Genomic DNA, 54457 nt, shown 5'->3' with positions numbered 1-54457 from the left:
AGACGAGTCAATTCATCTGAATTTATTTTAAAATAAATTAATAAAATTTTAATTTAATTTAATTTATTTAAATTATTTGGTGGGATACTAATTAAATCTAAATTAACGGGGCTTTATTAAGATTCCTATGTTTTCAAAGCAAACTTTTGTGGTAAGTTGGCAGGCACAAACACCAAAGTTGTTAACTTGCTCAATTCTCTGAACTCGACTTGTTCAATGCATCTGTCGTCGACATGACACGTGCAGATTCATAAAATTACAGATTTACTTTTATATTTTATTGAATTTACATTTATATCTTGGTACACGTGGATGTTGGCAATATTTATATACTTAAGTTTAAATTTATATTTTAAGCTCTTTGGATAATTAACTATGTAAAATTATAAGTTACCACAAGATATTTTTGATTCAGAGTATCTTTAATTTTCACTTAAACTCTTACAAAATTACAAGTATGCATGTCAATTGTTTTTCATTTTTATTCGATAGAAAATTACATATATCTAACCTTAAAATTTATTAAAATTACATTGTTACCCTCTTTCAGCCAAATTATATAAAAGTATAGGTTGCCCCTCAATATTATCTAATTTAGATTTTTTAAAATTTTTTTTTTCATATTTTTACTCTCTTTGTAGAATAATCACTATAAGAAAATAGGATTTTAAAGACTAAAATTTTTTATCTCCATAGTAAATTCATCTCTAATTTATATAAATCTAAAATATATTTTATTTTTTCTTAAAATTCATCTATGAAGTTCTTTTTTCTTGTAGTGAATTTGTATGAGGATTAATTAATAATTTTTTGTTCTAACACTTATGTGCATAACTTAATGTTTGTTCTTAGCCTGCAATTAGAATAATTTAAGAGGAAGACTAAGGCTTTAGAACGCGAACTTAGAAAAATTAAGACTGAGTTTAACTCATATCACATGTTAAGGTAAATCTACAAACACTAGGGTTAAAAATGTTAAGTTAGAAAATCAAGTTTTGAGTTTAATTTAAAGTTTGACAACATGAAGAACAACCTTAGAAAAGTTCATAATTAGCTCCAAAAATCTAGACATGAGATGTTAGGGAGCTAAAAGCTTAATATTATGATAATTGGCTCTTAAGTTTAACGAATAAAATATTTTTGTTCAAGCAATAGTTGGTTGAAAGTTGAGGAGTCAACGAAAGAGAACATCTAGTTGTCTTGCTATATAGTTGTTCACTTGTGCTTGAGTAGTCAACAATAGCATATTTCCAATCGATTGGAGGAGGAAAAATAGGTCTATTAGAGACCTTTCTATTTAGGCCTTTGGGGAGCTTTAAACTTGTAAGGCTCTACAAACATATTCTTGAAGCTCCTTTGAACAAGTTCCTACATTGTTGAAAGGTCTCTAAGGGCTTAGATAAGGTTGAAAACTTAACTCAAAATTTTAGTAATTTTCTCATTCTTTGTTTTATATTTGATTGTATTGAAGAGAAGAGATTTTATTGTAAGCATCTAAAGATTGGGATTATGGGTCTTGTGAAGGAGGGATTCTAGTGGAATATTTGTCGGGTGATTCTTCAAAAGCATTATAGGTATAGGTCATGGATTAAGATAAGAGTGTGGTCCATGAACCACATTAAAGATCTTGTTAGCTTGTTTTCTTTTATTTGTTTGTATGAGTGCGCGCGTGCGTGTGTGTTAACACTCTTGACATGAATAGACACCCCCCTCCTTAGTAACTAATTATTTGATTATACCCTCCACCTTTAACTAGAAGTCTTAGTGAACCCCATCAATCCTAAAGTCTAAAAGTTTATCACTATCTATCAACACCTCGTCTAGGTGAGCCTTCACAATCCAACAATATCATCCTTAATAAGTGCTTCAAATTCTCCCATGAATGCAACATGACATGTGTTTGTTCCATGGTCACTCTCCATTCTAAGGCAACTTGATTAATTATGAAAATTATTTAAAACACCCTTTTAAACTTTATATCCACATCTTACCCTTCAATAACTTCAATTGGAATGTATTCTAGCAATTTTATAATTTCATCCCTTAAAGTGTATAATTTAAATTGATTGGATTGTAAAATTCGTGGAAGGTATTTGGGTTATATGAATACTACATAAGTGATGATTTATTCACATTGGTACATTATATTGTTATATGTTAAAATTTTAAAATAATATGAAAAAAATTTAGATATTTTTGATAATTTTTAAAAAATTTATTATTTTGAAAGATTTTGAAGATAAAAATTTATATATAATTATTGATGCAATCATTCCTATAAATATGTGGCTTTAATATATGAGGAATATTTCAGTTAGGGAGATATTGTAATGTCATATGTATTGAAAGGTGTAATAATGAAAGTCTAAATAGGTCCATGAGGATAGGATAGTTGGCAACTGAAAGTCCAAGTAACTCAATGAACACTGAATATTTAACATGAGGAAGTTTAAGCAGGTTGAGGATTGGATACTTGATGGATTAAATTCCTATTAGGTCAAAGAGGACTACTTGTTAGACAAGACAATAAAGTCCTAGAGGTGAAGAGTCTCTAAGTAGGGATGGAGTCAGGAATTTTATATTGAGGGGATGTGTGTTTATGTTGAGGAGAGGTGGTTGTGTCGTTTCTCTTCAATCACCCCCCCCCCCCCCCCCCCCCCCCCCCCCTCCCCCATTTCTATACCTTTTCTTCTCTTACATTAAAAAATTGAGAAGGAGGCCACCACCATCACGGCTACTTAGGCACCATCCTTGTCTCTAGGCATAGAAGACCCAGAAGCGAAGCTTCTTAGCCTAATGAAGTCTAGGAGATGTGGAGTCTCTTGGTACATTGATAAACTCTTGTGAGGATGAATTGAATGCACTTGTACATTAGAGTACATGTGAGATTGCACTTAGGAAGGGATTCAACTTTAGAAGTAGTTCGAGTCAATTATACCTATCAATCAAATGCACCATGAGTCAACTAAATAGTTGACTCAAAGTCGAATTGAAATAATCTTTCTATTTGAGGAACAATCGATTGGATATCTAAGTCAATCAAGTGATCAACAAAGGAAAATCTAAAAGAGAGCCACAGATTTTAGGTTAATAAACTATAACAGCTAAATACCCACAAGTTATTGTTTAGTTAGTCAATTGATGGCCCAACTAATTGAATTGACTGAAGTAGCCATTGAGACATAACAAACTAACAAGATCAAGTAAGCATTTGTCAACTGATTATAAGATGAAAAATCTATTTGAAAGCCGAAAAGTAATTAAAGGTTGTTGCTATATATGGGCTTGTGGAGGCACATGAAGACAATTAAAAGTGCTCATTCTTGTAATATTAAACTCAATATTTTTGTTTTCTTGTGCTCCTATTCTCATTAAGCTTTTCATGCACTTATTTTCTTATCCTTGTAATAAGAGTAGAAAATGTTTCTTCCCATCTAGTAACTTATCAAAATGGAGAAAAAAATAATGGCTTTGTATGGAGTGATCCACTAAAAATTCATATGGAGCCGTCGAGTTGAAATCAAAGTTTTGAACTATGTTAAATCGCTCGTTTCATTCTTAATTGTATTATTTGTATTTTCCTTTGCACCAATGTGTTTTGTAAAATTGAATATGAAAGTGAACAATAGGTTGTTCACTCTCCCCTTAGTCTTTCTCCGATCCAACAATTTCATCCATGGGAGAACCGTGTAAAATTATAATCACATAAGATTTTTTCGATTCTCCCATTAGTACTAGATAAAATTATTTTTTTCCTAAATTATATATATATTTAAAATACTGTATTTTAGAGTAAAACTGAAATTGGTGCTCATAATTTTTAGAACCATCAACGAGTAGGCTTTTTAATTTGTTTTTTTTTATCAAAATAATAGCAAATCGGGTTTTCTCTAAATTACTCATAAGTTTAATAAACTTTTTTTATTATTATTATTTTTAAATGCTTCATTGAAGTTATAAAATTATTTTTTACAAGTTGTATTTTTTTGGACATAAATTTAAAATTCAAACTCGACTCAAATTTAATAAAAATTGTAATAAATAAATTTAAACATAATCAAATTCAAGCAAGTTGGACTAGTGCACACCCTAAGTAAAAAGTAAAAACAAAGTTGTTTTTTGTTTCAAATGTAGAAAATCTACTTGCCACAAGTGCTGATAACCATTCCTTTTATCCAGTACCAGACAACTACAACAGAGGCTGAAATAAGTCAGAAAAGAAGAACAAACTGACTTGTTATTTTCATTAGTTGCAAAGTTCTTATCTTCATCTTGCTTTAGTTAAAATTGTCTTTGCATGCTTTTGTTTTGGGTGGAACGTTTGGCCATGGCGTGGGTCCTACTTAGTAGAATCAGAGTAGTTGAAACATTCATTTATTCATTCATTCCATGGTCTTTTTTTGTAGTAGAAAGGTTTAACATGATCTTTCATTCCATGCTTTTAAAATTCAGCACATTTGAAATTAAATCTGCTTGTAAGCACTCTCTTTGATTGATTGATTTATTTATTTTAATGATTATCATTGTTCTTATTAAATGATAAGAATGGCAGTGATGGCTGGGTGATGCAGAACGAAATGGTGAATGCAAGCATGATAGATGAGGGTTGTACTAATGGCTCCTTTGATGTGTGTGTGTGTGAATGGGAGGAAAAGAGATGGAATTCGAAAGGAGTGATGAGAGGATCGAGTCGAGTGCGAGAAGGAATGTGACTAGATGATTCATGCCTGCCTCAGAGATGCAAGTTGATTCAACAATGGAGATTAAAGCCTTTTGTGTGGACCAAGCTGAGGGGGAATGGCCTGTTGAGATCTAAATGCTTGCAGACAATCAACCGCAATCCGACAATTTCAGTCCATAGCTTGAAAGCAGTTATAGATAAGGAACAAAAGGTTAAGATTTCAGAGATGAAGGCATGTGGAGGAGTCAAAAGATCCTTCTTGTTTTGTTATTAAAGTTTGAAGACACTTGAACAAGAATTTTTAGAGCTAAGGCCTATGATTTGTTTGGATGGGTGTCATCTGAAAGTTTCAATTCAACTTTGGTGGAGGCAAAAGGGCAACATATTATTAATCTCTTGAAGACAAATCCTCAAACCTTTTTTTCTCTCAAATTGAGCCAAGTTTTATCGAATGGCAAGTACCCAAAATGGGTACTTTTTGCTCAATTTGGGAGATCAGTGCGAAATGACTATCTAAATTTTTGAAATGAGATTTAGTACTTACCCATTGGAAAATATCTCTCATGATTTGTGCAAAAGCATGACTAGCACTTTGTTTGTATGCCCTAAGAGATGGTTTTCTCTTTTTCTTCGAGCTTGCCACGCGCGCAATCGGTTTGTTGGCGCACTTTACATTCGCACGTACACGAAGGAGCTGACTAGGAGAACAGATGACAACCATTTCTTTTGTGATTGTGAAGAGTCACAATCTGATCGTTGGTGATGAAACTTGATTTGAAGCGTCAGATCGAATGGATTATTAGATTCAAATCTAACGGCTGATAACAAAAGGGGATCTTTCTTCTTATAAATAGATTACTTTAAATGTTGGAAAATTCATTGATTCATCGAATCATACTCATCTTCCTTGCCCTTGATTCATCTTTCTTTTGTGATTCTTCTCATCCACTTTCCCTTGAGTGATCCCACTAAAGATATATTTTTCTCCATTATTTATTGTTGCAAGCTTTTTGTTTACTTCTTCTTTGATGTCTTTGTCGACCTATAAGTACCGGAGATATCCTTGAGTAGATTCATCAATTACTATGTCGATTAACTCTTCATCATATGAAATTTTAACACAATTGAATGTGAATGAATCCTATTTTGCATATATTAAGTTCCAACCCAAAAGTAGTTAGGTAATGGATGTCAACTTTTTACTCTTCTACTTTTGTAAACTTCTTTGGTTATGATTTTAGATTTGAAGGGAACATGTCTATTAACTAATGAAACATAAGAAGCCTCCTTTTTATTTGATATCCTCGCACGAAGAATTGTCATATAACTTTTAAGGGGCACTTGATTGAGGTTCTCATTGATAATTTTGATTATCTATCCAATAATAATCTTTTTTGGGTCCACGAGAGTCCCCATTGATTTTAAATTTGATTTGATTTTAATTAAATTTAAAAATTTTAAATTAAGCTAGTAAATATATTTTGATATAAAAATACAATATTTTTGTGGAATTGAATTGAAAAAAATATTTTCTATGGGCTACTGCTCCTTATTAGTTTATATTTCGTAAGCCCTAGTGCACCACCGTCTTCAGTCCTGCCATCGCCCGCCTCCACGTCGCTGTCGATTCCCTCACCTTTCGAAGATCAGTCGGGCACGCTTCGATCCTCTGCCGCCATCTTCCCTTACTCTCCTTCCATTGATCCCTCACCAACGCAATTCGTCTCTCCCTCACTCGTACATACCTGCCTCTCGCCGTTCCTTCGCCCACAGGTTTCTGATGGATATCGGGAGTTGCTATTTAGATGGAAATGCAGATGTCGTAGAGTTCTGCCCTCATGATTCCTTCTACCATATATTGGCTGCCGGCACGTACACGCTACAAGAAGGAGCTCAGCCTCACCGTGCGGGAAGCATTTCGCTGTTTTCGACGCACGACGGTCTCGACTTGCTCTGTCGCGTACCAACAATTGGCGTCTTCGATTTAAAATGGAGTCCGAGCGGACAGAATGCGCCTCCTTTGCTTGCTCAAGCCGGTGCTGATGGCGGCGTTGTTCTAAACTGATAGTGATCAGGTTAGAGTTCTTCAACTGAAAGTAGAAGATCAAGGTCCTTTTTTTCTCTCTTCTAGAAACCAAAAAACAAAAAAAAAAAACCTAATTTTGCTTAACATTCTACTCTTATTATAAAAAAACATTTTGCTAATTTTGATCAGGTGTTCATCTGTTCTCTTGTTACATTCTACTCTTATTATAGCATACTGTGAATATGTGAAGATCAAGGTCCTTTTTTTCTCTCTTCTAGAAACCAAAAAAACAACCTAATTTTGCTTAACATTCTACTCTTATTATAGGCATATGCATATAACATTTTGCTCGTCAACAAGTAAACTGATAGTGATCAGGTGTTCATCATAACTGTGAATTATTAAGTCATAACTGTGAACTGTGAACGTTAGATCTATCCATTGCATACATATTGTCTTTTGATTCATTTAAATTTTAGGCAATATGTTGAGAGAAGCTTGCTCAGAAAACGTAAGTTCTTCCATGTGCTTGTGCATGGACTGGCATCCATCAGCTTCATCAATTTCATTAGGCCATTCGGATGGCTCGTTATCCTTTGTTGCTGTTAAGGATGACAAAGTCCAGGTATCACAATCATGGCTAGGCCATGATTATGAAGTTTGGGCGACTTCTTTTGATGCCCACCGGCCAAGCTTGTTATACAGTGGATCAGATGATTGTTGTTTTAGCTGCTGGGATTTGAGGGCTCCTACAAATGATGTAGTGTTTCGGAACGCCAAGGCACATAGGATGGGTGTATGTTGCATCAGTCAGGACCCAGCAAATACCAACATTCTGCTGACGGGAAGCTATGATGAATTTCTCAGAGTTTGGGATGTTAGATCAACATCCAGACCTGTTTGTGAGAAGTCCCTTTGCTTGGGAGGGGGTGTTTGGAGAATCAAGCACCATCCGTGCAAGTCGAACCTTGTATTGACAGCTTGTATGCACAATGGTTTTGCGATTGTTAAGATAGGAGATGGTGACATTCAAGTTGTTGAAACTTATCGCAAGCATGAATCTTTAGCGTATGGAGCAGATTGGCAGAGGGGAGAAGTGAGTGCCCAAGGCATGCAGAGGCAAGGTTTGTTGGTTTCGACTTGCTCATTTTATGATCGACTTCTTCGTATCTGGCAACCAGAAGTTCTACAAGAAGGTGCTTTCTGATGCTGATATAGCTTGGTATTCAAGCTTTAGCTTATGATTCCAATTGTATATGTTCACTGAACTTTTGTCGGCTTGTATCATAAGGCTTAAGTGTCAGTTTTTTTTTTCTTTCCGAAGTTCTACAAGAAGGATTTGATGCTGATAGCCAACACTTGGTTTCCATTGTTTCCGTTAGTTTTGTGTTATTTTTGAAGCTAAATACAGCAATGTGAGTGTACTAGACGTCTAATTTTCGCCCGATCAATCCTAGAGGTATATGGCTTTCTTCCTGATTTAGGTAAACCCTGAGCACAACTTATGTACACTCAGAAGAAGCCGACCTTTGGGATATCCGTTCCATTTGAGGTTTCAAATCTTAGTTCTCTTATTATTCCTTTGTTTTTTACTCCAAGAGCGAGGAGAGGATAGATAATTCGGTTGAAGTTGGTAAAGTTGGATTGAATTAAGGTTCATGGAATGAGTTTCAAGTTTAATAGGAAAATGAAGTGGAGATGATTAGAAAGAAAATAATTGGAGACTGAAGTGGAAATGACAATAAGTTGTTGCCTGAAATTCACCTAGAGACCCTTGAATCTCTAGTAGGTCTCTAAAGTCTGTTGACATGGTATATTTACTCTCCTTTGATAAGTCTCAAGTGACTATGCATCTCCATATGTCAAGATGTTTGAACCGATAAGATGGACATGAAATTGGCTTGGCTTAGCTAAACTATATGAACTTTGAACAAATAATGGTTTGAGTCAAATACGATGTAAAGAGTTGATAAACTTAAATAAAAGTGATGCATATTGACGACTTAATTGCACATTCATGACTAATACTTTAAACAAGAAAATTCATGGAAAGAAAGAAAAACATTATAGTCTGAGCCTGAAGCTTCACATAAAACTGATCAACCTAATCTTATACTCACTAATTCACGCTGGTAAGGTTTGCAAGGCTTTGAGAGGATTCGTTATAACACCATCGATCATCCCATACTCCTTTGCCTCTTCTGCACTCATGAAGAAGTCACGATCAGTATCTTGGTTGATCTTGTCCAAGCTTTGACCAGTATGATATGCCAGGTAGCTGGCTAAGTTAGCCTTGTGGTGAAATATTTCATTTGCCTGCAAGAGAAACACGACCAAATAAAATTTGATCAGTACATAGTGATTAATAATTACTATACTGTGTGGTTGTGAGTTGTGACACTTGCAGTGTTATCTAGCAATTTCACCATCTACATCTAGTAAAAACTAGAAACAAACCTTCTTTTTTCAATTCCATCTAGCTAACACCATTAGCGAACATTGATTAACAAACCTTTCACCATGTAAGAATTTATAATTTTTACACAAATTTATCAACCTTTATGTAAGGAAAATTATAACCGAGTAATATCATTCATTTCTATAACATTATAAACTTATAAATTCATAAGATGTCACAAAATTTTAACTGTACTACCTATTATGTTTCTTTTCCTGAATCCAAAACCTACATTCAACTTAATGCCCTCCATATCGTCTCCCTACATCCATTTTATCCTCCAAGTATAAATTCATTTACAATGGTCAATCTAGATTTTTCCAAAAACTCTCTTAATTTATTTGTTTAATCTTATTTGAGGAGCATGTGGAACATATAAGCAATAAATTCTTTTCCCGAGTCCTAATATCAATATAGTTTTGTCTTCATTTTTCCACATATCTGCAATATTATGTTTATAGTTTATACTGTATCTATCATGTACGTACTGCATTACTCTCTAATTTTTTCATTCACCTTTGACATTTAGCAATTCATGAGCTCACTTAGCCAACAAAACTAGAATAAGATAACTTAGTTTCATCTACTTTAAGGAAAGCCTACTTTAGAGCCATAAACATTGAATACAATTTTAAGCATAAGAAAACTACCTTGAGCAAAAACAAATCAAATTACAAAGTGATAGGGAATTGTGAATACTACCCTACACAAATATTGCAGACTAAAGACGCATGTACTCAAATTGAAAAAAAAAAAGAGAGTAAAATATCTAAAAATTGCTAGAGACTTTAGAGACAACACTCAAAGTTGTTAGTTCACTTAAATTCGGAGAACCTTTGCCTAGTTCATATAACTTAACGCCTAAACATATCTCGTGGTAATTTAGCTCCAAAAAAAATTGCCCCCAATCCATGGCACAAATAATGTTGCCATTTAACTAAACAAATATTAAAACTTTTTTATGACTTAACCTTATAGAGGATTCACCTGACCTTAGAAGATCTCCCTAATGACTCGACTTTTGAAGAGTTCCCTAATCGCATACCCGATAAGAACCCCTTTATAACTTCACCCTTCTAAAGAACATTCGGCAAGCTACTAATCATGATGACACATTATAGCTCTTATGTACTATTCTGAGATGTCAAAAGAGAGAATAAACAAAATAACTATCGTAAAGTAAAATCTAAGACGATAAGTTGATTAGAGTTTTGTTGGTATGTGGGATTTTGGAGTTAGTTATGACTTTAAAGCTCTACATAGAGAGTTAGCTTTCTTATATAATGCTTGTCGTCACACTGTGACTTTTGTTGAGTTGCAAAAGATATATCCATGCAAGGAAAAAAATTATATTACACATTGATTATTATAAAAAATTGCCGTAAACTATTCTCTTGCACATATAAATACAATTAAATCATGAAATCTACTTTAGTAGCCTTCTTGTCCAATTTACTTAACCATATTAAAAGAAGGATTGATTCTAATACATATTTATTTAATTTGTCAACTTATTTAAATATTAATTCAAATTTTTAATCAGAGGATATGCTAACTCACATATTTTAAGCCTTCCACCTTGCATGTTGATTTTATCAAAGGAACACTTCTTCAAGCCACAATCGGGTCCCACATCAAGGCTGTGAGCGCAACTCACAGTTAGTCCATGGTTGCAAGCTCATTGCCCATATGTGGTCTCGCCACAAGCTCACTGGGAGCTAGCCGGAGAATTTCCCTATTGTCATGTTGTTGTTGGCTTGCCAAAGAATTTTGCTAAAGAGAAGAAAACTCATTCCGTCTGATTTCAGATGAATGAAAAAATGGACCAAAATTGATCTGCAAGCATTTCAAATCTATCCTTTCCCTATTTTTGGATAAGCACACAGAGGAACGTGTCTCTATCTCGACTCTTGTCCAATTCATCTTTTTCCCAATCCATCCTTCAGTATAAAGTATATGTCGTTCTCACTTTGTGATTGGTCATGTCTCGTCCTCAGAATTATCAATTTGAAAAAACAAAGTCAAATGGCATAACATTTGCTTGGAGTCAAGTTATATCCTTGGACAAAAAAAAAGGATGTGGTATAAAATTAGAATGCTTAAATTAAAAGTTTTAAATTGTTATATATATTTTTAAAAATAGTTATATGTTGTTATTGAGGTAGTCAAATCATATAAGGAAATTTAAATTTTATTTAGTAGGTTAGGAATTGGTTATTTGTTTGTCAAGTTTGTAGGGTTCGGAGATTGAACCATACGCCTTTAAAAAGAACCCCAACCCCTTCAAGTTGAATAATATTCCATTAATGAAATTTGAGTTTTAAGTCCTAAGACTCCTGTGAAATTATTAGATTCACTGTTGTATCACAAGGGCATCTCTTAGGAGTCAAGAAGAAACACGTAAAAAAATTCCTCTAAGTTTGAGATCCAGAATCACTATTGTCAATCAAATTCTCAGAAAATTTCTTTACCTGAATTTCTATTTCAGTTTGCACACCTTGAGCACCTCCAATAGGTTGATGAATCATAATTCTGGAGTTTGGTAAGCTGTATCTTTTCCCTGGATCAGGTTGATTTGAATAAACATAAAATAGGAAGATTTATTACCAAGCTTGTGAAGCAACATAGACTAGGAGTTACCCTTTGTTCCAGAGCTCAGGAGGAAAGCACCCATGCTGTCGTTGAAAATGCAGATAATAACAAGTTAGTTTAGTGGCCATCAAAGTGACTATATCTAAGAATGGATCATGTTAATAAGCAAAGAAATAATAATAGGTACAATAAGAGTAATTTATGCATAAAATTATCAAAATGAAATAACTTCCACCATGGTTCCACTTGGTCACCACCATGATCTAAGGCACACGGACACATTGGTAAATCAGAGTTGCTACAGTTTACCATCCAAAAGTAAATCAAAATTGATGATAATTTGATGAGAGTAGTGTGATAAAGAGGGATTGCAATAAAACATTTTATACAGAATAATATTAGTCCTACATAATACGGAAACCAACCTAACCTAAGATGGTGTGCTGGTAATTAAATAAAAAGAGAGCCAGAAGCTATAAAAAATTCCACTAAGTTAATGAACAGCCAAATGCAGAGAGTAAATACAAGTCAAAAAGTTAAAACCATACTCAAATAAGAGGAGCTTCTAGAGTAAAACAATTTACCTGGCTGCTAGACCAACACAAACAGTAGAAACATCTGGTCTTATGTGTTTCATTGTATCAAAAATGGCCATGCCTGGAAGAGTGGCATGAGAAAATATCTTTAGAATAAAATTTCTGACAAAATGTATTAGAGGATAAGAATGGAAGGTACAAAGAGGAGGGGAAATTACCAGCTGTAACTGATCCTCCTGGAGAGTTCACATACATGACAATATCCTATGATCCACATCAAATACTAATTTCAGAACCCTTTCAATGTTTAATATGCTTTAGATCAACTTCATCAATCATAATATAATAGAAAAATGTTGTTGTAAAATACACATTATATTGTAACATCAAGAAGCCATACAGCTCCCAATGGACATTCCTCTCTACAACAAAGAAGATATATGATTTATAAATACATAATACCAATAGTTAAGATTTTCCCAGGATGGAAACCAGTTCTATGGGTGAATGGAATTAATTAGAGAATAAATGTATGTTTTCCGTGCTCCAAATCCACTGGTGGAGGCATCAAATACAGCAACGTCCATTTAGTGAAAACAGAAGATTATACCTTGGTAGGATCAACTGCATCCAAGTATAGAAGTTGTGAGACGATTATATTTGCCATGTCATCATCCACAGGTCCACCACACCTAATAATTCTCTACAAACAGGAATTTTGCATCGTTGAGTCGTTACCACAGAAACCCAAAGGATAGGTCAAATTAAAAACGGGAGAGAATTAGTAAATTCGACCAACATCAGGTACCCTAGTTTCATACATGCTGAAAGAGTTGGCTGATGACACTCTGGAAGCGCTCCATCATCATGGGCGGCGGACCCTGCTCCCCCCGAGCCATTACCGGGAAATAAGGCGACGATGGAACCGCCAAATCATCCCTACATCGCAACCAAATAGAGGTCAGGCACCAAAAGACACCATTTTGCTCACATCTATTCAACTCTTAGTAAGTAAATAAGAAGGAGAGGGGCAAGGTAGGCACCTAATAGACCAAATTCCTCTTCTCTCAGCTCGATCTGTATCCCAAGACCCATTCCAATAGACAGCCTTGGGCGTTGTACATCTGCCCGTGATCCTTGTGCTGTTCCTGGCGGAGAACAAAGAAATTAAAGAAACATATGAGGAAGTTAACAAATGTTCGAGAAGAAATAAAAAGGGAAAATGGACCGAGGAACTACTTGGGAGAAGCGGAGAAGGAGAAGCGAAGGTTACTGGGAGGGCTTCTCCGGCGGAGGGATTGGAGAGGGGATGCGGCAGGGGAAGTTACGGTGGTCATCGTGGTCGCCGTCGTGATGGCCATGGAGCGAGCTGCGCCTAGGTTGCGGGAGACGAAGCTGATCTGAACGCGACCGAAGCGGCGACGATGCGTCTGGACTGGACGGTTTTACTGAACCGGTATCAAATTTATTAAATTTTAAAAATATATATATTAAATTTATCATTAACATTTTTTTAAAATAATAAATTTATCATTTTATTTTAATTCAGCTCATTGAGGATGAGAATAGAGGGTATTACAATGATGGGGAAAAAAAAATCTTTGCCCCCTTCTTATAGGACGGTTTTATTGAACCGGTATTAAATTTATTAAATTTTAAAATATATATATATATTAAATTTATCATAAACATTTCTCAATTATGTTTCAAGAGCACCCTTCATTGATATCCATATCTATGTTAGAGTGATCAGTGTGTCAACTAATCAACACCTCATGCATCGATCTAGCAGCCATGACCTCGCAAGCAAGGGGCAATATCATTTGTGGTGTCAACAAAAATAAAAGCAGACATCAACAATATAACTAACCATGATGAAGGTGATGCCGGAGCAAACAACAGTGAAAGAGAGAAGGGTAGTCACTCCCGGGACATAGCTGAGTTGGTTACGATAGAGCAGACTTGCAAAGAGGACAAGAGTTCGAATCTTGACGAAGCTGAGCAATATCCTCCTCTGTCGTAATCAACTGTAGTTTCTCGATTTACCTCCTCATAGATGGTCATGGGGTCGACCGTGTGGGGTTGACCGTGTGGGGCCACTGAGGTGGCGGATTCCACATTTTTGCAGAAGAAGAAAAAGGGTAGTTAATTGCTTTACCCTTGAGGGGTCTGTTGACTGAGGTGTTGTCTCAATAGTACTTTATCCCAAGTAGTAAGTATTGAGACATGTATTATCTGAGATTTTAGGTTCTAGGGTTTAGGATTTGTTGACTAAGGTATTGTCTCGACAGTGAGATCTCTTATCAACACAGTTTTGGCGATGGTGCCGGTCACTATAAAAGATTTACCCAGCCGGACAGTTTTTGAAACTTGTCTTGAGGATTGCCCCAAGGGCATAACTGAATTAATTACGACGGAGCAAAATTGTAGAAATGGACAAGGGTTCGAATCTCGACGAAGCCGAGATAATGCCATCCTCCATCGTGGCCAACTGCAGTTTCTTGATTTACGATGGTTGTTGGGATGACAAATTCTACCTTTTTGTTAAAAAAAAAAAGAAGGGCGGGCAATGCAAGGTGATTTTTATAAAATATAATGAGACATTTCTTTAACGATGAATGGCGTAACAAGGATTTCTAATAAGGCTGAATTCAAATGAAATTTTTTTAAAATTTTATATTTTATATTTTATTTCATAATTATACATAATAATTTTTAAAATTTATATTTCATAATTATAATAGATCTAATATTTTTAAAATTAAATTATCCAACTCTAAAAACTCAAAATACTTTTAAAAATATAAATTATAATTTTTAAAAATTACAAACATTAGTATAGATGGATGTTTATAATTCAAAAACCTAAATTTTAAATTTAGAGAGCTAAAAATGAATTTAAATTCATAAAATTTGACCTGTCTTTGGTTCTAGTTAAACAACTAGTATTTATCTATCTTTAGAGTTATTTTTCTTCAACACCTATTCAACAATACAACACAACTTAATTAATCACTCAAAATTTAAAATTTTCGATTTTAAATGTCAAAAAATGGAACCAACAATCAAAAAGTAAATTGAGGTTCTACTTTTGCTCACTACATCATAGCCTCCGAAATCACACTTTAGGTAATGAAATTGAAGCTTAAATTTCTTTAAATCATAATTTGGGATGACATGAACCAACGACAATGGCAAAAAATGAGTTGCGCAGCTCTGGTGAAAGAAGAGGGCCGACATACTTGTTCTAAATCTTGATATTTCCTTACAAAAGTGGTATCAATAGATAACTTAGGTTGAGAATTTTTCAAATATATGGTCAATTTTAATTTTTTGACAACTAACGATGATGAATCGATCGGTCAAAATAATGGTAAGGGATTGAGACTATTTTAGAGAAGAAATTGGGAGAGGAATGAATATAAATTAGACATATTTTGATTTTAAAGAATTCATATAGAACTATACTCTAGAAGAATTCTTATTTAATCTAATGAAAATTAATAGTGACAACTATGTATTGTGAAATAGATATAGTGTAGATCTTGATTTATGATATGATAATAATTTTTATATTTATGTATTTGTATATTTATGTATTTATGAAACTCCTTTTATATTATATTTGATGTAATTTATATGAAAATTTCTTTTTTATGCATGAGTCATTCACATTAATTCTCCATATGAGTATATAGGTGCGGAGATAAAAATTTTATTAGTTTAAATTGAAATTGATTAGATCAGCTGAATTAAATTTAATTTATTGACTTAAATAAATTCGATCAATTTAAAATGAATTATGAGAATTTTTATAATAATAATAATAATAATAAATAAAGAAATTGAATGAACAAATGTTGAATTAAAATTAGATAAGATTCAAATTAAATTTCACGGCCGCAGCTGCCTAGCGACCTGCCGCTTGGCTGCGACTCTGGCCGGCGGCTCACAACGATTGTTTTTTTTTTATTATTTTTTTTTAATAAACAAGGCATTTTTGGAAAATAACTGTGTTATTTGGGAAGTGTGAAAATAATGCAGTGCGCCTTTGCGAAATTCGAAAACTCAAATACACCTTTCGGAAATGCCTTTTAATTTTTGCTCTATAAAACAAAACTTATCAAAGAGAAGAAATCATATGCATGTACATGGATTAAGAAAGAAGAAAACAATTGCATATATGATATAATACGATCATATCGCAACGAATGCCTTCTACGACTGCTTGCATGTCACGATCGACGATTCAGGAAAGCGCGACGGGGACGACCGCGAGCGCATTGCTGACGAATGACGATCACGGTGAGGAAACGGTCCTCCTTCGCCAATGGATTGGCAAAGGGGATCTCCGAGAAGGCGTCGTCGCAGGTGCTGTAGTACGTGATCACGCCGCTGAGGTAGCTGTTGGCCTTACGTGCCGGCGTCGAGAGACCTGACGGCGTCGCGCGCGCACCGTCCCCATGTCGCCGACGGCGTCCCCGAATTGCGACTTGCACACCCGGAGCGCCCCTTCCTCGCGGGCGCACTTCTTCGCCTTGGGCAGCATGCATCTGCTCCGCCGCCTCCTTCGCTGCCAGGGTGTGCTCGGCGGCCGTGTCGAGGTGCATCAACAGCAGCGCCCCGGCGTCGGGCGGCGAGGGGTAGGCGTGGCCGTAAGTGCCGACGGCTTGGAGATCGGCAGAGTGCCGGGTAGTCGGTGAACGCGCACAGCGAGGCGTGGCTGAGTAGGCTTGAGCCAGGGAGGAGGTCGGAGGAAAGGAGGGGGAGTTGGTTAGGTCTCATTGTGGCTGTGATGGTAGTGGATGAGGCGAGAGACAAGGAGTGGACGCGATTTAAATTTTTCTTTTTATAGAAACCCCCACCAATTTCATAAATTTCTCAAAAAAAGTACTGGAAACCATTTAATAAAATCTCTTTTTGAATTTTATATTTCTTTAAAACTGCTACAGATTCTATTTCTCCAATAGTTAACAATTTTGATCCTCCTAAATCCTATTTATTATTATAAATCAAAGATAAGATTAATTTTGGTCCTCGATCTGTATCCTATATAAAATTGATCCACATAAAAAATTTAAATTATCTTTTAAACAAAATCATAGTTACCCATTTAGGGTTTAAGGTATAGAGATTAAGTCAGTGCAAAATACTATACTTACTCCCCTTGTTGCTTACAATTGGAAATTTCCGACCCACATACTCCAGTTGATATATAGTCAAGGTAAGGCAAGGGAGGAGAAAGAACACTTAAGTGATACTTATCGTTTCTTAGCGACTAAGTTCCCCAAAGAGTCTAACTTGAGCATGGTGGGATCTTGCCAAGATCCACCTTGGCACCCTCTAACCCATTTTTCTAGTGTTGTGCAAGTAGTCGAAGTTCTATAGAAGGTGTTAAGCAAGATCTGGCTTCCCTCTGTTGATGCAATTGATTTCTGATCAAGGTTGATCAAACTTGATATGTCTCGAGTTTGAGTTTCGATATTTGATCAATATATTAAGTGATTGAGTGAGATATCAAGTGGATCAAGGATGATCGAAGATTTGATAGTGGAAAGTTCAAATGGATCACGACGGACCAAACATTTGAGAGTCAGAAGTCTAACAGAGAATTGATGTAAAATGAGAAGTCCAAGTGAATCACAATTGGCTAAACCTTTAGTGTTTGAAAGTACAACAGGGAGTTGGCAAGAACGAAGTCCAAGTGAGTCATTGAGGAACGAACACTTAATAACGTGGGAAATCCTAACAGGCAATAGTTTACTGGATGTTAAATATGAGATAAGAAGTCCAAACAGATTAAGGAAGATCGAATGTTTGACAATGATGAAGTCTCAATAGGTCAAGGTTGACTAGATGTTGAGCAACAGAAAGTCTCGTTAGGTCAAAATTGACCAAATGTTAGGCAAAGAAAATCCTGATAGGTTGAGGTCAATCAAATACTAGGTAAGACGAGAATTCAATTTTTGACAAGGTTGAAATAGGAGTATCAGTCGATTGATAGAGTGTATCAATCGACTAATGGATGTAACTCCTAAAATAGGGTTTGTTATATTAGGGTTTGCTACAGTAACCCATGAACAACAATCTGCTATAATAACGTAACCTATGAACAATAATCTACTACGATACCTGTGAAACAGTATTAGTCAATTGATGAATTTGATCAATTGAATGTTACTATAACAAACAGAGAGTTAAAAAATTGATTGTTCAACTTGACTGATCGTAATCAATCGACTGATGAAGTGTAGCAGTAGACATGATGTCACTGTTTAAGCGGACAAAATGTACAGAACTTGACTACAGGATTCAACTGACTAGGTTACAATCGACTAATGATGAGGTAGATGGTGTCGTTGAGTTGATAGGTCAGAGCAATGCTTGAATTTATAGTGAAGCAATCAACTAATGAGTAAGATTAGTTGACTGATCAATAAATGAAAACCAATCCGACAATGACCCTATAAAAATAAATACATTGGTTTCAAACATTACGAAGAGAAAAAAAATAAATAGATAATACACAATAAAAATAAATAGATAAAAGAAATGTGCGCTGATAATTAAGTTTATTTAATTGAGTGTGGTTTGAAGCCCACTAAATTGTTCCACTAAAGTCATTAATAACAGACATTTTTACCTGTTTAATTAGAATTATTTTGGACCGATTTAATCGCATTTCACATAATAAATAGAGTTTTTGGGTTGATTCTTTACCTGGATGAGGTTTAGGTGTTATTCTATTTTTTTCATTAATTGATGGCATTTATGGAGATTAATTGATTGTATTTTATTTTACAGGAAATTCAATTGCAAGAAAAATTAATTTGGTTCGAGTTCGAGTTCAATCTGAGTTCAACCTGGTCCAGCTTAATTCAATTAAACCCGATCCATTCAAATAAAAGTTGGTTCAATTGCAAACTCAAGTCAAGCCTAGGCTTAACCCCATTCAATTAAACTCGATCCATATTAATGGCAGCAGCCCAATTCAGCCGGCCCAATCTAAACACATTGCAAGACGAAGCCAAGCCCAATTTCAAGGGGTTCAATTGCAAAATCAGGTTTGGTCCGGTTTAATCAAGCGGCCGGTTCAAATTCAATTCAAGCGGTCCGGTTCACGCGCGTGATTAAAAGGTTTCAGCTGATTCACGCATTCGGGGAGGCTCAGAAGCTAGGGCTACTGTAGATTCATCATTAGCAATTTTTTCCCATGTTCGTCTTCGTCCCCTATTCTTCATCGCCGAGCCTCCGCCCGCCTCTTCTTCTTCCCCGATTTCCTGATCAGAGCTAAACGGCGTCGACATCCCGAAGGGTTCTTCGTCGCTGACCCTCCGCCCTTCACTGTCATTCGTTCTCCGTGGTTGTGAGTGATTTCTCCAACTACGGACGACCGACGACAACCCTCTCCTCCGCGTTCCCAGAAGCTCCGATGGTAGCCGAACCTGGTCTGTGATTTCAGTTGGGATTCCACATCGGTATCTGTCTGTGATTTCAGCAGAGCACCGTCGATCGACCGCTTCGATTCTCCGCCGTCACCGGAAGAGATAGCTAGGTAAGGTTTCTTTTATTCGGTTTCTTCTGAGCCTTGTTTGTGATTTCAGCAGGGATCAGAGATACAGTTGAATGATCCTGAGCTCATCTTCTCCGACCGCCTCTCCCGATAACCACCCCGGCGAGTTCCATCTCCATAGGCGCAAGGTTACCTCCGACTGTTGTCTCCATTCTGTGATGAGTCAGGGAATCTCCACTTCTAAACCCTAGCTTGATGTTTAATCCATTACTCATCGGTTTTTAGATGTTTGTTTTTGTTTTGTTCCTGTTTAACTTGAATCGAAACCCCCATGTGATACATGATGAGCTAGGGTTTCTTGCATTTTAATTGATTCATTTTTTGGGTTTTTACATGAAAATAAATTATGAAATGAATCGATTTGATCTTAATTGTCCTATATTGCATAATCTGAAGCTTGAATTTAATTTTCATGATTTAATGGTAATTTTTGCATTAATTTGTTTTTAATTGATTTTAGGGCTCAAATCGGATCAAACTCGAGCTAAATCGCGATCAAATCAAGTCAAATCGAGCCAATTTGTCCAAATTGATCAAGCCAACATGGAGGACATGACCTAGATCAAGCCCGATCAAGATCCCATAAATTTTTGGAAGCCCTAAGCTTCCCTAAAGCCCTAGATCAGTCCTGACCATCAGATCAAGATCGGACGGCTGAGATTAATCAATTAATCAGTCGTATAAAACCCAAACCTTTAATCGATGAACAGTGTCTCGCCGACACTGTTCATCGTCCCGAACGACCTCCTCTGCTCGGTGACGTATCAAACGGCGGGTCCCCTTCTTCCCAAATCTCCTCCATTGCAATCCTTGATCCACGAGGAGCACGAAGCCGATGGATTGGGTATAATCCGGCGACCGGACGGCGTGCGACAGCGGGGGTTCTTCCGGCGGCGTCGAGCTCTATTTCCGTTTGTTCCGACGAGGTGCTGAGAAATTCGAAGCCGCAAGCTGAAGAGGGGTTCTCTGAAGGTTACGGAACACATCCAAGGGGTCAGCAACTTCATCGGCGCAAGGAGGAAGAGCGATTTTCGGTTTTGCCAGCTGGAAACAAGGTTTTGCACGAGCTGTTCTTACCAGAGAGGGTTTCTTCGGCTGTTCGTGGCTCGGGCAGCTAGCAAACCACAAAAATGACCGATTTCAAGCTCCAATTGGATTCAAAAGCTGATTGACAACCAGCTGAAGGGGATTTGAAGGAAGATAAGGGAGAAGGATGAGTTTACTGCTTTTGCATTTCTGATTGCTGTTTCTGAAATTTGATTCTGAATGTTTCTGATAATCTCCATTCGTAGAAATTTTGAGAATTCGATTACTAGGTTAATGTTTAGTTTTTGTTTGAAATTTAGATTTGCCTTAGAATTTTTCTAGCTTAGCTTAAACCCCTCTTCCAATCCAAAATCTGAAATCTGAGATTCTGAGTTTTGCTTGTTACTGTTCCGTGCCATTTACTATTCCGTGCCATTTGAAAACCCAATTTGATACCTAGCATAGTTTTTGTTTTTCTTAATTTCTCTAATTGCATTACACGTTTCAGTTTTTCACTCCATTGCTTTGATGATTTTTAGAGCTTTGCATTAGGGTTTCATAATCATTGGTTTTGAGTTTTAAATTCCGTTTTACTCCTTGAAATTGCATCGAATTGCATTTTAGATTTGCCTTGATACCTTGGTTTCATAGTTTCATCTTTAGGTTAGGGAATTGCATTTTTCATTCACTTGCTAATTTGAATTACATTTCGTTCAAAAACATCAAAACCCCCATTTTTATTAGAAACCCCAAAAAGAATGACTCGAAAGATCAATTTAAGCGATTTTCTTCTAACCTTGGAAAAATACGACTCGAGGCCCCTATGTTGGGTCCAAAAGGATATTCGTATCTCCACAATGGCATGATATTGTCCACTTTGGGCCTAAGCCCTCATGGCTTTGTTCTTGGCTCTCCCCAAAAGGCCTCATTCCAATGGAGATATCTTCCATCCTTTTAAACTCATGATCTTTTCCATGTGCTTTAGATGTGGGACTATGTTTGCACCCTTGCAACCCAACAATCCCCCCTCAAACAAAGGACCACAGTCCCTCCGATCTGAATCCTTGACCCACCAGGACTTTTTGCCCCTCGGTCAACCAGACCTACTAGGACTTCCACCTAGCCGCAACTAGGACTTTTTGCCCCTCGCTCCACCTGACCTACTAGGACTTCCACCTAGCTGCAACTAGGACTTTTTGCCCCTCGGTCCACCCGACCTACTAGGACTTCTCACCTGGTGTCTGGTCCTCTTGATTCAGACACTGGAGCACCCACTTCTTTTATTTAAGGTTCAAACCACATGGTTAGATCTGGATTATGGCTCATCCGGCGGTTAGTCCGGTGAAGAGAGGTCTCGCTCTGATATCACTTGTTGGGTCCAAAAGGATGTTCGTATCTCCACAATGGCATGATATTGTCCACTTTGGACCGAAGCCCTCATGGCTTTGTTCTTGGGTTCTCCCAAAAGGCCTCATTCCAATGGAGATATCTTTCATCCTTTTAAACTCATGATCTTTTCCATGTGCTTTAGATGTGAGACTATGTTTGCACCCTTGCAACCCAACACCCTATACTTGATTTATTCGGATTAATTGTGGGTTCGGAGACTTGCTGAAAAATCCCCAAAGCAAAACTGAGCTTTGTGTTCAGTCCCCAGGTAAGAATTTCTTTGCATGCACTCCCTAAGTCTCCCTAAGTTTTAGTTTCAACTCCCCAATACATCAATTTACCTATTTGCCCTTATTAATTAACTTTCCTTTCTCTCATTTCCTTCTCCTCTATTTCTTTCACGACACAACCACTCTACTTCGAGATTTTCTCGACGACATCAGAAGAGTAGACGGCCGCATCAGCGATGGTGTAGAAGAGGCCCTTCACTCGACGAAACAGTTCACGGGAGAGCTCCTCGGTGACCTCGAAGTCAAGAAGATGCGGCGAGGGTTCAGCTCTGACATAAAAGGATCCATGGAGATCATCCAAAGAGGTGTGACCGTTGTCCAACCCAAAGAGGTATCGACGATGGCGGAGAGGGAGGAGGGACAGCGACGGAGGGTTGGAGAGAAAGGTGAAGTGCGGTCGATTAACGAACTGTAGGTCTAAGGAGAAGGCGAAAGTCATAGATGATGGGGCTCTACGAAATCCTCGTCGACGGTGGAGGATGCGAGATTGGGATGGAAGGCGTTGATGGGAAAAACTCCCAGCTTATTGATCTTGCAGATCTGAAACTCTTGATGGGATAAAGCTCCCATGGCTTCGCTCGATGACATCCTCGTTTACTTTTCTTCTTATTCTTTGCCTTCCACTCTTCTCCCTCAAACCAAGGCCTACACCTCACTCGGTACCTCTTGGAACAAAGTTTACATGACCCTCACTCATGAGCTCTCCGACGCAATAACAGCATGCGTCACCTCCAGCTCCATATCTCATGGTCGACTGCTCAACGCTCGTCAACTGCTCAACGCTCGCCTCATCTCTGCAGTCCTCGAGACCTCTTTCTCCTCCAGAATCATCTTCTCAACATCTACATTTACTGCATCTCCATTGATGACACGCTCTGAGTGTACAACGATATTTCCTCTCCTAATGTATTTTCTAGCAACATCATGATCAATAGTTTTACAAAATTTGAGTATTTGCGTGAAGCAGTGGAGTTGTTTGATAAAATGTCGATCAGGGACTCTACTTCCTAGAATACACTCATCGTGGATTACTTCCGTGATGTTCAGCCCTCAGAGGGGTTGAGGATCAATACACAACTTGTGAAGATGGGCACTCCTCGGCCGGTACCTCTTGGAACAAAGCTTGCATGACTCTCACTCAGGAGCTCTCCGACACAATGACAGCATGCGTTGACTTCGGCTCCATCTCTCATGGCCGGATGCTCCACGCCCGCCTCATCTCTGCGGGCCTCGAGGCCTCTCTTTTCCTCTCAACACCTACATTCATTGCGGCTCCATCGACGATGCACTCCGAGTGTATAAAGGCATTTCCTCTCCAAATGTCTTTTAGGCAACATTATGATTAATGGTTTTATGAAATTTGGACTTTTGCGTGAAGCAGTGGAGCTATTCGATAAAATGCCTGTAAGGGACTCTACACTCATGGTGGGTTACTTTCATGATGTTTAGCCCTCAGAGGCGTTGAGAAGTTATGCACGATATGTGAAGATGGACACTTCTCAATCGATGCCTCCTGGAACAAAGCTTACATAGCCCTCACTCAAGAGCCACCAGAACTTTATACTCAAAATTTTAAAATTAGTACTCAATTTCAAATAATTTATACTTAAATTTTTACATAAAATAAAAATGGTAGCAAGTTAGCTTGTTTTTTGCTATTTAATTACTAATTACATGTGAGGTTGCATCAAGTTTTTGATGGGGGATCACCGAAAATTTATACTCAAATTTCTTAAATTAGTACTCAATCTAAAAATAATTTATACTTAAATCTTTACAATGTATACTGTAATAGTCCGCTTATACTTAAATCTTTGAGTACAATTTTAGAAAAATTGAGTATAGAGTTCAGATGACACCTCCACCATGATTTTGATGTAATCTCACACATATATATGGCTTAGTAACCAAGTAGGAAAACAAGTCACGATTGAGAGTATCATTATTATTTTACTACGTTGCAGCAAATTTACTCTTAATGCAACCTTATATATATATATATATATATATGATTTAGTAACTAAGTAGGAAAATAAAGCAAGAGTGAGAGTGCCATTATTATTTCACCACCAAGGAAATGCCAAGTGCAAATGTATTGTTAGTACAAAATAGTAAAATTTCAGTACACATTTTAGAAATTTCAGTACAAATTTATTGAAATCGAGTACAATTTTAGAAAATTTGAGTATAGAGTTTAGATGACACATACACCATGATCTTGATGCAACCTCACATATATATATAGTTTAGTTACCAAGTAGGAAAATATGTCAAGAGTGAGTTTACAATTATTATTTCACCACAAAGTGAATACCAAGAGCATGTGTACTCTTAGTATAAAATAGTAAAATTTCGGTACACATTGTGGAAATTTTAGTATAAATTGATTAATATTGAATACAATTTTAAGAAATTTAAGTAAAGAGTTCAGATGACACCTCCATCATGATCTTGATGCAACCTCACATATATGTATGGTTTAGTAACCAAGTAGGAAAACAAGTAAAGAGTGAGAGTGTCATTATTATTTCACTATTTTGTAGCAAATTTACTATTAATACGACCTCACATATATATGATTTAGTAACCAAGTAGGAAAATAAAGCAATAGTGAGAGTGCCATTATTAATTCACCACCAAGGGAATGCCAAGAGCAAGTGAAATTTTAGTATAAAATAAGAAAAATTCAGTACTCATTGTGTAAATTACAGTATAAATCGAGTGAGATCCAGTACGATTTTAATAAATTTGAGTATTGTTGAGATGACACCCCCTCCATGATGACCATGAGGCAACTTCACATGTACATGGTTTAGTAACCATGTAGAAAAATATGTCAAGAGTGAGCTTACTATTATTATTTCACCACGAAGGGATTACCTAAAGCAAGTGAAATTTTAGTACAAAATAAAGAAATTTCAGTACTCATTGTGGAAATTACAGTATAATTCGAGTGAGATCCAGTATGATTTTAATAAATTTGAGTATAGTTCAGATGACACCTCCACCATGATGACCATGAGGCAACCTCACATGTACATGGTTTAGTAACCATGTAGAAAAATATGTCAAGAGTGAGCTCACTATTACTTTTACACTACTTTGAAATATTTTACTCTTGATGCGACCTCACATATGTATGGTCTAGTAACCATGGTGGAAACCATGTCAAGAGTTTACTAACCATTTTTATTTCACTAGTTTGGGTTATGCCAAGAGCAAGTGAAATTTTAGTACAAAATAAGAAAAATTCAGTACTCATTGTGTAAATTACAGTATAAATCGAGTGAGATCCAGTACGATTTTAATAAATTTGAGTATTGTTGAGATGACACCCCCACCATGATGACCATGAGGCAACCTCACATGTACATGGTTTGGTAACCATGTAGAAAAATATGTCAAGAGTGAGCTTACTATTATTATTTCACCACGAAGGGATTGCCTAGAGCAAGTGAAATTTTAGTACAAAATAAGGAAATTTCAGTACTCATTGTGGAAATTACAGTATAATTCGAGTGAGATCCAGTATGATTTTAATAAATTTGAGTATAGTTCAGATGATACCCCCACCATGATGATCATGAGGCAACCTCACATGTACATGGTTTAGTAACCATGTAAAAAAACATGTCAAGAGTGAGCTCACCATTACTTTTACACTACTTTGAATAATTTTACTCTTGATGCGACCTCACATATGTATGGTCTAGTAACCATGGTGGAAACCATGTCAAGAGTTTACTAACCATTTTTATTTCACTAGTTTGAGTTATGCCATGAAATTTTAGTATAAAATAAGAAAAATTCAGTACTCATTGTGTAAATTACAGTATAAATCGAGTGAGATCCAGTACGATTTTAATAAATTTGGTTTGGTATATGTTATGTCAAGTGAACTTACTATTATTATTTCACCACGCTCACCATGTACATGATGACCATGTTTCCACAAGAGTGTACTATGGTTTAGTATGGTGGAAACAAAATGTACCATACTCGAGAGTTTTGCTTTTGTTATGACCGAGAGTTCACTTGCTCTTAGCATGATCCCTTTGTGGTGGAATGATAATGGCAAGCTCACCCTTGGCATGCTCTCCAACTTGATTACTAAACCATATGTATGTGAGGTTGGCTCAACATCATGGTGGAACTATATACTCAAATTTCCTAAATCAAAATGCTCTCCAACTTGATTACTAAACCATATGTACTCTCAAATTTCTTAAATTTGTACTCCATCTCCGTCGAATTGTACTGGATTTCTCAAAATGATCTCCGTCCCTTTGAATTGTACTGGATTTCTCAACAAATGTATACTGAAATTTCTCTCAAAATTTTGTACCGAGAGTTCACTTGCTCTTGGCATGATCCCTTTGTGGTGGAATGATAATGGCAAGCTCACCCTTGGCATGCTCTCCAACTTGATTACTAAACCATATGTATGTGAGGTTGGCTCAACATCATGGTGGAACTATATACTCAAATTTCCTAAATTTGTACTCGATCTCAGTCGAATTGTACTGGATTTCTCAAAATTTATACTGAAATTTCTCAGTTTTGTACCGAGAGTTCATTTGCTCTTGGCATGATCCCTTTGTGGTGAAATGATAATGGCAAGCTCACCCTTGGCATGCTCTCCAACTTGATTACTAAACCATATGTATGTGAGGTTGGCTCAACATCATGGTGGAACTATATACTCAAATTTCTTAAATTTGTACTCGATCTCAGTCGAATTGTACTGGATTTCTCAAAATGTGTACTGATATTTCTCAGTTTTGTACCAAGAGTTCACTTGCTCTTGGTATGATTCCCTTTGTGGTGGACTAATAATGGCAAGCTCACCCTTGACATGCTCTCCTACTTGGTTACTAAGTTATATGTATGTGAGGTTGGCTCAACATCATGGTGGAACTCTATACTCAAATTTTCTAAATTTGTACTCGATCTCAGTCGAATTGTACTGGATTTCTCAAAATGTGTACTGAAATTTTTCAGTTTTGTACCGAGAGTACACTTGCTCTTGGCATAATTCTCTTTGTGGTGGACTAATAATGACAAGCTCACCTTTGACATGCTCTCCTACTTTGTTACTATACTCAAATTTTCTAAATTTATACTCGATCTTAGTCGAATTGTATTGAATTTTTCAAAATGTGTACTGAAAATTTACTATTTACTAAGAGTACTCTTGCTCTTGGTATGAAATTTGTACACTTGCTTTTGTAATATACTCAAATTTCCTAAATTTATACTCGATCTCAGTCGATTTGTACTGGATTTCTCAAAATGTGTATTGAAATTTCTCTGTTTTGTACCGAGAAAGCATTACAATGTTTTCAGCAAGTATATTTACATATGTTTTCAGCAGGTATACATCCAATTTCCAGATTTTGAACTACATATCATTACCATGCACTACATTAACAACAAAACAATTCCAACATATGTTTTCAGCAGGTATACATCCAATTTCCAGATAGTGGAACTACATATCACTATCTTTTGTGTAATTCAGAAAATAATATCTCCAGGCGAGATCGTTCCAGAATCATACTGTTGCAAGTTGGAATGTCCGTCGGCTTGGTGTAGCAGAGACGGCGAGGCCATCGATCGTATCAAGCACGGGCAGATACGTCAAACTCCAATTCTGCCCTCCTATGCGCTATTATATAACTCCAATCCTTCCCCTCTCATTCCTCAGCATTCAACAAACAGATCGAGAGAGCTAACGCATTAGTAGGGATCAAATCAATCAATGGCGTCGCAGAGCATCGAGAGCCACCGGGAGGGCGCCGAGGTGTACCACGGCGACGCCCTCTGCAAAAAGAAGTCCGTCCAGCTGCTGCAGCAGCTCGGCCTCCCCGACGGCCTGTTCCCGCTGGAAGACATCCAGGAGTTCGGCCACAACAAGGCCACCGGCTTCATATGGCTGGTCCAGAAGAAGAAGAAGGACCACACCTTCAAGCAGATCAAGCGGCAGGTGTCGTACGCCGCCGAGGTGACGGCCATCGTGGAGGACCGCAAGATGAAGAAGATGACCGGGGTGAAGACCAAGGAGCTCCTGCTCTGGCTCTCCGTCGTCGAGATGTACATCGACGATCCTTCCTCCGGGAAAATCACCTTCAAGACCGGCACCGGCCTCTCCGACAGCTTCCCGGCGACGGCCTTCGAGCTCCACGAGTGAGCTATACATAGGCAGCTCTGACGCCGCGCCGTCGCCTTCAAGTTTCATACATACAAATAAATTAGATGAATAATATGGTCCAAATTCAGTATCAACTGTGTGTTAATGTTTGTTAATGATCTGAGTATTCGACGAAAAACCAGAGCACAAGTCTGCTAGCAGATGAATCAAACATGGAGGCTTTGGACTTTTCTGACTGAATTCGGTCAAAAACGTCGGGCTTAAAACTGTTGGGATTTCTTTTCTAAGCGATAGATAACGAAGAATCTTGTATCCAATTCCACGATATACAGCCCACGGATTACCAGTCTTTTTCCACGCCCACGCCTCCCTATAAATTCCCAGTTGTTCTTCAGCGATTCCTACGCATCGATTGGTACAGCAGAAAATCAGACGAGGTCTTGTTACTTTTGATGGAGGGTTTGATACCGATGTTGATCCATGCCGTAAGGAAGAACATGGAAAGGAAGGCGTACCAATGCTTGGCCGAAGGGGGAGCCGCGCCGGCGGCCCTCGCCGTCGAATACTGCTGGCCGAAGGAACAGCGAGAGGAGTACTTCCCGCCGCCTTCGACGCCTTCGCCGTCCGCCGTCCGCCGCCGCAGCACCGCCCGCTCCGGTTACGCCGCCGACTGCCCCTTCTCTTCCGAACCACTGATCGCTGCCCCACGCCAACTTTGAAGGTTGAAAGTGGGTCCCACACCATCGCCGAGACAGGAGACAGGAGACAGGAGACAGGCAGGACAAGTGTGCGCGCCACGTCAGCCGGCACAGTGTGCAGGAAGAGTTGAAAGGGTAACTTGGTAATTTTGTGGTATTGGGGAGTTGAAACAAACTTTTGGGTACTGCATGTAAATAAAATCATGGATGGGGACTGAGCGCAAAGGTATGTTTCGGTTTGGGGAGTTTTCTCCAATTTACCGTAATCCTAACCCTAACTTTGATTTTAACACTGATCCTAACTATTAATCCTAATTTTCTAACTCTGATATTAATCTCTAACAGTGATTCTAACTTGGTTCTTTGGTGTAGTGTTGTTTGGTTCTGATAGCATGTAGTATTTGGGTGCCGGTTTGAATTGAATGAGAATCTGTAAACACTTGAGTTATGGAAATGATTTAATGGTTGTTATGAGGAATGTGCACATGAACTAAGTGTTGTATAATGAATGAAATTCATGTTGAAATGTTGAGTTGGTGTTGTTAATGATAATTGTATTGAATTGAGTTGATGTTGTAGTGAATGTTGTTGAACATGTTCAAGTTGTTTTGAATGAACCGGTTGTTGTATAATATGATGTGTGTTGTGTTGTATATTTGATTAATGCTTGTAAATAAAAGATATTGGATTGAATGTTGTATGGTATTGCTATGGTTGTTGTATAATGCATGAATGGAATTAAAGTTGTAGATTTGTACATGTTGTTGGAATGACCCTTATATATATGTTGTGTGTTGAAAGGTAGGTTGTATGCTCGTTGTACGTATGTTGTTGTATGATACATGCTTAATGTAGAATTTATCATGTATGTTTGTATATTATGTACAAATTGAATTCCATGTTATATGTATAATGTGTAAATAGGATGCATAATTAGATTTAATTTGTAAATAATGTAGATTTAGGATTCTTTTATTAATTATAGATTTAATTGGATCTTCATTTGTCAATTTTAGGAATAAAGTTGAAATAAAAATCTCACACCATGAGTCTAGGATAGAATTTCCTGTCATTGAGTCCAAGAGAGACGATCCGGACTTCTCTATATTACTTTAGCGATAAATAGGGATTTGATAATAAAATAAATAATTAATTTTGATAAGTGTGAGTGACAACAAATAAAGAAATTAAGAATTATATAAATAAAATAATTCCCACCAATAAACACACCTACATCAGTCATCTCTTCACAAGAGGTATATAAATAGCCAACCCTCTTGCAATCCCAACATTGAGATCTTCACAAATATCACTCATCTCAAATACTAAGAGCTTAAGTTAGAGCCTTTAATTTATTCCAATCCTCCGAAGATCTTGATATTCAGAGGAGTATCAAAAATATTTTCGTCGAATCCCTCAATCTCAAAGCTTCCTAAGAATCCCTCAAGATCAAACTCAATCTCAAAGCTCAAAAATATATTGAAAATAAAAATAAATCCTATATAGTTGAGTGCTCAAAATACTCCATTAATTAATTAACATCATTGAATATCCTATATAATTAACTGCTCAAAATAATATTATATGTTAGCTTTCTCTCTGTCTGATAAAGATGTTCTAAAATGTCTGATACTAATTAAAAAGCATCTTACTCATAAAATGTCAACCATGGAGAAAAACTGATAATAAATTTGACAATGATATGGTTAATGAAGTTTGACTATTGAAGTGGATAATATTTATCGAATTCAAAAGAAGATTGAATATAAACTATAAGATTAATCGCCTTTGACTAAAGAACAATAATTAGGGTGAATATGATTTGATCCAATTCCAATGGAAGCTCCTAACTTGACTATAAGTGCAATCAATCGCATTGATGATGGAAGAAAAAAACATACGAATTAAGTTTCAAAGTCAAACTTACTTATCTCAAAATAGAGGTGCCCATAAAAAATTTAAGGATAATATATAAGTATGATTTTAAAATTATTAAAAGGTAAAAACTAATTAAAAAAATTCAAAATAAGGATTAACTAATATGGTAGGTTTTGATTTAAATAAGACATGCCTTGTTTAAATTGTAAAGAGGTAAGACTTAGTTTTGCATCTTTGGTCTCAAACATTATGAAGAGAAAAAAATTTCAAGATTTGTTTTAAAGTATTCTTTTACCTAATAGCCTAAACTAACTATTTTAGACTTATGATTATTTTGAACTAATGATAAACACCTCTATCTCAAATAGCTCCAATCTTCATTTAATGAGCTTTCTTTCTTTCTTTCTCAAGTGAAGCAATTTATTTGTTTTCTATGAATTATATTCAAGCATTCACACAACACCACAAAGACTTGCAAATGGGTCTCTCTAAAAAGACAATTTCTTTACTCAATTCACATAGTCTATATTTTAAATCTAATACAATATATTAAGCATATTATATATATATATATATATATATATATATATATATATATATATATATATATATATATATATATATGAGTTCGTTTACGCTGAGCACCCATTCCTACGCACCCGTGAGCACCGACCGCCGACCTCCACGCGCTTCCGCCGTCCGTTCATCGCCGTCCGACCACCGATCACTGCCGGACCGGACCCGTTGGAACCGCAACTCGCCGGCGCACATTCCGGCATCGAATTCCGGCGGATTGGGCCGGAATCCGGCCGGAATTCCGGCCGAACAAGGCAACAGTGCCTGGCGCCACTGTCGGCCGGCATTCGGCCGGATTCCGGCCAAATCACGGCCGGAGACCGGCCGCGGTCGACGCGCCGGCGCCGGGCGCGTCGACCGCGGCCGGTCTCCGGCCGGCCGCGGCCGGAATCCGGCCGATTCGGCCGGAATCGGACAACAGTGTCGTGTGGCCGATTCCGGCCGAAATCCGGCCGGATTCCGGCCAAATCGCGGCCGGAATCCAGCCACCGCCGGACCGCCGGCGAGTTGCGGTTCCAACGGGCCCGGTCCGGCGGCCGACGGTGGTCGGACGGCGATGAACGGGCGGCGAGAAGCGGCGGAGGTCCGAGGAGAAACACTGTGCAAGGGACGGCTGAGATTGAACGCGCGATCGGATGAACGGTCGGGATTCCGGTGCTCACGGGTGCTCAGGACGACGGTGCTCAGGATAGCCGTTTCGTATATATATATATAGACATAGATGTTGCATTGTTAAATGGACTTTTTCAAATTAGTTACCGATCAATTCCCAAAGATGAATGACTTTAATTCAAAGCTAATAAAATGACACCTTACTGAATCCTTTACAAGATTAAACATTTCCCAACTTAGAATCCCTCATATGAGTATATGAGTGTATAAACGTCGTGGAAAAGTAGTATACAAAAGACACTTATGTATTGTAACATGTTTATTTTTGTATGTTCTAATAAATATTATGTTAGAACATAAATGTGAAAGGAAATAAAAGAGGTGGATGGAAATATGGGAGTTTAGTCCCATATTGAAGGATGAGTGACTAAGAGGTTGGTTTATAATGAATCACAATAATGAGAATTGTGCACATGTAAGTGGAGAGACTTTTTTATAGGAGTGCAAATTCAAGGCTTAAATCGCACTAAATTCTAGTGACTTATGTGTGAATATGACTTGTGCTCGTTTGGAGATAAAATTTATCCAAATCGATCAATCTATATTTTACCACATGCTCGAGTGCATAACAGACTCATTAATGGTCGAATCTTAAATGAAACGATCGAAGCCCCTAGGGCATAGCATAGACAGTGGATGCATGATATTACTGGCATAATGACCAGGGGTTGATCTCCAAGATGTGATGACCTGCATTTTTGATCCGTCATGAGCCTAACGCCTGCGTACCTAATTAACCTTCTTTCTTATCCGTGGGGTTGACTCTAGGGGGGCTATTAATGTAGTGGATCTATCTTCTTTTTTTTTAATGATGATGCTACCCAAAAATAAGAATCCTCAAAATTATACAACCACACTCATCGTCTCTCACACTCTAATGGCTTTAGGTTTTCAATCACCCAATGGTGATGTCCAAAAGTCCACCTTCATTAAGTCTCTTATTCATCTAATGCACCAAGCTCCTTGAGCTAGCTCACTCCTTACCATTTAATCCATCATGCCTACATCTCTACCTTGTTCTAGATCACTGAGCAATTGAACACATGATATTCACGATCACAACCATAATCACTCAATGCTCCTATCCTATAGTTCACCTTGAGTTGGAGCTTTGTTAAAACTACATTTTAGTAACAAATTAAAACTAAGGGCATGGATTGTTATAAAAAATATTTTTATTTTATTTTTTTGAATGAGCAAGAGGTTCATATAGAATGAATAAAAAAAGAATATATATCCAAGTTGAGAACTACGTGAAGAAAATTGCGGTGACTTCTTGTGCCGCCTAATTAATTACTGTCATTTAATTAATTGAGAAATATTAACGCGATTAGGGCCATAAACTCTTCCACTATGCTCAAGCTCCCCCAACTACCCGCATTAATCTCTCGCGCCATCTATAAATATGCATACGCTCCGGCAGAGTCGAAGCAGCGCTGCGTGTGTTCGGCGGAGATGGGGCGCAGTAGTACTCCCACCGTGAAGTGTGTCTATGGCCTGCTGCTTCTGCTAATGGCCATGCTGGCCATCCTGACCGTCGCTCAAGCTCGTCGCCTCGAGAGCACTGAGCGCTTGCTTGCCAGCAGTGGCGGAGACGGGGTTGGTACCGATAGTGTAGACAGAGGTAGAGGCGGCGGTGGAGGTGGAGGTGGAGGTGGCGGCGGCGGCGGTGGAGGTGGGGGTGGCGGTGGCGGTGGAGGAGGCGGCGGCGGCGGAGGAGGAGGCGGTGGCCGTGGTGGAGGCGGTGGAGGAGGTGGCGGTGGCCGTGGTGGAGGCGGTGGAGGAGGAGGCGGCGGCGGCCGCATCGGTGGCGGCGGAGACTGAATAATAGTAAACGGTATGAATTAATCTAATTAAGCTATATATATATATATGTGTGCTGGTTCTGGATTTGCTATGTATTACTCGCTGCGTGTGTAAGTGGGATTAATAGAATCCTCAACGAATAAAAGCTCTGTCACGTTGTGTGGAAATTAATATATATTATAGTTGAACTGCTGGGTTTTGTTCTGAATTTTGAGACTTGAAATCTTATATTAATTTGGAAAGATTGTTTCTAGATTTAGCGCGGCCGGCATTCCGTTCCAAAAAGTGATGTTGCCACGTGTCGTGACGGCTGAGCTCAGCATAATCGTGCTTGACTAGACCGTTGGACTTTTATCAATTTAAAATTTAAAAAATAAAATATTTTTTATGAACTAATCTATATGTCTGATTATATAAAGGGTTCTATTTATCTTTTATCATCCTATGGTAGATCAAGTTATGTTTGAGTTGATCCCAATCCAATCTCGGCTCGAGCCAGCTTTGTGATCTGTCGGTGTTGTAACGTTGAGTGTTTATATCATGCGAGGAAAAGGATTGTGCTCGCCATGATCCATGTTCGATGAGTTAGATTGTGTCGGACCTAATCTCCTTGTAGACGTAATTTTGGATGAGTTTTCCTAGCCTATAAGCCATGCTTGGCATAACACTGGTGTGTGTCATGATGGGCATAAGCCGTGCTCTATGAAGAGGTAAATCAAGAAACATGACACTGGTATTGCTCAGCTGTCAGATTCAAATCCTTATCCTCTTCTATAAGTCTGTTCCATCATAACTAACTCAACTATGTCCCGGGAGCCGGCATGATCTATGATGCTTAGACCACCTCATTGAATGATTTAAAAATATTAAATTTCTCCTACAAAATTCTTTAAAATTATTTTTAAAAATTTATAATCAAATTACTTTTTCCACTCCCGAATTTTGACTAAAATACTTTCCAATATTAAACAAAATAAATTTAGAAGATATTTTAATAAAATAGGCTTAAAAATATTAAATTTCTCTTACAAAATTCTTTAAAATTATTTTTTAAAATTTATAAATATCTCCAACCTCACTCTTTATTAAAAAAAAAAATTACAAAGGGGAGCTAGCTGAGAAACAAAAACATAAATATTTTTGCTCACCTTAATTATTCATTTACTAAAAATAAAATAAGATAACCTAAAAAGTCCCATTTAAAAAAAATCTCCTTTTCATTTTCAAATTATTTTTTAGCAAAATAAATTGGTCCATAGACCTAAGCACAATTCACTTTGAGCAGTCACTCCATGTCTAACCCATTGACAGTTTCAAAGTAAATTGCCCATAAATATTTAACAATTTCCAAACGATGATTGGGAAATCTTAGGATTTTTCCCAAATGTAGAAATGTAAATGTAGTTTCATCCTCACGCAGTAAAAGGCGGAGAAAAACTTATTGCTTAGTAGTATCAATAATCTGACAAAAGAAGCATTGAAAATTTATGGAATTTATCGAACCACTGGATCACTGTCGCCACCATCAGCTCTTACAGATTTGAGCCACCGTGCTAAGTTTATCAAGAACGGTGTGTAAACAAAATAGCAGGTCGTCGTCCAGCTAATTAATCCCTGAAAATGGAGCATACAATTAGTTTGTAGTCACTATCGCAATAATAACTTAATTTTTGAGGGGTTCTCAGTTCTCACCTCATCAAAGATTTGGATATCAGAGTTGGGATAATCCCACAAGTGAAACACTCTGGAATTTGAAGGACTTCCAAAGATTAGTAAGTTTTAAACAGAAACAGGTGAAAAACAAAACTTTGGTTGATCAATGTGCTTACTTGATCAGTGGAATCTCAGCCAAGGGGCATGCAGTGCCTACAAGGCATGCCAAGGCAAATCCAAGCCAGGTGCGATCCAGTAAGAACCATATCAACTCTGCCAACACGAACAAAACGTCTGCTTCGACATTGTCTGGAACTCCAACTTTGAACATTTCAGCACTCAATTCAATGAAAGCTGCAAGTGTTCTGATAACTCAAAAGGAGAAATTTGAATGAGCTTGTGTGCAGATGTTAAGATTAGCTGCATAGGATATTCAGATGGTATACATCAGTGAAATTGCAGTCTTCTCCAAACTTCCTGCTTGATCTTTCGATCTTGAAGGTATTTTTTCATCCAAAACTAGTTGAAGTGACCCAACACAGAAGTAGAATAAACCAAGCATGGGAGGTACCTACTCACAGAAACATTCCATCAAACAAGTTTAAGTGCACCGAAAAATTCATCCGAATAAGATTCACCCGGTGGAAGAAATGTACCCATATGTTGGTATGCACAGGGCCAACATCAATTGCTCCATTATGGTACACCTGGAGATTTACCCTAGAGTGAAGTCCATCGAGAAGAGTACCCAATACAGAGCCGGCCCCAAAGAGTGAAAGGGAAACAAAGGGCCAAGAACCTTTAAACCCTTTCTTGGTCGACTTATCGAGGCTGCAAAATGTCTTCTGTGGCAAGCAGTGAGGCCTGCAACAGAGGATGAAATTACATTGAAAAGATGAAGGGTAGGTCAACCCCACACAAGTTTGCATCCTTGTCTCTTTGAAAGTAACTGTTATGGAACAGCTACTATGCAAATCACTTGGCTATCTTATCCATGAACGTATCAGAGGCTGAGGTACAAATTGCTTGGCTACCTTATCCATAAAATTATGAGAGATAGAGACATACTGCATAATAAAAGCCATTCATGTCATTCTTAGTGAGATAGGTTCAAGATATGAACATTAGCCAAGTAGAAGAACTTTCCAGCCTCATTGTCAGGCCAACATCAAACACTTTGATCAAAGTATCATAATACTTTATGGAACCCATAAAACATTCATTAGTTTCAATTCCAGCAATGTCGTCTTCAACCCTAAACCATTCCTTCCTCTAACTTGAGTCATGCACAAATCTGAACCCATTCAACAAGCTCATGGGCACATCAAGATTTTGTTCTACATTGTTTTAGCACCGACGGGATGGTTCAAGATCCTTTCAACCTTGAGAAGCCCATTAAACCTCATTATTGACCTTTTATTCTGTCATTTGCATAGCCTGATGCATTTGCCACAACAGATGGTATGAACTAATTTTGAAGATTTATGGTATTTCACCAAATATAAAGCATTATTGACATTTTGAGGACCTCTACCTGTGAGCTGAAAAGATTAAATGATTGAAAAAGCAACCCCACATGAATTCTGAAATATTGTTACTGGATGTATTGTTTGATGGATTAATGACGCATGGCTGTAGGCATCTGATTTTGCTTGTAGCACCAAAAATTGTCAGAATTGCTCCTTGGGATTCATGTGGATAGCTACTACTCCCATGCATATGCCACTGCAAAATGCTGGAATGTTGTCAAGGTAAACAAATGATGAAAGACACAGATCTTAGAAAGATAACTGGTCATAGCTCTGTAACCAATTGACTTACAGGGTATTGAAACAGAGAAAAGTTTGATCAATCTCCTGGAAAAATTTTAGAGTTTGACAATAGCTCAAGTCATTTGCAAAAGCATAACCCTTGACAAACCAAGACTGGTATTCCATTATTTATTTTTCTAGTGAATAAGATTCTGAACTGGTGTTGAAAGAAATAATGAACCCAATACAAGTACATGATCTTCCATTTCTATAAATATTTGAGAACTATGATGTTGAAGAATATCAACACTACCTTCATTCTGAACTTCTTTATATACCTTGATTCATGAAACTTTGCAAGAGGGTGATCAGAACCTAATGAATCATCTTATGTCTGTGAGATCATGGATCATCAAATCTAATTCAAATTTATCTTGGTTCATATGCTGAGCCAGTTCTTCTAGTACCCCAAAGACAAAAATAACATAGGGATTGCTTCTATCACATGCAACAAAGCTAAATATTTCATTCCCGACCTCAATTGAACTAATTCCTACCTCTTTCTTGTATCCTTTCTCTCTCAAGGATCTCCTGGCCTCTGCAAAATCTTCCCATGCATTGCCAGCTGCATGTATACTGGATAATAAGATGTAAGTCTTTGTGTCATTTGGCTTCATCTCCAAGATCTTCTGAGCAGCTAATCTTCCTAATTCAGCATTCTTATGCATCTTGCATGCCCCAAGAAGAGCTCCCCAAATTTTTTCATCAGGTTCAAAAAGCATTGATTTTATCAGCTTGTGGGCTTCTGTTACTCTTCCAGCTCGACCTAGTAGATCAACAACACAACCATAGACTTCCTTTGTAGGTGGAACATTATACTCAGAACTCATCAAATTGAAATACCTCAAGCCATGATCTACTAACCCAGCATGACTGCATGCAGTAATGATCCCCAAGAACAAAACATAATCAGGTTGAAAGTCTGAACTAGTCATATCATCGAAGAGTTTGATAGCCTCATTTCCACAACTATTCATCCCATATCCAATCAACAATGATGTCCATGTTACCAAATCCTTGGTAGTCAGTTCGTCGAAAATCTTCCTAGAATCAGCCACAATTCCACATTTCGCATACATATCTATTACCACATTAGTTACTTGCAGGTTCTCTAGGTAGCCTCTTTGAATTATGCATGCATGAACCTGTTGCCCAGTGCTCAGAATTGCCAGGTTAGAACAAGCTGCCATAACACTACAAAACGTAAAGTTATTCGGCTGCAGATCTTGTGATCCCATCTCAAGAAATAGCAGTAAAGCTTCATGGGAGTTTGATCGCTCAAGGTTTGCGATCATGGCGTTCCAACTAATTATGTCTTTCTGGGGCATTTCATGAAAGAACTGACATGCTTCTGATATGATCAAACACCTAGAATACATGTCAAGCAAGGAATTAGCAACCGGAAGACTTGAATCATGCCCTGCTTTCACTACTAATGCGTGGAGTTGACGACCAAGTTTTATACAACCAATTGAACTGCTCGCGTGGATTGTGATCGAGAAAGGAAACGCATTCGACTCGGGGATTTCCTGAATTAAGAAAAGAAGCAACAGGCATTAGACCATGTCAACGTCTCAGTTAGTCTAACTCCTTACGCAAAAAGAGAGATTGACAGACATGAATCATTTGTTTAAACAAAAGAATTCCGTTGCGCGCATTGCCTGAGCGGGCGTAGCAAGTGATCATGCTAGTCCACGAGACGACCGTCCGGTCGGTCATTTCTTCGAACACCAACTCGGCATCGGCGATGCGGCCACAAGACGCGTACAGGTCAAGAAGCGCGTTCTCCACGTACGGCCCGTCGCTGATGCCGCGTCGCACGGAGACCCCATGCACGGCCGCACCGGAAGACGGCGACTGGAGCCCCCGGCACGCCGTCAGCACGCTGGATATCGTGTAGCGGTTGGCGCGAACGCCGGAAGATATCATGCGGCAGAAGGTGGAGAAAGCGTCGTGAGGGAGTCCGTTGGAAGCGTAGCCGGAGATTATGGAGGTCCATGCGACGACGTCCCGTTCAGGCATATCGTCGAACACACGGCGGGCCAATTTGAAGGAGCGTTGGCGGCAGAGGCGCTTGATGAGGGTGGTGGCTTCGGAGAGGCTTGTCGCAGCCATGGATTATAACTCAAGAGAATAATCGGCTATTTGTTTTATATTGCTCTATTGGGCTACTATTTGGGCCGACTAAATGGGCTTTGGCTCTATTGGGCTACTATTTAATAATAAATCTCAGTTATTCTTATTGACTATCCCTGTAGGTCATCAGGGTAAATCGGGAAGTGCACGCAGTAGCCAACCCAGACGCCTAGCATATTTATACTCCCCATTTAAAAGAAAATTCCTATAAATACGTCATAATTGGAGATCGAACCGTGCGGCACGAGGCCTCAGGGACCTATTGGGCTACTATTAGTTTTGCGTAGCTTTGCTTTATAGGTTTATTCCATTTCATGTTTAGTTGGACCATCCCACGGCAACCTGGGCAAACTAAACTACCTATCTCTAGCTCTGGCATTCATGCCAAACTCTTCCATGTGACTTGTTCAAACCACCAAATTAATGCTCCATCGCTTAGCTGAGGTTTGTAGCTCACATCTCATTTCCATCTGTTTAAAGTCTTTGTTTTCCTTTGTTCTTCATCCATCTGCTTTCATTATGTGGTTTATTTTTGCTTTTTCGTTTGTTCTTGGCCTTCTGTAATTCGGGATGGAAAGGTAGAGTTCAATCTGTTCTTTAGCCATTTTGTCCTTATGATAACTTCTTCTTGTTTCAGGCGGCATCCATCAGCGCCATGACAAGAAGCTGGAGCCACTGGCAAAGGATTTTCAGTCGGTGCTATCCTAGCTGAGCTTTTCATGTTTGTTCGTGTTCATCAATGGCTCCATTGTTCTTGACCTTGTAAGACCTTTCCTTGGCCATGGAAGGCTCAATGCAGTACTCGCTTCCATCGTCCTCCACTTCGTCCTGTGGATCTTTGAACGTCACTGTGATTGAGTCTGTGTGAAGTGTATTCATCCCTTTCTCTCCCTCCTCCTGCCCTCCTCCCCGCTCTGTCCCTCCTGAGCTGCAGTTTCTTGTACAAATGTGCTTTTATGAACATCTTGCTCATCAGTTTGTCTTTGTTTGGGCATGTCAAATGGCTCACTGTCTGTTTGTTACTGTTGGTTAGCAAGGAGCATGGACAGAGCTTAAAACCACAGCCGCAGATGAACAACATGCAATCGTTCAAAATCCTTATTCCTACATTATAACGTATGAGTTTTTAGTGAATCACTTGAGAAAGCTTAGTAGTTTTCTCCTTAAATATCTTTCAAAGATGGAGAAATCTCTTACAATATTCTTCTCTTGCAAAGATTTATAATAAAAGAAAGCAAGAAGAGAACGCTAATTAGCATAAAAGAAAGACTTAAAAGATTTAGACAATCAATAGTTTGTTAGCCTTTAAATGCTTATTTTAGTCCTCCTTTTATAGCTTTTAATTTTCTTTAGCTTCATTTACTATTTTGTTGTTCTAAGGCTAATCGATCGACTAGATCCATCATTAGTTGACTGTTTTCTTAATCGCTTTCACTTGTAATCTATCAACAATTACCTAAGTTGAATGACTTTCATCATTAGTTGTTCTCTTATAAAACCCTAGGTTATCTAACTATTGTAGTTTCAATGTGTTAAATCAATGGTTCCTTTTAGATTTCTCATTGAGTTATTAATTGATTAAAATCTTTTATCAACTGATTGAACTCAATCAGTCGACTGACCTAGTCAACTTGCTACTAAACATAAATATTTTGAAAGTGAGCCACTAATCGTAAATTAATTCCTTAGTCGACTAAGCCATTAGTCGATTGAAACTCCAACTATAATTATTCTATTGATCGAGTCTTCACCTAAATTTAAATATATTCTCTCTCCTACTAATACAAGTCTCTCAACTCTAGCTCACATAAGAGTTATGTTTTTGCATCTTGTCATTAAGGTTGTATCACGTTATGTTACCCATCTCTCGAATGCAACGAGCCTTCGACTTGTTCAATGTGTCATCCTTTATAGCTCACCTATATACTTCATCTTATTCTAGCTACTGTCAACACTACATCTCGATGCTCTTTATCCACCGGATAAACATTGGAGTTAAAGTCTTAACTCTTAATCAAGTTCTATAATCTAAAATTAATTGCAATATAATTGACAACAATTCTAATTTTACTGGTTCCATTTCTATGGTGCATGTGTTAAAGTCTTAACTCTTAATCGACTCCACTTGCATCCATTTAATTAAAAAAAATAAATTAAAAGCTCCCCACATTTCCGTATGTTCCATCTCATTTGGCGGCCCCACCTCATGGGTACACTACAAGAAAATTGCCATATACCCACGGTAACTTTTAGCTACGCATATACAAACTGTAGGTAAATGTAACATATAGCCACAGATATATGACATCGTCACTATAAGTTATAGGGACGGATATCAAAACTGTGGCTATTGGATATCTATACCTACACTTATATTTTACTGTCACTATAAATTTTTTTTACTATGGGTATAAGTAACATATACCTATATTTATAATTTACCGTCACTATAAATTTCATTATTATTATAAATACTTTTTAATGACATTTATCAAAATAAATTATTTTAAATATTAAAGTATCAAAATAAAATTTATTTTTAGATTTAAAAATAATAATATATATATTAAAATTTAAAATAATTTAGAATCAAAGTTTATAAATAAATTTTTATAAATAAGATTAAATACGGATTAGTAAATATAAAATTATATTTATGTATAAATCTATTTAAAATATTTTTAAATAAAAAATAATCCATTTATAAAATATAAAATTTTAAAAGGAATTTATTAAATTATTATAAATTTATATTATTTAAATTCATTAAAATCCTAAATAAAACCTAACCCGTTCTGAGTCGCTATGTTTTTCGGGTTCTCACCGAGGCTGTGGAGACAACGGCGACTGCGGCGCAGGTAGGGCTGGGGGAGAAGAAGCGTCGGTTGAGCGTGGAGCAGGTGCGGGCGCTGGAGAAGACCTTCGAGGTGGAGAATAAGCTGGAGTCGGAGGAAGGACACTGTGTCATATATATGCTTGGTAATTATATTCTTAATCCATGTCATTAGAGATTTACTATCTTTGATATATCTACCACTTCTTTATCTGTTGTTCTGATCGAGATGTCCATATTGCCAACAGGAACCATACACAAATAGAGATTGAAATGCGGTCATGATTTCCATTCTTGCTGCATCAAGCAATGGTTGCTGATTAAAAATATCTGCCCAATATGCAAAGCCTTGGCGCTAGAGGATTCATAAATGAGACATGAACTGGGTTTTGCTATTACTTTGTCGAACAGCAATTGGTCACCCTGTTAATTTGTAAATAAAAAAAGTTCACTGTAGGAAACGTGTTATATAGATTCAAAAGCAACTGAATGAGGAGTTTACTTTTGTTTGTATCTCATGTTTATCACATTCTGGGTGAAATATGAATTGTCTTGGAAGTAAAGCAAGCAAAAGGAGGGTGTTGTGCATTAGCATTATCACTATATTCATGTGTCTTATCTAAATCTATAATTATGTGAAACAAAACCTTCATGACTTTTCAAAAAACTCATATCAGAGACCGAATTGGGCTCGCAAGAGTTTCATTCTACATGTCTGGCTTATACAAATCAGAAAACACGTAGAGTTTCATTCTACGTGTCTTCTCGTACGTGTAACGTGCGCAACTGAGTGCACGTCAGAGTTCATTAGGGCATCCAATAGTGCTTACACATACAATTAAGATGTGCTCGGCCGGTTTACACCCTAAATTTATTGTCTTCGTCAAAGTTAATTAAGATCATAGTTTATATTTCTCATTCAAAGGGTTTCCACATGTAGTTACTCAATGCACAATATCTCGTGTCTGTTTGTGTGCGCAGGATGCGCAACAGAAGAGTCCGGGCACTCGAATCGCTTTTTGACGATGGAACAGGAATAATAGTATATTTTATATTTTATATTTATTTTTTTACTTACGTAGTTAAACGATTTAAGATTTTCCCTTTAGATTTTAAAGATTGAGTTATAGTATCAAGTATAAAAGAATTTTTAAAACTAAAAAAATTTAGATGCTCATGGATATGTCTATTGTTATACTGAACTCTTTACCTCGTATATTTCGTGAGCAAAATTTTTCATTTAAAAATATTTTTTACTTAATATTATAATCCAATTCTTAAACTCAAAAGAAACTCCTAATTAACTTAACCACAAGTAAAATAAATAAATAAATAAATCCAACAGACATAAAGTCATGTACTATACGCTGCACAGGATATATCATGATTCTGTATATATTATACTAAACTTATATTATTTGTTATATATTATTAATAATTTAAAATTATAAAAATTTTATATACTTTTATGTATTTAATAAAAATAAGATATAAAATTACAATTAAAAATATAATTTAATAAATAAAATTATTTATAAATTTTCATCATCTTTGTTTATTTATTTTTATATTATTTTACTATTAAATAAATATATTTTTTTATTAAATATAATTTCCAATATAATCAAAAAGCTATTATGATTTTAATTCTTTAGCACATATCAATATATAATATATATAATATGTAACCCATTGACTCCCCACCGAAAAAACAAGTAATTAATGAACGAGAGTGAGAGCATGGATCAGTTTGCTCAACGAGACCCACATGACATGACATTTATTCATCTTAAATACATAAAACTATGAGGATAAAATAATTATATGGTATATTGTACAATTAAAGTTAGATTTTTTAAAAATAAAAATAAAAAAGTGAACTGAAAAATTAGAATATTTTAGGGCAAAGTAAAATCGCGTCCTGAAAAAGGATAAATTAATTATGACTTAAAATTATTATTTAACACAGAGATATTGCTGATATTATTTTTTTTACTGCAAAATGTAACAATATTAATAGTCGGAGGTAAAATAATTGTAGTTTTCGAAACTTTTAGGATATCTTTATGATATTAAAATTTTATATTTTTTTTTTGAAAAAAGTAAAATAATACAATTCATGCATGCTGCGTATAGTAGTGGCGATGCTGCATGTGTATTCAACGTACGATATTATTTATACAAGCCACACTTTTATTGTCTTCTTATATATATATATATATATAACTTTTGATTCATGTAGTCGTCGATCATCCATGTCGCTTGTTGATTTTCAGATCATGCACGTACGAATGCATGGTGCAGGGTTTGCGTACGTGCTTAGCAACGTACGTACGTGTGGTTTTTCTGGAGTGACTTGACTTGGGACTTGCCCTTCGGCCCTTCGCTCCTCACGAACAGACGGTACTCGTCGAAGGTCATCGGCGGGTACATCGCCGGCCTCTCCGCCGTCACCAGCTCCTCCATCGGCGCCATCACCTCGTCGCTCTTGGGGTTGTAGAACAAAGCCAACGACAAGCGCTCTTTCTCTGCGTTCGCCACCACCCGATGCTCCAAGCTCTTGTATACTGCGTTAGTCAGTATCTGCATGTGTATATACAATGCATTAGTTAACCTCAGTTTCAGTATTCTAATCTGCACCAGAAAGTACTTAATCCTGATTCAAATCGTTGAATCGGTCAATTCGATGAAAACAAAATCCCTCTGTTTGATGATTAATTCTACCTAATAAATTAATTTTGAAATTTCCCCTATATATATTTTGTGGTAATGATTCAGTCAACAAGTTTTTCTGCAGTTACTGATTATCGACCTGAATCTGATCGCCGATGTTGACGATGAATGCGCCGGGCAGCGGCTGCACTGTCACCCACCGATCGCCCTTCCTAATTTGAAGGCCCTTGACGGCGTCGTCGGCGAGGAGAACGGTGATCCCTCCGGGGTCGGAGTGCGCTGACAGGCCGAGCGCCAGCTCCGGCTGCGGGCACTTAGGGTAGTAGTTGGCCCTCAGGGTTGCACCGACATCGTCACCGCCGAAGGACGCCGGCAGCCTGTCCACGTCCAAGCCCAGGCTCAGCGACAGGAGCTTCATTAGCCTCTTGCATAGCTTCACCAATTCGTCCCCGTACTCTTGCACAGTTTCCCTATATACAACTAAACGTTATAGATTTCTCAATAATGTTAAATAAAATAGCGGTTTGAGTGATCACTTGATAAATTCTAACAAACAAATCAAGGGAAAAATATTATTAATTAATTAATATTTGTTCTGTTCATGAATCACTTTGATTGCTGGTGATTAGTTGGCAGGACCGGCCACTTTTCCTGGTTCTTGAACTTCTCCGGCAACAAGTACAAAAAGAAGTAGTCGCCCCAGTCCAATATGGCGCCTTTGCCGACGCCGAGGCGGCTGCCGTAGCCCTCGTACGTCGCCGGCGAGTTAGCGTAGGCCTGCTTTGCCTCCAGCGGCAGGCGGAAGAACTCCCGCCACACCTCGACGGCCCTCTCCACTAGGCCTGGGTCCACGCCGTGGTTGATCACCTGGAAGAACCCCCACTCGCGGCACGCCTCCGCCACCTCGGCTACGGCCGCGCCGCCGGCTCCCAGGTCGACCACTGGGATACTGGCGGCGGCCGCGTCGACGCTGGTCGAGAGCGAGGGCAGCTCGGCTTGCGGCCTGATGTAGCTGGCGGGGACGGCGGCGAGGCCGCTCTCCGACAGGGCCTGGACGCGGACGATGGGCTCGGGCCACTCCACCAATTGGGCGCTTCCCATGGCTTCGAGCTAACTCGCGCGGGCTCGACCTAAAATAGCCTTGCTGGTTCTGCACTCGGCTAGGTGCAAACGTGCCTATTTATAGAACACATGGGGCGAGAGAGAAAGAGTGTGATCCGCTTATATTTAAGTTTTTTTTTTAAAATACCCTTGTAATTTTTTATTTTTACTTCATATATATATTTTTAAGTGCTATTAAAATCCTCCAATAATTCACGATTACCATTCTACACCTTCACTTCTATAATTATTATTGATTTATCTCTATCTATCTGAGTGTGACAAAAACAAAGAATAATAGTGAAAACATATGGATAGTATGAGGTCGAATGGATTTTATTAGAAATGAACTCAATAGATTTCTTGCATGGGTGCGAAAGGGATAGGATGTATAATTGAACGTGTTAAATGTGTCGGCCAGTGGACTTTTCTGTTTTCTGAATCTATAATTAGAAGATAGATTACAATCCAAGTTGGACGTTAGCTAGAGTTGGATTAACAAGTAGTCTCATCCATCCAATCTATTGAGTTGCATAGTCTTTAATCTAATCCAACCATGTGACTATTTAGCAGTGCCGGTCCTAGCCATAGGCCTTTAATATTTTAATATTTTGATCTAATTCTTTAGGCCTATGCTTAGCCCCCCAATAAAAATTTGAGCCTCTAATTTTTAATATTTTAATTTAATATTAATTTTATTCAATTTTTTAAGTTCACTTTTAATTTCAAATTATTTATTACAATTGTTTATTTTTAATTTTAGATCATTTTAACTTTATTTATTATAAATTTTTTAAATTATATATTTTATTTTTTAAAAATCCAATCTTTTTTTTTTTTTTGCATTGATATTTTTAAAATGCACGCTCTCATAGTCATTTGTGATCTCATGTCTTTCCTGATTTCTTTCATCGGTATTCTCATACCTTTTTCCTTCCTTGTATAGTGATCTCATATTCTTCTTCTTCCTATCAATGATACTCTCAAATGATATATTTTTTCCTCCTTCATGATCTTCCTTTATCGTTTTTTCTTTCGCTTCCTTGATTCAATAAGAACAGGAAAGTAGAGTTTCTCATTTATTGGATGCAAAGCCATCTATTAGTTTTTTACTTTTTTAAGCATCATTTCTTTGCCACAAAATAAGTTTGAATAGTCTAAGATATACAAATATAATTTTAATTTTTTATATGATAAAGAAAAGTTAAAATTACTTGATGATGATTTTTTAAAAGAAAATATTTAAAATTTGAATTTTTTTTAATATGACATATTATATGTTTTAGATTTATTTTCAAAATAATAAATTTTAAAAGAAATAATAAATTTTAAAAGAAAATATATGTTTACTTAGCGAGGGAAAAGTAAAGGAAAATAAACTTTGCCAATTAATGAATGAGCCATCGATGATTGGGCGAATCATGGAAAAAGTCCCCGAACTGATCGGCCAATGAAAACTAATTCCAATCACGTATGAGGCCAGTGAAATGCAAAGAGTGTGACCGTACGTGGAAACTGAAGCTCTATCATATCAAAACCCTCACACTTTCAAGAACGGGGCTCCCTTCCGTGGAAGTAAACGAGGGCCTTAAATTTTCCCACGAACGACTAATTCAAAGAAAACCTGACGTGTTCACTGACGTTTGTTGCAAAGATTCCTTCCAAGTAATTCAATCGCAATATCGCATGTGTTTAATATGAGAACAAAAAATTGATGAATTATATATATATAAAATGCATGTTTCGTGGTCAGATATGAGAAGATTATTATAATTATTTTGTAATATGAAGTGAAATCAAACAATCGCTTAAATAATTATATTTGTTTCCTAATTATTGTAGCTATTCGCTAATGATCGACATGTTTATATTGCTATTATTTAATTCAATCCGACAAAATTTATGTAGAAAGCCACTTGGCAGACAGCGATCGAATTACCTTGTCAATTCAAACTATTAAGATAAAATTTAGTGTAACATAAATATTAATTGCACAAAGAATTGATGACAATAATATTTGATGGAATCCATACTTTTACGATTATCTGTAAAGAAATAAATTGAGAAATTGCAATTGACTACGACGGAGGAGGGTACTGCCTTAACTTCATCGAGATTCAATCTTGCCCATTCAGTAACTCTATTCTATCGTAACCAACTCAATTATAGCCTAAGGGTGATAATAAAAACATGCAAAAAGTCATACAAGAGGTAAATTACATATGCAATTATAGACCCACAAGTGGGATGATGTCAATAATACAATGTTGAATTGCTGGTAAATTTAAACCATTATCTAAGGAGATTTGAGAATAATTAATCTTGACTATTGATCAATAACCTTAATTTTTTACATTTTAATATATATTTTCGTTAAATATCCATTAATTAAAGGCTGTGATATTTTAAAATATTTCCAGATATAAAATCGTTAAATAATTGGCTGTGAATTTTATAATTTGACTATTTAATAATAATAATAATAATAATAATAATAATAATAAAACTAGTCTTTATTTAACTTAATCAGAGAATATTGTGTAGCCACAAGCTGTTGTGTAATAGTAAGTGAATTACAGAGCAGTGTTCTTCTGTTCCAAATAAAAAATGATCTCACATCATCACTAAAGAAGAAAAAAAATATTATGTAAATTTAAGATGATGTGATAGAACTTTTGTACAAACATTTTAATTACGGTCTCGAAACAACTTCTTACAGAATAAAATAAGACAAATACTTTTACATCTATTGTGCTAAGTGGATGCCAATCGAAAAAATATATACATGTACATTTAAATTTGATTTGAACAAATACATTTTGAGCCAGGCAGCCAGCCCATGGGTTTAGGGCCCTCATATAAGGCCTTTATTAGCTAAAATAAACTCAAGCTGCTTGGGCAGTTAAATAACCTGAGTAATTAAAAATGTAAAATATATTTTGAAAATAGAATAAGCTGGTCATTTAATTGCATAAGTAAATCTATTTTTATAAAAAATAAAATAAAAAATAATTTCAATCGATTATATAAACTGTAATTAAAAAGGTACAATGCATCATTTCTTCTCGTACGTACCTCACAATTACACGGCATGAGAAATGAGAATGAAGACAAAAGAATCATAAATTTTATTTTATTTTATTTTTCATGGCTTCAACATTTTTATCGTCTGTGGACCTTCTATTTATTCATTTTTTCTGATTATTTTTATTTTCCTTATTGTTATTTAGTAATGTGGCATGAAAAAAATAAAAAATAAAATCGTTAAAGAAAAAAAAAGGAAATTGAAAGAAAAAGGACTGGAAAAAGATAAGAAACAAAAGAGGGGCTCTAAAACCGTCCATCTCAAGTGCTGACACACGGATCGTAAAGTTTGACGTGGTGATGGTGGCTGCCGCAAGTATTAAGAAGGATATTGCTCGCAGTTTTGATGTCAATTCTATCATAGATGAATTTGAGTCTATGAAAAAGCGAAGAGCGTAACTTAGATTGCGTTGAATGTAACTTATTTCTTAGTTAATTCAAAATTTATTTTATTAGTGTGACAATGCGATGTTAAAAAATGGCCCCCCCTCGGTAAAAATCCTGGCTCCGCCCCTGCCTACCGCGACACCATTATCCCGGTGACTAGTCCACTGCCTACTAGGCATCAATTAACTGAACCCAAAACTAATTGACAAGTACTCGATGCTCCAAAACTATACAAACATATCAATTTTTAAAATCCATCAAAAAAAATTATAAAACTTTAAAAATCTTAAATTTCTACAGAGAGTATAAAGTGTTGTTGTATTATATCTAATTAGGAAAAAATAATTTTCACGATCTTGATATATTTTTCAAGACTAGCTAACATACATGTTCAGTTTCTTTAACCTTAAATACCAAAAGAGATTTAGATGAAACAAAGAATAAAACTAAGAGATGCAACAGCAAAATAACCTCCAAGATCTTACTAGGAGATGACAATGAAGAGACTAGACGCAACACAATACTATGGAAGCAAATAGCCAATACTATGAAAAGACTTTGGATGATCCTACGGTGTGGATCACTATGCAGAGCATGAAGACATCTAACAAATGCAGAGCACGAAGACATCTATAGGCTATAGCGTAAGGATGGATGCAGGCTTTGCATCGACCAAGAGGAGACCATTTTGCATGTATTCAGAGGTCTTGAAAGAAAATATCACTAGTAGATCTAGTTCTTAATTAAACTTCTTCAATGAGAAGAAGATTGGTCTATGAGTGACAACAAACCCTGTTGGTTATTTTGGCTCTATTGGCCATGGAGCAACCAACTCCATGTTGTGGTCCATGATTTGGAACCCACCACCCATGACTCCATACCTCTATATATTCCTCTCTCCAATAACTTAATGATGGAAGAGTTTTTTGGAGAGAGTTTTTTGTATGCTACGAATCTGGTCCCTGGTTCCTGGCTCTATCTTCTTCTTCTTCGAGAGGAAATTACACCATCTAAGCTTTGTGGAGCAAAGGGCCAGAAGCATCAGATTTTCTCGCAGCCTTGTAATCGTCTACGAACTCGATGGCAGGAGGTAAAACTCGATCTTTTTCCGCTGCATTTACTTTGCTATTAGATGCCTCATGTTGTTTTAGATTCTAACATTTGGTATCAGAGCAAACACCTCTGCCTCAATTTTTCTTGACGAATCTGTTCAAAATGCTTTTGTTTTCGTTTACAAAACAAGAACAGAAATAATCTTAGGCTGAATGCTGTTTACAAAACAAAAGAACAGAATTAAAATTAGTTTTTCCAACTTATCTGTTCTTCACGATTCCCTGTTTTGGTCCAAGTGTTCTTCCCGATTCCGTTCTGTTTTGTCCGACGACAGATGCTGTTACAGCGCCTGCGATTTTTCTGTTCCGCAAGACCATGTTGTTTTGGTCGAAGAAGCGAGAACAGAGATGTTGCACAGGCGCTGTACGCGGCCAGTAAAGAGTCCGTGACGCCGGCGAGGCTGGCAAGAAGCGGGCGGCTGGCGTCGGCGGAAGCGATGGAGTCGTTTTCGTGACGGATGAACCGGCGCGTTCCCTGGCGCCGGCGAACCTGATGCGAGGCAGCAACTTCATTTTGGCACGGCAGCAACACTTCCAGGCCCAAGTGGCCGGCATGGCAGGCGTCGCCAGCGAGGCTGGGCGCCGGCGAGGCTGTGCGTGGGCAGCCGGCAGGGCAGGCGCCGACGAAGGTATGCGCAAGCGGCGTGCAGGCGCTGTGGCAGGCGCTGTGCAGGCGGCGTGCGGGCAGAAGGAGAAGGACACGGGATTGGGAAAGTGGAAACGGAACAGAGACGTGTTGGGGTTTTTAATTTTAATTAGATTTTAACTTTTATTAATATATATATATATAAATATATATATAAAAACGGCATATTGTGCCAATTAAAAAAAAAGTAGTTGTGGCCAGAATTAAAAAAAAAAAAAAGGAGCTTGAATTTAATTGAAATTGATTTTTCCAATTAATTATGATATTGATTCATTTCAATTAATTAGAATTGAAATTATCATGGTACTGTGCTTAAAGCACAGTAACAACTAAAAAGAGAAAATAATAATAATAATATATATGAAATAATAATAATTAATTATTATTATTATTATTATTATTATTTTATTGGGTTAATTCCAATTGTGCTTAATTAATTCAATTAATTAATTAGAATTTATTGTAAGTCTAATTAATAAAATTGAGTTAGAATATTGGAATCATTCCAATTAAAATTATTGCATAAAGTTTGTCAATAATTTTTAACTTGAATATTTCAAGTTTTGATCCTAATAATTTTAATTTAAGGAGTAGCCACAGCATCCTTAGAAAATTAAAATTATATTTCGTTATGGGATCATATTGAAATAATTAATTATTAAAATATGATAAATTTTATCCCACAGGAAAATTTATTATATTTTATATGATTAATTAGGATAAAATATCAATTTATGTTTTCTAATTTACCCACAGGGATTAGAAATTAAGGGCATAATTTGATGATTTTATCATATTGTTATATGAATCTAATTGAATTAATGCTTCAACCCACAGGTAAGTTTTATGTCAGTAGATTCATAATTTAGACATATTTTACATTGGTAGATATGTCATGTTGTTTAATTAGCTTCAAATTTTGTAACATGAGTATGGTTATTTATTTTTGTAGTTTGTCAGCCTGTTAATTTCTCTGATATGATATGTGATGTTCCTGAGCTCCGAGGGGACAATTATAAAATCTGGAAGGAGAGAACTCTCCTTCATCTTGGGTGCAAGGACATTGATTACGCCATAAGGAAGGATGAACCGCCTCCTGAAAATGTTGCTCTTTATGAAAAATGGGAGCGATCTAATCGCCTCTCAATAATGTTCATAAAGACCAAAATTTCAGATGGCATCAGGGGTTCCCTTGAGCATTATGACAATGTTCGTGACTTGTTGAAGGCCATAGATGATCAATTTGTGTCTTCAGACAAGGCTTTAGCAAGCACCTTAATTCACCAGTTCTCATCCATGAAGCTAAGTGGGATACGCGGTGTACGTGACCACATTATGAGGATGAGAGACATTGCGGCTCAATTGAAGAGACTTGAGGTTGAAATGTCTGACTCTTTCCTAGTGCATTACATTCTCAACACTTTACCACCGCAATATGCCCCATTTAAAATCTCTTATAACACACATAAAGAGAAATGGTCAATTAATGAACTTATGACCATGTGTGTTCAAGAGGAGGGTAGACTTGCTGTGGAAGAGGGTGAGAAGGTGAATTTCACTACACCTGGAAAGAAGAAGATATTTCAAGCCAAGAACAAGGGCAAGATTCCTGCCAAAGGGGACATTCAGAAAAGTTCCAAATGTTTCTTCTGCAAGAAGAAAGGGCATTTGAGGAAAGATTGCACCAAGTTCAAACAGTGGCTTGATAAGAAAGGTACTCAACTCTCTTTTGTCTGTTATGAATCTAACATGATTGATGTTACTCATGACACATGGTGGATTGACTCTGGTTCTTCAATCCATGTTACCAACTCCTTGCAGGGCTTGCAAGACCTGCGGAAACCAGTGGGAAGTGAGTGTTACATTTATTCTGGAAACAAAATGTCCTCACATGTGGAAGCCATTGGCATTTGCAAGCTTATTTTAGATAGTGGTTTTATTTTAAGTTTGGAAAAGACATTTTATATTCCTGGTTTTGCTAGGAATTTAATTTCAGTTTCAAGACTTGTATCTGTTGGATATTCCTTTAATTTTTCAAATTCATCTTTCAGTATTTCTAATGGATCTGAAATTATTGGATGTGGTACATTGTCTGATGGTCTTTTCCGTCTTAATTTAGAAAATGATAATCACTATTCTTCTATGCATGTTGGGGTTAAACGATGTGTCATTAATGAGAGTTCCTCTAATTTGTGGCATAGGAGATTGGGACATATCTCCATTGATAGAATTAAGAGGTTGGTACATGATGGAGTACTTAGTGCTCTTGATTGGACCGACTTTAGTACTTGTATAGACTGCATTAAAGGTAAGCAGACTAACAAGTCAAAGAAAAATGCCAAGAGAAGTTCTCAATTGTTAGAAATAATTCATACAGATATTTGTAGTCCTGATATAGAATCATACCGTGATAAGTACTTCATCTCCTTTATTGATGATTATTCTCGTTACATGTATCTCTACTTATTAAACAGCAAAAGTGAAGCACTTGATGCTTTCAAAACTTTTAAGGCTGAAGTAGAGAAACAATGTGACAAACAAATTAAGATCGTAAGATCTGATAGAGGAGGAGAATACTATGGTAGATACACTGAGAGTGGACAAGCTACCGGTCCATTTGCAAAGTTTCTTCAAGATTGTGGGATTGTTGCCCAATACACCTTACCTGG

The 54457-nt window shown here is 37.0% G+C and overlaps 6 protein-coding genes and 2 pseudogenes across 7 annotated transcripts; 2 read left to right on the top strand and 6 right to left on the bottom strand.

Moving 5' to 3' along the window:
- Positions 1-6304: 6304 nt before the first annotated feature.
- On the top strand, positions 6305-8128 carry LOC141815788 (uncharacterized). The gene is given in 3 exon segments (XM_074703672.1): positions 6305-6739; positions 6741-6790; positions 7187-8128. Coding segments are annotated over 3 exon segments (1056 nt in total). The 5' UTR covers positions 6305-6461; the 3' UTR covers positions 7915-8128.
- A 574-nt stretch (positions 8129-8702) lies between these two features.
- On the bottom strand, positions 8703-13715 carry LOC141815785 (ATP-dependent Clp protease proteolytic subunit 5, chloroplastic-like). Of its 2 annotated transcripts, none has more exons than XM_074703669.1 (9): positions 13533-13715; positions 13337-13435; positions 13115-13232; positions 12904-12996; positions 12512-12557; positions 12342-12414; positions 11806-11840; positions 11637-11725; positions 8703-9023 (listed from the first exon to the last, which is right to left on the bottom strand). In XM_074703669.1, the coding sequence occupies exons 1-9, from the start codon at positions 13652-13654 to the stop codon at positions 8832-8834; spliced, it is 867 nt and encodes a 288-aa protein (XP_074559770.1). In that variant the 5' UTR covers positions 13655-13715; the 3' UTR covers positions 8703-8831. The 2 variants fall into 2 exon arrangements, with proteins under 2 accessions (XP_074559770.1, XP_074559769.1); XM_074703668.1 differs by having other exon boundaries at positions 13337-13441; positions 13533-13714.
- Positions 13716-16528: 2813 nt separating this feature from the next.
- On the bottom strand, positions 16529-17078 carry LOC141815782 (uncharacterized; annotated as a pseudogene).
- An 11065-nt stretch (positions 17079-28143) lies between these two features.
- LOC141815786 (uncharacterized) lies at positions 28144-28826 on the top strand. Its single transcript, XM_074703670.1, has one exon. The coding sequence runs from the start codon at positions 28333-28335 to the stop codon at positions 28759-28761; it is 429 nt and encodes a 142-aa protein (XP_074559771.1). The 5' UTR covers positions 28144-28332; the 3' UTR covers positions 28762-28826.
- LOC141815781 (uncharacterized) lies at positions 28798-29488 on the bottom strand (annotated as a pseudogene).
- Positions 29489-35683: 6195 nt separating this feature from the next.
- LOC141815790 (uncharacterized) lies at positions 35684-36949 on the bottom strand. The gene is made up of 5 exons (XM_074703673.1): positions 36662-36949; positions 36452-36576; positions 36182-36370; positions 36045-36096; positions 35684-35966 (listed from the first exon to the last, which is right to left on the bottom strand). Exons 1-5 carry the CDS (start codon positions 36932-36934, stop codon positions 35847-35849), a joined length of 759 nt encoding a protein of 252 aa, XP_074559774.1. The 5' UTR covers positions 36935-36949; the 3' UTR covers positions 35684-35846.
- A 1164-nt stretch (positions 36950-38113) lies between these two features.
- On the bottom strand, positions 38114-39931 carry LOC141815780 (putative pentatricopeptide repeat-containing protein At1g56570). Its single transcript, XM_074703665.1, has 2 exons — positions 39434-39931; positions 38114-39345 (listed from the first exon to the last, which is right to left on the bottom strand). Exons 1-2 carry the CDS (start codon positions 39929-39931, stop codon positions 38140-38142), a joined length of 1704 nt encoding a protein of 567 aa, XP_074559766.1. The 3' UTR covers positions 38114-38139.
- A 5066-nt stretch (positions 39932-44997) lies between these two features.
- LOC141815784 (jasmonate-induced oxygenase 1-like) lies at positions 44998-46564 on the bottom strand. Its single transcript, XM_074703667.1, has 3 exons — positions 46069-46564; positions 45598-45928; positions 44998-45368 (listed from the first exon to the last, which is right to left on the bottom strand). The coding sequence occupies exons 1-3, from the start codon at positions 46557-46559 to the stop codon at positions 45105-45107; spliced, it is 1086 nt and encodes a 361-aa protein (XP_074559768.1). The 5' UTR covers positions 46560-46564; the 3' UTR covers positions 44998-45104.
- Between the last annotated feature and the right edge of the window lie 7893 nt (positions 46565-54457).

The sequence above is a fragment of the Curcuma longa genome, unplaced genomic scaffold (genome assembly GCF_044706935.1).
Source record: "Curcuma longa cultivar G26 ecotype Majalengka, Jawa Barat unplaced genomic scaffold, ITB_CL_G26_1.1 contig_10294, whole genome shotgun sequence".
NCBI lineage: Eukaryota > Viridiplantae > Streptophyta > Magnoliopsida > Zingiberales > Zingiberaceae > Curcuma > Curcuma longa.
The sequence above is the reverse complement of the archived record's forward strand: the minus strand, read 5'-3'. Positions and strand labels throughout refer to the sequence as shown.

What these genes read in the sequence shown, in the direction of transcription:
- LOC141815780 (XM_074703665.1), bottom strand. Translation starts at nt 39,931, where the DNA reads ATGGCTGCGACAAGCCTCTCCGAAGCCACCACCCTCATCAAGCGCCTC. An exon ending in TGTTTAAACAAATGATTCAT is followed by an intron (nt 39,346 to 39,433) that starts GTCTGTCAATCT and finishes TTCTTAATTCAG; the next exon opens with GAAATCCCCGAGTCGAATGC.
- LOC141815790 (XM_074703673.1), bottom strand. Translation starts at nt 36,934, where the DNA reads ATGCAAACTTGTGTGGGGTTGACCTACCCTTCATCTTTTCAATGTAAT. An exon ending in CTGTGCATACCAACATATGG is followed by an intron (nt 36,577 to 36,661) that starts GTACATTTCTTC and finishes TTCTGTGAGTAG; the next exon opens with GTACCTCCCATGCTTGGTTT. An exon ending in ATATCCAAATCTTTGATGAG is followed by an intron (nt 35,967 to 36,044) that starts GTGAGAACTGAG and finishes CTCCATTTTCAG; the next exon opens with GGATTAATTAGCTGGACGAC.
- LOC141815784 (XM_074703667.1), bottom strand. Translation starts at nt 46,559, where the DNA reads ATGGGAAGCGCCCAATTGGTGGAGTGGCCCGAGCCCATCGTCCGCGTC. An exon ending in ACTAATCACCAGCAATCAAA is followed by an intron (nt 45,929 to 46,068) that starts GTGATTCATGAA and finishes AGTTGTATATAG; the next exon opens with GGAAACTGTGCAAGAGTACG. An exon ending in ACATCGGCGATCAGATTCAG is followed by an intron (nt 45,369 to 45,597) that starts GTCGATAATCAG and finishes ATACACATGCAG; the next exon opens with ATACTGACTAACGCAGTATA.
- LOC141815786 (XM_074703670.1), top strand. Translation starts at nt 28,333, where the DNA reads ATGGCGTCGCAGAGCATCGAGAGCCACCGGGAGGGCGCCGAGGTGTAC.
- LOC141815785 (XM_074703668.1), bottom strand. Translation starts at nt 13,654, where the DNA reads ATGGCCATCACGACGGCGACCACGATGACCACCGTAACTTCCCCTGCC. An exon ending in TCAGCCAACTCTTTCAGCAT is followed by an intron (nt 12,997 to 13,114) that starts GTATGAAACTAG and finishes TCCTGTTTGTAG; the next exon opens with AGAATTATTAGGTGTGGTGG. An exon ending in TGTGTTGGTCTAGCAGCCAG is followed by an intron (nt 11,841 to 12,341) that starts GTAAATTGTTTT and finishes TTTCAACGACAG; the next exon opens with CATGGGTGCTTTCCTCCTGA.